Source organism: Oncorhynchus gorbuscha, linkage group LG06, assembly GCF_021184085.1.
Source record: "Oncorhynchus gorbuscha isolate QuinsamMale2020 ecotype Even-year linkage group LG06, OgorEven_v1.0, whole genome shotgun sequence".
In the NCBI taxonomy this organism is placed as follows: Eukaryota; Metazoa; Chordata; class Actinopteri; order Salmoniformes; family Salmonidae; genus Oncorhynchus; species Oncorhynchus gorbuscha.
Genome location: NC_060178.1, coordinates 8,599,891 through 8,652,255, shown reverse-complemented (window position 1 = coordinate 8,652,255; position 52,365 = coordinate 8,599,891). Strand labels below are relative to the sequence as shown.

At 40.7% G+C, this 52,365-nt stretch overlaps 12 non-coding genes across 12 annotated transcripts; all 12 read right to left on the bottom strand.

Moving 5' to 3' along the window:
• Positions 1 to 2,560: 2,560 nt before the first annotated feature.
• LOC124038853 lies at positions 2,561 to 2,724 on the bottom strand. The gene has a single exon (XR_006839456.1). It is a non-coding gene; the product is annotated as a U1 spliceosomal RNA (small nuclear RNA).
• Positions 2,725 to 5,770: 3,046 nt separating this feature from the next.
• LOC124038852 lies at positions 5,771 to 5,934 on the bottom strand. The gene has a single exon (XR_006839455.1). It is a non-coding gene; the product is annotated as a U1 spliceosomal RNA (small nuclear RNA).
• Positions 5,935 to 8,964: 3,030 nt separating this feature from the next.
• On the bottom strand, positions 8,965 to 9,128 carry LOC124038851. Its single transcript, XR_006839454.1, has one exon. It is a non-coding gene; the product is annotated as a U1 spliceosomal RNA (small nuclear RNA).
• Positions 9,129 to 12,140: 3,012 nt separating this feature from the next.
• LOC124038850 lies at positions 12,141 to 12,304 on the bottom strand. The gene has a single exon (XR_006839453.1). It is a non-coding gene; the product is annotated as a U1 spliceosomal RNA (small nuclear RNA).
• A 2,968-nt stretch (positions 12,305 to 15,272) lies between these two features.
• On the bottom strand, positions 15,273 to 15,436 carry LOC124038849. The gene has a single exon (XR_006839452.1). It is a non-coding gene; the product is annotated as a U1 spliceosomal RNA (small nuclear RNA).
• A 3,115-nt stretch (positions 15,437 to 18,551) lies between these two features.
• Positions 18,552 to 18,715, bottom strand: LOC124038847. The gene has a single exon (XR_006839450.1). It is a non-coding gene; the product is annotated as a U1 spliceosomal RNA (small nuclear RNA).
• Positions 18,716 to 21,697: 2,982 nt separating this feature from the next.
• LOC124038837 lies at positions 21,698 to 21,861 on the bottom strand. Its single transcript, XR_006839440.1, has one exon. It is a non-coding gene; the product is annotated as a U1 spliceosomal RNA (small nuclear RNA).
• A 3,105-nt stretch (positions 21,862 to 24,966) lies between these two features.
• Positions 24,967 to 25,130, bottom strand: LOC124038826. Its single transcript, XR_006839429.1, has one exon. It is a non-coding gene; the product is annotated as a U1 spliceosomal RNA (small nuclear RNA).
• A 3,021-nt stretch (positions 25,131 to 28,151) lies between these two features.
• Positions 28,152 to 28,315, bottom strand: LOC124038815. The gene has a single exon (XR_006839417.1). It is a non-coding gene; the product is annotated as a U1 spliceosomal RNA (small nuclear RNA).
• A 2,951-nt stretch (positions 28,316 to 31,266) lies between these two features.
• LOC124038804 lies at positions 31,267 to 31,430 on the bottom strand. The gene has a single exon (XR_006839405.1). It is a non-coding gene; the product is annotated as a U1 spliceosomal RNA (small nuclear RNA).
• Positions 31,431 to 37,287: 5,857 nt separating this feature from the next.
• On the bottom strand, positions 37,288 to 37,451 carry LOC124038887. Its single transcript, XR_006839488.1, has one exon. It is a non-coding gene; the product is annotated as a U1 spliceosomal RNA (small nuclear RNA).
• Positions 37,452 to 46,200: 8,749 nt separating this feature from the next.
• LOC124038876 lies at positions 46,201 to 46,364 on the bottom strand. Its single transcript, XR_006839477.1, has one exon. It is a non-coding gene; the product is annotated as a U1 spliceosomal RNA (small nuclear RNA).
• Positions 46,365 to 52,365: the final 6,001 nt, after the last annotated feature.

The window sequence follows — 52,365 nt, the reverse complement described above, 5'->3', positions numbered from 1 at the left end:
ATTATGCCGATACCCACTAATAATCTAAATCCAGAAAAGATTTAAATTCTACAACCACCTAAAAGGAAGCGATTCCCAAACCTTCCATAACAAAGCCATTACCTACAGAGAGATGAACCTGGAGAAGAGTCCCTAATCTAAGCATAATCTGGTCATGGGGCTCTGTACACAAACACACCCTACAGAGCCCCAGGACAGCAGCACAATTAGACCCAACCAAATCATGAGAAAACAAAAGATAATTACTTGACACATTGGAAAGAATTCATAAAAAAACAGAGCAAACTAGAATGCTATTTGGTTGAAGAGTACACATGTGGCAGAATACCTGACCACCGTTTTTGACCCAAATTTAAGGAAAGCTTTGACTATGTACAGATTTAGTGAGCATAGCCTTGCTATTGAGAAATTTCCGTAGACAGACATGGCTCTCAAGAGAAGACAGGCTATGTGCTCACTGCCCACAAAAATTAGGTGGAAAATAAGCTGCACTTCCTAACCTCCTGCCCAATGTATGACCATATTAGAGAGACATATTTCCCTCAGATTACACAGATCCACAAAGAATTCGAAAAAAAATCCTATTTTGATAAACTCCCATATCTACTGGGTGAAATTCCACAGTGTGCCATCACAGCAGCAAGATTTGTGACCTGTTGCCACAAGAAAAGGGCAACCAGTGAAGAACAAACACCATTGTAAATACAACCCATATTTATGCTTATTTATTTTCCCTTGTGTACTTTAACCATTTGTACATTGTTACACCACTGTATATATATATATAATATGACATTTGTAATGTATTTATTGTTTTGAAACTTCTGTATGTGTAATGTTTTCTGTTCATTTTTATTGTTTATTCCACTTTTGTATATTATCTACCTCACTTGCTTTGGCAATGTTAACACGTTTCCCATGCCAATAAAGCCCAGTGAATTTAATTTAATTGAGAGAGAGAGAGAGAGAGAGAGAGAGAGAGAGAGAGAGAGAGAGAGAGAAGAGAGAGAGAGAGAGAGAGAGAGAGAGAGAGAGAGAGAGAGAGAGAGGGATAGGGGATAGAGAGAGAGATAGGGGATAGAGAGGGATAGGGGGATAGAGAGAGAGAAATGGGGATATAGAGGGACCAGGGAAAGTCTGATTGTCATGGTAAGGTTGATGAGGGGGATAGAGAGGGAGAAGAGGGGATATCTTGAGAAAAGAAAAGACCTCAAGAGAGAGAGAGAGGGAGAAAGAGAGGGAGAGAAGAGAGAGAGAGAGAGAGATAGAGAGAGAGAGAGCATAAGAGAGAGAGAGAGAGAGAGAGAGAGAGAGAGAGAGAGACAGAGATGAGAGAGAATAGAGTTGAGATTTAAGATGCCAGGGAAGATCTGATAGAGAGAGAGAGAGAGAGAGAGAGAGAGATTGAGATAGAGAGAGAAGGGATAGAGAGAGATAGAGAGAGGAGAGAGAGAGAGAGAGATCAAAGAAGAAAGAGAGAGAGAGAGAGAGAGAGAGAGAGAGAAGAGAGAGAGAGAGAGGGGAGAGAGGATAGAGGGGATCAGGAGAGGAGGGGGATAGGGGGATAGAGAGAGAGAGGGATAGAGAAAGAGAGAGTGGATAGAGAGAGATTCAAGTTAATGTCCTGTGCACAAGTACAGTACAATTCCTTTCTTGCAAGCTATAAACTCAACATTACAATTATTAATCAATAACAATGTAATACTAACAATTAAAGAAGGTAGAGCAAAAACACACAAATAAAAATAAGAAACAAGCTTGTACACAGCTATGATAATAACACACGTGAATTAACTTGGTATATAGTGGGGTCGGTTTTTAGCATCAGAAACTCCAGGTCGGGTGAACAGGAGCTCAAGATGTTTTCAACTTCGGTAAACCAGGAGTTAGTTGTTAATGAGGAAGCATATACACCTCCCCCTGCTCTTACCAGAAGCACCTGTTCAAAAGCTACAGAAAACTGGAAAAACTGTCTGGTTGAAAAACAAAGACATTCCCAAAAGTTCCTCTGTGATTCAGGCCTTTCTCGGAGTTCACAATGTTTATTTGACAAAACAACACACAGCAGCAGAGACGGTAGACCATCTGGAAGAAGTGTGCCTGTTTACAATGGGGACACAGGCCTCCTACTGTCCAAAATCAGTAAACGTTTACAGCGCCTATTATTCCCACACGGTCTCCAATCCAAGTACTAACCAGTCGCGACCCTGCTAAACTTCATGAGTTTATTACGGTAAAGTATATAAAGTTACTGAGTCTCAAAAACAAGTAAATTGAACCAAATATAGCAGCATACCCTTTTCATTAATTATGCTAAAATTGCCAATTATTTCTATTTTCCACATATTCCTAACATTAGAAAACAACACATGAATCGGATACAGCACCGAGCAAAGCGATGGACATGGATAAACTGTTGATTTTAGGATCTGTAAACAGCAGAGCTACTATAAATATAATTTCTCAACCACCCAAATGAAAAAATAAGCGTGATATATACATATCAATGCTTCGTTTAATTAAAAACGATGAACCAGAGGGTTTACTTTAACAATGAAATCAGGGGAGAGCGCGAACGCAGTCCCCCACTACCAGAAATTATGCAATCGAGATTTCCACATTTGAGAAATTCGCAGGGGTCAGCACAGCCGGAGTGCAATGGCTGAGCCTCGCCCTGGGTGAACCGCCTTCTTGATCACGGTGTCTCCCTTGCCAGGTAAGTATGAGTTGTACACGAGTAATGTGGGATAGTGTTTCCAGAACAAACGTTTTAGCCTAATGGTTATAGCACCACGGCTATTGATAAAAAAGCAAATAATTTAAATGAACGTTCAATGTTATTTTGTCTGCCTGTAGATGGAGAGGTGAAAACACGTTTGAACTGTTATTTTACTCGTAAAATATGAGTGTTTTTCCATTTTCCCAGGATGCAATTCTGCATAAATTAGCATAACAAAAACATTTTTAAACGTGTCTGATAGCTGAAACTATAATGAATTATTATAAATGCCCCTGAGTACATCCAAAAATATTCTGAAACACACATAAAGCCAAGTGAATGGAATTTGTGATTTTATTTTGCCTTTCTGTCTCGTGGTTAAAATTCTGCAAAAATATCCCCTGTGTACAACATAAAACACCAAATAATGCATGCAGAGCAGAATTATGCCGATACCCACTAATAATCTAAATCCAGAAAAGAGCCGTTAAATTCTACAACCACCTAAAAGGAAGCGATTCCCAAACCTTCCATAACAAAGCCATTACCTACAGAGAGATGAACCTGGAGAAGAGTCCCCTAATCTAAGCAGCTGGTCATGGGGCTCTGTACACAAACACACCCTACAGAGCCCCAGGACAGCAGCACAATTAGACCCAACCAAATCATGAGAAAACAAAAAGATAATTACTTGACACATTGGAAAGAATTCATAAAAAAACAGAGCAAACTAGAATGCTATTTGGCCCAAAACAGAGAGTACACCGTGGCAGAATACCTGACCACCGTGACTGACCCAAATTTAAGGAAAGCTTTGACTATGTACAGATTTAGTGAGCATAGCCTTGCTATTGAGAAAGGCCGCCGTAGACAGACATGGCTCTCAAGAGAAGACAGGCTATGTGCTCACTGCCCACAAAAATTAGGTGGAAAATAAGCTGCACTTCCTAACCTCCTGCCCAATGTATGACCATATTAGAGAGACATATTTCCCTCAGATTACACAGATTACACAGATCCACAAAGAATTCGAAAAAAATCCTATTTTGATAAACTCCCATATCTACTGGGTGAAATTCCACAGTGTGCCATCACAGCAGCAAGATTTGTGACCTGTTGCCACAAGAAAAGGGCAACCAGTGAAGAACAAACACCATTGTAAATACAACCCATATTTATGCTTATTTATTTTCCCTTGTGTACTTTAACCATTTGTACATTGTTACAACACTGTATATATATATATAATATGACATTTGTAATGTATTTATTGTTTTGAAACTTCTGTATGTGTAATGTTTTCTGTTCATTTTTATTGTTTATTCCACTTTTGTATATTATCTACCTCACTTGCTTTGGCAATGTTAACACGTTTCCCATGCCAATAAAGCCCAGTGAATTTAATTTAATTGAGAGAGAGAGAAAGAGAGAGAGAGAGAGAGAGAGAAAGAGAGAGAGAGAGAGAGAGAGAGAGAGAGAGACCAGGAGATGTCTGTTGTCATAGAGAGAGAGGGATAGGGGGATAGAGAGGGATAGGGGGATAGAGAGAGAGATAGGGGGATAGAGAGGGATAGGGGGATAGAGAGGGATAGGGGGAGAGAGGGATAGGGGGATAGAGAAGGATCAAGAGATGAGAGGAGAGAGAGAGAGGAGAGAAGAGAGAGGAGGGAGAGAGAGAGGAGAGAGAGAGAGAGAGAGAGAGAGAGAGAGAGAGAGAGAGAGAGAGAGAGAGAGAGGAGAGAGGGATAGAGAGAGAGAGAGAGAGAGAGAGAAGAGAGAGAGAGAGAGAGAGAGAGAGAGAGAGAGAGAGAGAGAGATGAGATAGAGGGAAGAGAGAGTAGAGGCAATAGAGAGAGAGTTTTAGAGAGAGAGAGGGATAAGAAGATAGAGAGGGGGAGAACAAGAAACTCAGAGAGAGAGAGTTGAGAGAAGAGAGAAAGAGAGAGAGAGAGATTTTTTTAACAGAGAGAGAGGGAGGGATAGGGGATAGAGAGAGAGAGGGGGATAGGGGGATAGAGAGAGAGAGGGATAGAGAAAGAGAGAGTGGATAGAGAGAGATTCAAGTTAATGTCCTGTGCACAAGTACAGTACAATTCCTTTCTTGCAAGCTATAAACTCAACATTACAATTATTAATCAATAACAATGTAATACTAACAATTAAAGAAGGTAGAGCAAAAACACACAAATAAAAATAAGAAACAAGCTTGTACACAGCTATGATAATAACACACGTGAATTAACTTGGTATATAGTGGGGTCGGTTTTTAGCATCAGAAACTCCAGGTCGGGTGAACAGGAGCTCAAGATGTTTTCAACTTCGGTAAACCAGGAGTTAGTTGTTAATGAGGAAGCATATACACCTCCCCCTGCTCTTACCAGAAGCACCTGTTCAAAAGCTACAGAAAACTGGAAAAACTGTCTGGTTGAAAAACAAAGACATTCCCAAAAGTTCCTCTGTGATTCAGGCCTTTCTCGGAGTTCACAATGTTTATTTGACAAAACAACACACAGCAGCAGAGACGGTAGACCATCTGGAAGAAGTGTGCCTGTTTACAACGGGGACACAGCGCCTCCTACTGTCCAAAATCAGTAAACGTTTACAGCGCCTATTATTCCCACACGGTCTCCAATCCAAGTACTAACCAGTTGACCGACCCTGCTAAACTTCATGAGTTTATTACGGTAAAGTATATAAAGTTACTGAGTCTCAAAAATCTTGAAAATAAAAGACCTCAATCCAATTTCATGAGGGCGCAAAAGTAGTAAATTGAACCAAATATAGCAGCATACCCTTTTCATTAATTATGCTAAAATTGCCAATTATTTCTATTTTCCACATATTCCTAACATTAGAAAACAACACATGAATCGGATACAGCACCGAGCAAAGCGATGGACATGGATAAACTGTTGATTTTAGGATCTGTAAACAGCAGAGCTACTATAAATATAAGCACCCAAATGATAAAAAATAAGCGTGATATATACATATCAATGCTTCGTTTACTTAAAAAACGATGAACCAGAGGGTTTACTTTCACAATGAAATCAGGGGAGAGCGCGAACGCAGTCCCCCACTACCAGAAATTATGCAATCGAGATTTCCACATTTGAGAAATTCGCAGGGGTCAGCACAGCCGGAGTGCAATGGCTGAGCCTCGCCCTGGGTGAACCGCCTTCTTGATCACGGTGTCTCCCTTGCCAGGTAAGTATGAGTTGTACACGAGTAATGTGGGATAGTGTTTCCCGTGCAAACGTTTTAGCCTAATGGTTATAGCACCACGGCTATTGAGAAAAAAAGCAAATAATTTAAATGAACGTTCAATGTTATTTTGTCTGCCTGTAGATGGAGAGGTGAAAACACGTTTGAACTGTTATTTTACTCGTAAAATATGAGTGTTTTTCCATTTTCCCAGGATGCAATTCTGCATAAATTAGCATAACAAAAACATTTTTATTAAACGTGTCTGATAGCTGAAACTATAATGAATTATTATAAATGCCCCTGAGTACATCCAAAAATATTCTGAAACACACATAAAGCCAAGTGAATGGAATTTGTGATTTTATTTTGCCTTTCTCGTCTCGTGGTTAAAATTCTGCAAAAATATCCCCCGTGTACAACATAAAACACCAAATAATGCATGCAGAGCAGAATTATGCCGATACCCACTAATAATCTAAATCCAGAAAAGAGCCGTTAAATTCTACAACCACCTAAAAGGAAGCGATTCCCAAACCTTCCATAACAAAGCCATTACCTACAGAGAGATGAACCTGGAGAAGAGTCCCCTAATCTAAGCAAGCTGGTCATGGGGCTCTGTACACAAACACACCCTACAGAGCCCCAGGACAGCAGCACAATTAGACCCAACCAAATCATGAGAAAACAAAAAGATAATTACTTGACACATTGGAAAGAATTCATAAAAAAACAGAGCAAACTAGAATGCTATTTGGCCCAAAACAGAGAGTACACCGTGGCAGAATACCTGACCACCGTGACTGACCCAAATTTAAGGAAAGCTTTGACTATGTACAGATTTAGTGAGCATAGCCTTGCTATTGAGAAAGGCCGCCGTAGACAGACATGGCTCTCAAGAGAAGACAGGCTATGTGCTCACTGCCCACAAAAATTAGGTGGAAAATAAGCTGCACTTCCTAACCTCCTGCCCAATGTATGACCATATTAGAGAGACATATTTCCCTCAGATTACACAGATTACACAGATCCACAAAGAATTCGAAAAAAACTCCTATTTTGATAAACTCCCATATCTATTGGGTGAAATTCCACAGTGTGCCATCACAGCAGCAAGATTTGTGACCTGTTGCCACAAGAAAAGGGCAACCAGTGAAGAACAAACACCATTGTAAATACAACCCATATTTATGCTTATTTATTTTCCCTTGTGTACTTTAACCATTTGTACATTGTTACAACACTGTATATATATATATAATATGACATTTGTAATGTATTTATTGTTTTGAAACTTCTGTATGTGTAATGTTCTCTGTTCATTTTTATTGTTTATTACACTTTTGTATATTATCTACCTCACTTGCTTTGGCAATGTTAACACGTTTCCCATGCCAATAAAGCCCAGTGAATTTAATTTAATTGAGGAGAGAAGAGAGAGAGAGAGAGAGACCAGAGGAAGAGAGAGAGAGAGAGAGAGAGAGAGAGAGAGAGAGAGAGAGAGAGAGAGAGAGAGAGAGAGAGAGGGATAGGGGATAGAGAGAGAGATAGGGGATAGAGAGGGATAGGGGATAGAGAGAGAGATAGGGGGATAGAGAGGGATAGGGGGATAGAGAGGATAGGGGGATAGAGAGGGATAGGGGGATAGAGAGAGAGAAGAAGAGATAGGGGTCAGAGAGAGAGAGAGAGAGAGAGAGAGAGAGATTCAGAAGAGAGGCCTTTTCCTTCAGAGAATGAGAGAGATGGAGGAGAGAGAAGAGAGAGAGAGAGAGAGAGAGAGAGAGAGAGAGAGAGAGAGAGAGAGAGAGAGAGAGAGATAGAGGGGATCAGAGAGAGATAGAGCCAGATCAGAGAGAGGGAAGAAGAGAGAGGGATCAGAGAGAGATAGAGAGAGAGAGAGAGAGAGAGAGAGAGAGAGAGAGAAGAGAGAGAGAGAGAGAGAGATGTCAAGAGAGAGAGAGAGAGAGAGAGATCCTGCAGAGAGAGAGAGAGAGAGAGAGAGGGATAGGGGGATAGAGAGAGAGAAGGGATAGAGAGAGAGAAGGGATAGAGAGAGAGATAGAGAGAGAAAGGGGGGGATAGAGAGAGAGAAAGAGAATTTCAAGTTATTGTCCTGTGCACAAGTACAGTACAATTCCTTTCTTGCAAGCTATAAACTCAACATTACAATTATTAATCAATAACAATGTAATACTAACAATTAAAGAAGGTAGAGCAAAAACACACAAATAAAAATAAGAAACAAGCTTGTACACAGCTATGATAATAACACACGTGAATTAACTTGGTATATAGTGGGGTCGGTTTTTAGCATCAGAAACTCCAGGTCGGGTGAACAGGAGCTCAAGATGTTTTCAACTTCGGTAAACCAGGAGTTAGTTGTTAATGAGGAAGCATATACACCTCCCCTGCTCTTACCAGAAGCACCTGTTCAAAAGCTACAGAAAACTGGAAAAACTGTCTGGTTGAAAAACAAAGACATTCCCAAAAGTTCCTCTGTGATTCAGGCCTTTCTCGGAGTTCACAATGTTTATTTGACAAAAAACACACAGCAGCAGAGACGGTAGACCATCTGGAAGAAGTGTGCCTGTTTACAACGGGGACACAGCGCCTCCTACTGTCCAAAATCAGTAAACGTTTACAGCGCCTATTATTCCCACTGGTCTCCAATCCAAGTACTAACCAGTCGGACCCTGCTAAACTTCATGAGTTTATTACGGTAAAGTATATAAAGTTACTGAGTCTCAAAAACAAGTAAATTGAACCAAATATAGCAGCATACCCTTTTCATTAATTATGCTAAAATTGCCAATTATTTCTATTTTCCACATATTCCTAACATTAGAAAACAACACATGAATCGGATACAGCACCGAGCAAAGCGATGGACATGGATAAACTGTTGATTTTAGGATCTGTAAACAGCAGAGGTACTATAAATATAACCACCCAAATGATAAAAAATAAGCGTGATATATACATATCAATGCTTCGTTTACTTAAAAAACGATGAACCAGAGGGTTTACTTTCACAATGAAATCAGGGGAGAGCGCGAACGCAGTCCCCCACTACCAGAAATTATGCAATCGAGATTTCCACATTTGAGAAATTCGCAGGGGTCAGCACAGCCGGAGTGCAATGGCTGAGCCTCGCCCTGGGTGAACCGCCTTCTTGATCACGGTGTCTCCCTTGCCAGGTAAGTATGAGTTGTACACGAGTAATGTGGGATAGTGTTTCCAGAACAAACGTTTTAGCCTAATGGTTATAGCACCACGGCTATTGATAAAAAAAGCAAATAATTTAAATGAACGTTCAATGTTATTTTGTCTGCCTGTAGATGGAGAGGTGAAAACACGTTTGAACTGTTATTTTACCGGAAATATGAGTGTTTTTCCATTTTCCCAGGATGCAATTCTGCATAAATTAGCATAACAAAAACATTTTTATTAAACGTGTCTGATAGCTGAAACTATAATGAATTATTATAAATGCCCCTGAGTACATCCAAAAATATTCTGAAACACACATAAAGCCAAGTGAATGGAATTTGTGATTTTATTTTGCCTTTTCGTCTCGTGGTTAAAATTCTGCAAAAATATCCCCGTGTACAACATAAAACACCAAATAATGCATGCAGAGCAGAATTATGCCGATACCCACTAATAATCTAAATCCAGAAAAGAGCCGTTAAATTCTACAACCACCTAAAAGGTCTTAAGCGATTCCCAAACCTTCCATAACAAAGCCATTACCTACAGAGAGATGAACCTGGAGAAGAGTCCCCTAATCTAAGCAAGCTGGTCATGGGGCTCTTTACACAAACACACCCTACAGAGCCCCAGGACAGCAGCACAATTAGACCCAACCAAATCATGAGAAAACAAAAAGATAATTACTTGACACATTGGAAAGAATTCATAAAAAACAGAGCAAACTAGAATGCTATTTGGCCCAAAACAGAGAGTACACCGTGGCAGAATACCTGACCACCGTGACTGACCCAAATTTAAGGAAAGCTTTGACTATGTACAGATTTAGTGAGCATAGTATATTTTTTTAACATCCTTGCTATTGAGAAAGGCCGCCGTAGACAGACATGGCTCTCAAGAGAAGACAGGCTATGTGCTCACTGCCCACAAAAATTAGGTGGAAAATAAGCTGCACTTCCTAACCTCCTGCCCAATGTATGACCATATTAGAGAGACATATTTCCCAGATTCAGATTACACAGATCCACAAAGAATTCGAAAAAAAAATCCTATTTTGATAAACTCCCATATCTACTGGGTGAAATTCCACAGTGTGCCATCACAGCAGCAAGATTTGTGACCTGTTGTCACAAGAAAAGGGCAACCAGTGAAGAACAAACACCATTGTAAATACAACCCATATTTATGCTTATTTATTTTCCCTTGTGTACTTTAACCATTTGTACATTGTTACAACACTGTATGTATATATATATATAATATGACATTTGTAATGTATTTATTGTTTTGAAACTTCTGTATGTGTAATGTTTTCTGTTCATTTTTATTGTTTATTCCACTTTTGTATATTATCTACCTCACTTGCTTTGGCAATGTTAACACGTTTCCCATGCCAATAAAGCCCAGTGAATTTAATTTAATTGGAGAGAGAGGAGAAAGAGAGAGAGAGATGGAGACCAGGGAAAGAGAGAGAGAGGAAGAGAGGAGAGAGAGAGAGAGAGAGATGGATGAGGGGATAGGGAAATGGATAGAGTCAGGGATAATGGATAGACCAGGGAAGATGAGGGGATAGAGAGGGTCATGAGAGAGATGGGGGATAGAGAGGGATAGGATTACAAACTGAGAGAGAAAATGATTTAATAATCTTGAGAGAGAATAAAGGAGACCTCAATCCAGAGAGAGAGAGAGATGAGGGAGCAGGGAAAGTATGATTCAGAGAGGCCTTTTCCTTCAGATAATCAGAGAGAGAGGGATAATCACCCAGGAGAAGAGAGAGAGAGGGATCCGGGTAGAGAGAGAGAGAGAGAGAGAGAGAGATAGAGAGAGATAGAGGTTGAGTTTAACTTGCCAATCATCTGATAAGAGATTTCTCCTCAAGAGAGAGAAGCAGTCCCCCAGAGACCAGAAATTATGAGAGAGAGAGAGAGAGAGAGAGAGAAGAGAGAGGGGAGAGAGAGAGAGAGGAGTGATAGGGGGATGAGAGAGAGAGGGGGATAGGGGGATCAGAGAGAGAGAGGGATCCTAACATGAGAGAAAGAGTTGAGTGGATCCTTCCAGAGAAAGGTGTTAATGTCCGGTTGCACAAGTACAGTACAATTCCTTTCTTGCAAGCTATAAACTCAACATTACAATTATTAATCAATAACAATGTAATACTAACAATTAAAGAAGGTAGAGCAAAAACACACAAATAAAAATAAGAAACAAGCTTGTACACAGCTATGATAATAACACACGTGAATTAACTTGGTATATAGTGGGGTCGGTTTTTAGCATCAGAAACTCCAGGTCGGGTGAACAGGAGCTCAAGATGTTTTCAACTTCGGTAAACCAGGAGTTAGTTGTTAATGAGGAAGCATATACACCTCCCCTGCTCTTACCAGAAGCACCTGTTCAAAAGCTACAGAAAACTGGAAAAACTGTCTGGTTGAAAAACAAAGACATTCCCAAAAGTTCCTCTGTGATTCAGGCCTTTCTCGGAGTTCACAATGTTTATTTGACAAAACAACACACAGCAGCAGAGACGGTAGACCATCTGGAAGAAGTGTGCCTGTTTACAACGGGGACACAGCGCCTCCTACTGTCCAAAATCAGTAAACGTTTACAGCGCCTATTATTCCCACACGGTCTCCAATCCAAGTACTAACCAGTCGGACCCTGCTAAACTTCATGAGTTTATTACGGTAAAGTATATAAAGTTACTGAGTCTCAAAAACAAGTAAATTGAACCAAATATAGCAGCATACCCTTTTCATTAATTATGCTAAAATTGCCAATTATTTCTATTTTCCACATATTCTAACATTAGAAAACAACACATGAATCGGATACAGCACATCCATCCAAAGCGATGGACATGGATAAACTGTTGATTTTAGGATCTGTAAACAGCAGAGCTACTATAAATATGCCACCCAAATGATAAAAAATAAGCGTGATATATACATATCAATGCTTCGTTTAGTTGAAAAACGATGAACCAGAGGGTTTTTTTTCACAATGAAATCAGGGGAGAGCGCGAACGCAGTCCCCCACTACCAGAAATTATGCAATCGAGATTTCCACATTTGAGAAATTCGCAGGGGTCAGCACAGCCGGAGTGCAATGGCTGAGCCTCGCCCTGGGTGAACCGCCTTCTTGATCACGGTGTCTCCCTTGCCAGGTAAGTATGAGTTGTACACGAGTAATGTGGGATAGTGTTTCCAGAACAAACGTTTTAGCCTAATGGTTATAGCACCACGGCTATTGAGAAAAAAGCAAATAATTTAAATGAACGTTCAATGTTATTTTGTCTGCCTGTAGATGGAGAGGTGAAAACACGTTTGAACTGTTATTTTACTCGTAAAATGTGAGTGTTTTTCCATTTTCCCAGGATGCAATTCTGCATAAATTAGCATAACAAAAACATTTTTATTAAACGTGTCTGATAGCTGAAACTATAATGAATTATTATAAATGCCCCTGAGTACATCCAAAAATATTCTGAAACACACATAAAGCCAAGTGAATGGAATTTGTGATTTTATTTTGAAATTTCTGTCTCGTGGTTAAAATTCTGCAAAAATATCCCCTGTGTACAACATAAAACACCAAATAATGCATGCAGAGCAGAATTATGCCGATACCCACTAATAATCTAAATCCAGAAAAGAGATTTAAATTCTACAACCACCTAAAAGGAAGCGATTCCCAAACCTTCCATAACAAAGCCATTACCTACAGAGAGATGAACCTGGAGAAGAGTCCCTAATCTAAGCAAGCTGGTCATGGGGCTCTGTACACAAACACACCCTACAGAGCCCCAGGACAGCAGCACAATTAGACCCAACCAAATCATGAGAAAACAAAAAGATAATTACTTGACACATTGGAAAGAATTCATCAAAAAAACAGAGCAAACTAGAATGCTATTTGGCCCAAAACAAGAGTCACCGTGGCAGAATACCTGACCACCGTGACTGACCCAAATTTAAGGAAAGCTTTGACTATGTACAGATTTAGTGAGCATAGCCTTGCTATTGAGAAAGCCGCCTGGGTGAAGACAGACATGGCTCTCAAGAGAAGACAGGCTATGTGCTCACTGCCCACAAAAATTAGGTGGAAAATAAGCTGCACTTCCTAACCTCCTGCCCAATGTATGACCATATTAGAGAGACATATTTCCCAGATTCAGATTACACAGATCCACAAAGAATTCGAAAAAAATCCTATTTTGATAAACTCCCATATCTACTGGGTGAAATTCCACAGTGTGCCATCACAGCAGCAAGATTTGTGACCTGTTGCCACAAGAAAAGGGCAACCAGTGAAGAACAAACACCATTGTAAATACAACCCATATTTATGCTTATTTATTTTCCCTTGTGTACTTTAACCATTTGTACATTGTTACAACACTGTATATATATATATAATATGACATTTGTAATGTATTTATTGTTTTGAAACTTCTGTATGTGTAATGTTTTCTGTTCATTTTTATTGTTTATTCCACTTTTGTATATTATCTACCTCACTTGCTTTGGCAATGTTAACACGTTTCCCATGCCAATAAAGCCCAGTGAATTTAATTTAATTGAGAGGGAAAGAGAGAGAGAGTAGAGGAGAGAGAGAAAGAGAGAGAGAGAGAATGAGAGAGACCAGGGAAATGTCTGAGAGAGAGGGATAATGGGATAGGGAGAAGAGAGATAGGGGGATAGTAATGGGATAGGGGGATAGAGAGGAGATGGGGATAGAGAGGGATAATGGGGGATAGAGAGAGAGATAGGGGGATAGAGAGGGATAGGGGGAATGAGAGAGAATAGGTTAGAGAGGGAAAGGATAGAGAGAGAGAGAGAGAGAGAGAGAGAGAGAGAGATCCAGAGAGAGAAAGTAGCATTCAGAAGAGGAGAGAGAGAGAGATAAGAGGAGATGACAGGCATAATCAGAGATCACAATAACAGATCACACACATCCATCCGGGTTATGAGAAGACAAAATGTATGTCTGAGGCAATTAGGTTGAGTTTTAAGAGCCAATCATCTGATAAGAACATTTCTCCTCAACAAGAAACTCAATTGAACTCTTGAGTTGAAACACATGTCAAATTAAATCTGTTAGGATATTTTTTTAACATCAAGATCAGGGGGATAGAGAAGAGAGGGATACCATAAATTATGCAAGAGAGATTTCACATTTGAATGTCAGGGGTGCACAAGTACAGTACAATTTCTTGAGCTATAAACTCAACATTACAATTATTAATCAATCCCTTGCAAGGTAATACTAACAATTAAAGTTAATGGTAGAGCAAAAACAACACAAATAAAAAATAAGCAAAAACACACAAATAAAAATAAGAAACAAGCTTGTACACAGCTATGATAATAACACACGTGAATTAACTTGGTATATAGTGGGGTCGGTTTTTAGCATCAGAAACTCCAGGTCGGGTGAACAGGAGCTCAAGATGTTTTGACCGGTAAACCAGGAGTTAGTTGTTAATGAGGAAGCATATACACCTCCCCCTGCTCTTACCAGAAGCACCTGTTCAAAAGCTACAGAAAACTGGAAAAACTGTCTGGTTGAAAAACAAAGACATTCCCAAAAGTTCCTCTGTGATTCAGGCCTTTCTCGGAGTTCACAATGTTTATTTGACAAAACAACACACAGCAGCAGAATGGTTGACCATCTGGAAGAAGTGTGCCTGTTTGACCAGGGAAATGTCTGTTGCGTAATCCTACTGTCCAAAATCAGTAAACGTTTACAGCGCCTATTATTCCCAGGGAAATGTCTCCAATCCAAGTACTAACCAGTCGCGAAATGCTAAACTTCATGAGTTTATTACGGTAAAGTATATAAAGTTACTGAGTCTCAAAAACAAGTAAATTGAACCAAATATAGCAGCATACCCTTTTCATTAATTATGCTAAAATTGCATTCAATTATTTCTATTTTCCACATATTCTAACATTAGGCAAAACATCACATGAACAGATACAGCATCCAGCAAAGGATGAGAAGATAAACTGTTGATTTTAGGATCTTAAACAGCAGATCTACTGATAAATATAATTTCACCCAAATGAAAAAAATAAGCGTGATTGAAATATCAATGTCAAATTAAAATCTGAACCAGAGGGTTTTTTTAACATGAAATCAGGGGAGAGCGCGAACGCAGTCCCCCACTACCAGAAATTATGCAATCGAGATTTCCACATTTGAGAAATTCGCAGGGGTCAGCACAGCCGGAGTGCAATGGCTGAGCCTCGCCCTGGGTGAACCGCCTTCTTGATCACGGTGTCTCCCTTGCCAGGTAAGTATGAGTTGTACACGAGTAATGTGGGAAGTGTTTCCAGAACAAACGTTTTAGCCTAATGGTTATACCACCTACGGCTATTGAGAAAAAAAAACCAAATCATATTGAAAGGGTTCAATGTTATTTTGTCTGCCTGTAGATGGAGAGGTGAAAACACGTTTGAACTTTATTTTAATGGTTGAAAAATGAGTGTTTTTCCATTTGACCAGGATGCAATTCTGTCATAAATTAGCATAACAAAAACATTTTTATTAAACGTGTCTGACCAGCTGAAACTATAATGAATTATTATAAATGCCCCTGAGTACATCCAAAAATATTCTGAAACACACATAAAGCCAAGTGAATGGAATTTGTGATTTTACCAGGGAAATTTCTGTGGCGTGGTTAAAATTCTGCAAAAATATCCCTGTTGTACAACATAAAACACCAAATAATGGTTGCAGAGCAGAAATGTCTGATACCCACTAATAATCTAAATCCAGAAAAGAGTCTTAAATTCTACAACCACCTAAAAATGATTTAATAAGCTTGATTCCCAAACCTTCCATCCAGATTCTGTTGAGGGGCAAAAGTATGCATCAGGTGAGGCCTCCTCTTCAGTACCAGCATAATCACCTCCAACAAAGCCATTACCTACAGAGAGATGAACCTGGAGAAGAGGCCCCTAATCTAACAAGCTGGTCATGGGGCTCTGACACAAACACACCCTACAGAGCCCCAGGACAGCAGCACAATCCATCCAAATCATGAGAAAACAAAAAGATAATTACTTGACACATTGGTTGAATTTTAAAAAAACAAGCAAACTGAATGCTATTTGGCCCAAAACAAGAAACTGGCAGAATACCTGAACCTTGAGTTGAAACAAATTCAAATTAAAGCTTTGACTATGTACAGATTTTTGAGCATAGCCTTCATTGAGAAAGGCCGCCGTAGACAGACATGGCTCTCAACCAGAAACAGGCTATGTGCTCACTGCCCACAAAAATTAGGTGGAAAATAAGCTGCACTTCCTAACCTCCTGCCCAATGTATGACCAATTAGAGAGACATATTTCCCTCAGATGAACAGATTGATCACGGTGTCTCCTTGCCAAAGAATTTGAAAAAAAAATCCTCTACTACTGATAATACCACATCATATTGAACATTTTGATAAACTCCCATATCTACTGGGTGAAATTCCACAGTGTGCCATCACAGCAGCAAGATTTGTGACCTGTTGCCACAAGAAAAGGGCAACCAGTGAAGAACAAACACCATTGTAAATACAACCCATATTTATGCTTATTTATTTTCCCTTGTGTACTTTAACCATTTGTACATTGTTACAACACGTGGTAATGTATATACCAGGGAAATGACATTTGTAATGTATTTATTGTTGACCAGGGAAACTTCTGTATGGTAATGTTTTCTGTTCATTTTTATTGTTTATTCCACTTTTGTCATTAATCTTGACCTTGCTTTGGCAATGTTAATGGTTTCCCATGTCCAATAAAGCCCAGTGAATTTAATTTAATTGAAATGTCTGTGTCATGGTAATGGTTGAGAGGAAATGTCTGTGGATGGTAATGGTTGACCAGGGAAATGTCTGTTGAGAGTAATGGTTGACCAGGGAAATGTCTGAGGGATAGAAGGTTGATAGGGAAATGGATAGAGGAAGGGATGTCTGTTGGGATGGTAATGGGATGTGGGGATAAGAGACAAACTGTCCTAAAAATGATTTAATAATCTTGAAAATAAAAGACCTCAATCCAGATTCCGATGAGGGAGAAAGTATGCATTCAGAAGTAGGCCTTTTCCTTCACATAATCAGGACATGAGAGGCATAATCACCCATCACAATAACAGATCACACACATCCATCCGGGTTATGAGAAGACAAAATGTATGTCTGAGGCAATTAGGTTGAGTTTTAAGAGCCAATCATCTGATAAGAACATTTCTCCTCAACAAGAAACTCAATTGAACTCTTGAGTTGAAACACATGTCAAATTAAATCTGTTAGTATATTTTTTTAACATCAAGATCAGAGGGAGAGAGAGGGAGAGAGTCCCCCACTACCATAAATTATGCAAGGGGGATTTCCAGAGAGAGAGGGGGATAGGGGGATAGAGAGAGAGAGGGATAGAGAAAGAGAGAGTGGATAGAGAGAGATTCAAGTTAATGTCCATGAATTTATCACTAGAGTTCACAAGTACAGTACAATTCCTTTCTTGCAAGCTATAAACTCAACATTACAATTATTAATCAATAACAATGTAATACTAACAATTAAAGAAGGTAGAGCAAAAACACACAAATAAAAATAAGAAACAAGCTTGTACACAGCTATGATAATACTTCACGTGAATTAACTTGGTATATAGTGGGGTCGGTTTTTAGCATCAGAAACTCCAGGTTGAACAGGAGCTCAAGATGTTTTCAACTAATGGTAAACCAGGAGTTAGTTGTTAATGAGGAAGCATATACACCTCCCCCTGCTCTTACCAGAAGCACCTGTTCAAAAGCTACAGAAAACTGGAAAAACTGTCTGGTTGAAAAACAAAGACATTCCCAGGGAAAGTTCCTCTGTGATTCAGGCCTTTCTGGAGTTCACAATGTTTATTTGACAAAACAACACACATGTCAGCAGTAATGGTTGACAGGTAACCATCTGGAAGAAGTGTGCCTGTTTACAAGGGAAAGCGCCTCCTACTGTCCAAAATCAGTAAACGTTTACAGCGCCTATTATTCCCACACGGTCTCCAATCCAAGTACTAACCAGGGACCCTGCTAAACTTCATGAGTTTATTACTGTAAAGTCTTAAATTACAAAGTCTCAAAAATGAAATAAATTGAACCAAAAAAGACAGCATACCCTTTTCATTAATTATGCTAAAATTGCCAATTATTTCTATTTTTCACATATTCCTAACATTAGAAAACAACACATGAACAGATACAGCACAGCAATCCGGGTTATGGACATGGATAAACTGTTGATTTTAGGAATTAAACAGCAGAGCTTTTAAATATGCCACCCAAATGATAAGAAATAAGCGTGATAACAACATATCAATGAACTCGTTGAGTTGAAAAACGATGAACCAGAGGGTTTTTTTTAACATGAAATCAGGGGAGAGCGCGAACGCAGTCCCCCACTACCAGAAATTATGCAATCGAGATTTCCACATTTGAGAAATTCGCAGGGGTCAGCACAGCCGGAGTGCAATGGCTGAGCCTCGCCCTGGGTGAACCGCCTTCTTGATCACGGTGTCTCCCTTGCCAGGTAAGTATGAGTTGTACACGAGTAATGTAGAGGAGCAAATCCTTCCAGAACAAACGTTTTAGCCTAATGGTTATAGCACCACTACTATTGATAAAAAAATCAAATAATTTAAATGAACGTTCAATGTTATTTTGTCTGCCTGTAGATGGAGAGGTGAAAACACGTTTGAACTGTTATTTTACCAGGTAAAATATGAGTGTTTTTCCATTTTCCCAGGATGCAATTCTGCATAAATTAGCATAACAAAAACATTTTTATTAAACGTGTCTGATAGCTGAAACTATAATGAATTATTATAAATGCCCCTGAGTACATCCAAAAATATTCTGAAACACAGGGAAATGCCAAGTGAATGGAATTTGTGATTTTATTTTGCCTTTGGTTGACCGTGGTTAAAATTCTGCAAAAATATCCCCCGTGTACAAGATAAAACACCAAATAATGCATGCAGAGCAGAATTATGCCGATACCCACTAATAATCTAAATCCAGAAAAGAGCCGTTAAAATCTACAACCACCTAAAAGGAAGCGATTCCCAAACCTTCCATAACAAAGCCATTACCTACAGAGAGATGAACCTGGAGAAGAGTCCCCTAATCCTTAACAATGGTCATGGGGCTCTGTACACAAACACACCCTACAGAGCCCCAGGACAGCAGCACAATTAGACCCAACCAAATCATGAGAAAACAAAAAGATAATTACTTGACACATTGGAAAGAATTCATAAAAAAACAGAGCAAACTAGAATGCTATTTGGCCCAAAACAAGAAACCGTGGCAGAATACCTGAACCGTGACTGACCCAAATTTAAGGAAAGCTTTGACTATGTACAGATTTAGTGAGCATAGCCTTGCTATTGAGAAAGGCCGCCGTAGACAGACATGGCTCTCAAGAGAAGACAGGCTATGTGCTCACTGCCCACAAAAATTAGGTGGAAAATAAGCTGCACTTCCTAACCTCCTGCCCAATGTATGACCATATTAGAGAGACATATTTCCCTCAGATTACACAGATCCACAAAGAATTCGAAAAAAAAATCCTATTTTGATAAACTCCCATATCTACTGGGTGAAATTCCACAGTGTGCCATCACAGCAGCAAGATTTGTGACCTGTTGTCACAAGAAAAGGGCAACCAGTGAAGAACAAACACCATTGTAAATACAACCCATATTTATGCTTATTTATTTTCCCTTGTGTACTTTAACCATTTGTACATTGTTACAACACTGTATGTATATATATATATAATATGACATTTGTAATGTATTTATTGTTTTGAAACTTCTGTATGTGTAATGTTTTCTGTTCATTTTTATTGTTTATTCCACTTTTGTATATTATCTACCTCACTTGCTTTGGCAATGTTAACACGTTTCCCATGCCAATAAAGCCCAGTGAATTTAATTTAATTGAGAGAGAGAGAGAATGAGAAGAGACCAGGGAAAAGAGAGAGAGAGAGAGAGAGAGTTGACCAGGGAGAGAGAGAGAGAGAAGAGTTGGAGGGAAATAGAGTTGAGAGAGGGGGGAGAGAGGAGAAGAGTAATGGGACCAGGGAAGATGTCTGAGTCATGGTAATGGTTGATAGGAGGGATAGGGGGATAGAGAAATGATTTAGGGGGATAGAGAGGAAAATAAAAGACCTCAATCCAGATTAGAGAGAGGATAGAGGGGAAAAGTATGCATTCAGAAGTAGGAGAGAGAGAGACATAATCAGGAGATGACAGATAATCACCCAGACAGATAACAGATCAGAGAGATCCAGGGTTATGAGAAGACAAAATGTAGTCTGAGGGAGATTAGAGTTGAGAGAGAGATAGAGGGGATAGAGAGAGATAGAGAGAGGGAGAGAGAGAGAGAGGGATAGAGAGAGAGAGGGATAGAGAGAGATCATTTCTCCTCAACAAGAGAGAGAATTGAAGAGAGAGAGAAAGAGATGTCAAATTAAAGAGAGAGGATAGGGGGATCAAGAGAGAGGGGGGATAGGGGGATAGAGAGACTAGAGGGATAAAAAGAGAGATTTGGATATTTGAGAAATTCAAGTTAATGTCCGGAGTGCACAAGTACAGTACAATTCCTTTCTTGCAAGCTATAAACTCAACATTACAATTATTAATCAATAACAATGTAATACTAACAATTAAAGAAGGTAGAGCAAAAACACACAAATAAAAATAAGAAACAAGCTTGTACACACTATGATAATAACACACGTGAATTAACTTGGTATATAGTGGGGTCGGTTTTTAGCATCAGAAACTCCAGGTCGGGTGAACAGGAGCTCAAGATGTTTTCAACTTCGGTAAACCAGGAGTTAGTTGTTAATGAGGAAGCATATACACCTCCCCCTGCTCTTACCAGAAGCACCTGTTCAAAAGCTACAGAAAACTGGAAAAACTGTCTGGTTGAAAAACAAAGACATTCCCAAAAGTTCCTCTGTGATTCAGGCCTTTCTCGGAGTTCACAATGTTTATTTGACAAAACAACACACAGCAGCAGAGACGGTAGACCATCTGGAAGAAGTGTGCCTGTTTACAACGGGGACACAGCGCCTCCTACTGTCCAAAATCAGTAAACGTTTACAGCGCCTATTATTCCCACACGGTCTCCAATCCAAGTACTAACCAGTCGCGACCCTGCTAAACTTCATGAGTTTATTACGGTAAAGTATATAAAGTTACTGAGTCTCAAAAACAAGTAAATTGAACCAAATATAGCAGCATACCCTTTTCATTAATTATGCTAAAATTGCCAATTATTTCTATTTTCCACATATTCCTAACATTAGAAAACAACACATGAATCGGATACAGCACATCGAGCAAAGCGATGGACATGGATAAACTGTTGATTTTAGGATCTGTAAACAGCAGAGCTACTGATAGAAAATATAAGCACCCAAATGAAAAAAATAAGCGTGATATATACATATCAATGCTTCGTTTAATTAAAAACGATGAACCAGAGGGTTTACTTTCACAATGAAATCAGGGGAGAGCGCGAACGCAGTCCCCCACTACCAGAAATTATGCAATCGAGATTTCCACATTTGAGAAATTCGCAGGGGTCAGCACAGCCGGAGTGCAATGGCTGAGCCTCGCCCTGGGTGAACCGCCTTCTTGATCACGGTGTCTCCCTTGCCAGGTAAGTATGAGTTGTACACGAGTAATGTGGGATAGTGTTTCCAGTGCAAACGTTTTAGCCTAATGGTTATAGCACCACGGCTATTGATAAAAAAAGCAAATATTTAAATGAACGTTCAATGTTATTTTGTCTGCCTGTAGATGGAGAGGTGAAAACACGTTTGAACTGTTATTTTACCGTAAAATATGAGTGTTTTTCCATTTTCCCAGGATGCAATTCTGCATAAATTAGCATAACAAAAACATTTTTATTAAACGTGTCTGATAGCTGAAACTATAATGAATTATTATAAATGCCCCTGAGTACATCCAAAAATATTCTGAAACACACATAAAGCCAAGTGAATGGAATTTGTGATTTTATTTTGAAATTTCTGTCTCGTGGTTAAAATTCTGCAAAAATATCCCCGTGTACAACATAAAACACCAAATAATGCATGCAGAGCAGAATTATGCCGATACCCACTAATAATCTAAATCCAGAAAAGAGTCGTTAAATTCTACAACCACCTAAAAGGAAGCGATTCCCAAACCTTCCATAACAAAGCCATTACCTACAGAGAGATGAACCTGGAGAAGAGTCCCCTAATCTAAGCAAGCTGGTCATGGGGCTCTGTACACAAACACACCCTACAGAGCCCCAGGACAGCAGCACAATTAGACCCAACCAAATCATGAGAAAACAAAAAGATAATTACTTGACACATTGGAAAGAATTCAAGGCAAAAAAAGAGCAGAGCAAACAGAATGAATGCTATTTGGCCCAAAACAGAGAGTACACCGTGGCAGAATACCTGACCACCGTGACTGACCCAAATTTAAGGAAAGCTTTGACTATGTACAGATTTAGTGAGCATAGCCTTGCTATTGAGAAAGGCCGCCGTAGACAGACATGGCTCTCAAGAGAAGACAGGCTATGTGCTCACTGCCCACAAAAATTAGGTGGAAAATAAGCTGCACTTCCTAACCTCCTGCCCAATGTATGACCATATTAGAGAGACATATTTCCCTCAGATTACACAGATTACACAGATCCACAAAGAATTCGAAAAAAATCCTATTTTGATAAACTCCCATATCTACTGGGTGAAATTCCACAGTGTGCCATCACAGCAGCAAGATTTGTGACCTGTTGCCACAAGAAAAGGGCAACCAGTGAAGAACAAACACCATTGTAAATACAACCCATATTTATGCTTATTTATTTTCCCTTGTGTACTTTAACCATTTGTACATTGTTACAACAGGAAATTTCTGTGGAATGGTAATGGTTGACCAGGGAAATGTCTGTGCATGGTAATGGTTGACCAAAAACTGTATATATATATATAATATGACATTTGTAATGTATTTATTGTTTTGAAACTTCTGTATGTGTAATGTTTTCTGTTCATTTTTATTGTTTATTCCACTTTTGTATATTATCTACCTCACTTGCTTTGGCAATGTTAACACGTTTCCCATGCCAATAAAGCCCAGTGAATTTAATTTAATTGAGAGGGAAATGAGAGAGAGAGAGAGAGAGAGAGAGAGAAGAGTTGACCAGAGGAAAGAGAGAGAGAGATGAGAGAGAGAGAAAGAGAGATGGAAGAGAGAGGGATATGGGGATAGAGAGAGAGATAGGGGATAGAGAGGGATAGGGGATAGAGAGAGATGATCTGTGGGGATAGAGAGGGGAAATGGGGATAGTAAGAGATAGGGGGATAGAGAGGGATAGGGGGATAGAGAGGGATAGGGGGATAGAGAGGGATAGGGGGATAGAGAGAGAGAGAGAGAGAGAGAGAGAGAGAGAGAGAGAGAGAGAGAGAGAGAGAGAGAGAGAGAGAGAGAGAGAGAGAGAGAGGGATAGAGAGAGAGAGAGAGGAGAGAGAGAGAGATAGAGAGGACAGACAGGATAATCACCCATCACAATAGACAGAGAGACATCCATCCGGGATAGAGAAGACAAGATGAGTCTGAGGCAATTAGGTTGAGGGATAACTTGCCAAGATCTGATAAGAAGATTTCTCCTCAACAAGAAACTCAATTGAACTCTTGAGTTGAAACACAGTCAAATTAAATCTGTTAGTATATTTTTTTAGAGATCAAGGGATCAGGGGGAGAGAGAGAGGGGGATAGGGGGATAGAGAGAGAGAGGGATAGAGAAAAGAGAGTGGATAGAGAGAGATTCAAGTTAATGTCCAGGTGCACAAGTACAGTACAATTCCTTTCTTGCAAGCTATAAACTCAACATTACAATTATTAATCAATAACAATGTAATACTAACAATTAAAGAAGGTAGAGCAAAAACACACAAATAAAAATAAGAAACAAGCTTGTACACAGCTATGATAATAACACACGTGAATTAACTTGGTATATAGTGGGGTCGGTTTTTAGCATCAGAAACTCCAGGTCGGGTGAACAGGAGCTCAAGATGTTTTCAACTTCGGTAAACCAGGAGTTAGTTGTTAATGAGGAAGCATATACACCTCCCCCTGCTCTTACCAGAAGCACCTGTTCAAAAGCTACAGAAAACTGGAAAAACTGTCTGGTTGAAAAACAAAGACATTCCCAAAAGTTCCTCTGTGATTCAGGCCTTTCTCGGAGTTCACAATGTTTATTTGACAAAACAACACACAGCAGCAGAGACGGTAGACCATCTGGAAGAAGTGTGCCTGTTTACAACGGGGACACAGCGCCTCCTACTGTCCAAAATCAGTAAACGTTTACAGCGCCTATTATTCCCACACGGTCTCCAATCCAAGTACTAACCAGTCGCGACCCTGCTAAACTTCATGAGTTTATTACGGTAAAGTATATAAAGTTACTGAGTCTCAAAAACAAGTAAATTGAACCAAATATAGCAGCATACCCTTTTCATTAATTATGCTAAAATTGCCAATTATTTCTATTTTCCACATATTCCTAACATTAGAAAACAACACATGAATCGGATACAGCACCGAGCAAAGCGATGGACATGGATAAACTGTTGATTTTAGGATCTGTAAACAGCAGAGCTACTATAAATATAAGCACCCAAATGATAAAAAATAAGCGTGATATCTACTTATCAATGCTTCGTTTACTTAAAAAACGATGAACCAGAGGGTTTACTTTCACAATGAAATCAGGGGAGAGCGCGAACGCAGTCCCCCACTACCAGAAATTATGCAATCGAGATTTCCACATTTGAGAAATTCGCAGGGGTCAGCACAGCCGGAGTGCAATGGCTGAGCCTCGCCCTGGGTGAACCGCCTTCTTGATCACGGTGTCTCCCTTGCCAGGTAAGTATGAGTTGTACACGAGTAATGTGGGATAGTGTTTCCCGTGCAAACGTTTTAGCCTAATGGTTATAGCACCACGGCTATTGAGAAAAAAAAAGCAAATAATTTAAATGAACGTTCAATGTTATTTTGTCTGCCTGTAGATGGAGAGGTGAAAACACGTTTGAACTGTTATTTTACTCGTAAAATATGAGTGTTTTTCCATTTTCCCAGGATGCAATTCTGCATAAATTAGCATAACAAAAACATTTTTATTAAACGTGTCTGATAGCTGAAACTATAATGAATTATTATAAATGCCCCTGAGTACATCCAAAAATATTCTGAAACACACATAAAGCCAAGTGAATGGAATTTGTGATTTTATTTTGCCTTTCTCGTCTCGTGGTTAAAATTCTGCAAAAATATCCCCGTGTACAACATAAAACACCAAATAATGCATGCAGAGCAGAATTATGCCGATACCCACTAATAATCTAAATCCAGAAAAGAGCCGTTAAATTCTACAACCACCTAAAAGGAAGCGATTCCCAAACCTTCCATAACAAAGCCATTACCTACAGAGAGATGAACCTGGAGAAGAGTCCCCTAATCTAAGCAAGCTGGTCATGGGGCTCTGTACACAAACACACCCTACAGAGCCCCAGGACAGCAGCACAATTAGACCCAACCAAATCATGAGAAAACAAAAAGATAATTACTTGACACATTGGAAAGAATTAACAAAAAACAGAGCAAACTAGAATGCTATTTGGCCCAAAACAGAGAGTACACCGTGGCAGAATACCTGACCACCGTGACTGACCCAAATTTAAGGAAAGCTTTGACTATGTACAGATTTAGTGAGCATAGCCTTGCTATTGAGAAAGGCCGCCGTAGACAGACATGGCTCTCAAGAGAAGACAGGCTATGTGCTCACTGCCCACAAAATTAGGTGGAAAATAAGCTGCACTTCCTAACCTCCTGCCCAATGTATGACCATATTAGAGAGACATATTTCCCTCAGATTACACAGATCCACAAAGAATTCGAAAAAAAATCCTATTTTGATAAACTCCCATATCTACTGGGTGAAATTCCACAGTGTGCCATCACAGCAGCAAGATTTGTGACCTGTTGCCACAAGAAAAGGGCAACCAGTGAAGAACAAACACCATTGTAAATACAACCCATATTTATGCTTATTTATTTTCCCTTGTGTACTTTAACCATTTGTACATTGTTACAACACTGTATATATATATATAATATGACATTTGTAATGTATTTATTGTTTTGAAACTTCTGTATGTGTAATGTTTTCTGTTCATTTTTATTGTTTATTCCACTTTTGTATATTATCTACCTCACTTGCTTTGGCAATGTTAACACGTTTCCCATGCCAATAAAGCCCAGTGAATTTAATTTAATTGAGAGAGAGAGAGAGAGAGAGAGAGAGAGAGAGAGAGAGAGAGAGAGAGAGAGAGAGAGAGAGAGAGAGAGAGAGAGAGAGAGAGAGAGAGATGGGATAGGGATAGAGAGAGAGAGGGGTAGAGAGGGACCAGGGATGAGAGGGGGATAGAGAGAGAGGGGGATAGAGAGGGATAGGGGGAGAGAGAGAGAGGATAGGGGGATAGGGGATGAGAGGGATAGGGGGATAGAGAGAGAGAGGGGGATAGAGAGGGATAGTAGGGGAGAGGAGAAGAGGGGATATGGAGAGAGAGAGGGATAGAGAAGAGAAAAGAGAGAGGAGAGAGAGAGAAAGAGATAGAGGAGAGAGAGAGCATTCAGAGAGAGGAGAGAGATTTTCCTTCACATAGAGAGGAGAGACAGAGGGACCCAGAGAGAGGGATAGAGAGAGAGAGAGAGAGAGAGGGATAGAGGGGATAGAGAGAGATAGAGAGAGGGGAGAGAGAGAGAGAGAGAGAGAGAGAGGGATAGAGAGAGATAGAGAGAGAGGAGAGAGAGAGAGAGAGAGAGAGAGAGAGAGAGAGAGAGAGAGAGAGAGAGAGAGAGAGAGAGAGAGAGTAGGGGGGGAGAGAGAGAGGGGGATAGGGGGATAGAGAGAGAGAGGGATAGAGAAAGAGAGAGTGGATAGAGAGAGATTCAAGTTAATGTCCTGTGCACAAGTACAGTACAATTCCTTTCTTGCAAGCTATAAACTCAACATTACAATTATTAATCAATAACAATGTAATACTAACAATTAAAGAAGGTAGAGCAAAAACACACAAATAAAAATAAGAAACAAGCTTGTACACAGCTATGATAATAACACACGTGAATTAACTTGGTATATAGTGGGGTCGGTTTTTAGCATCAGAAACTCCAGGTCGGGTGAACAGGAGCTCAAGATGTTTTCAACTTCGGTAAACCAGGAGTTAGTTGTTAATGAGGAAGCATATACACCTCCCCCTGCTCTTACCAGAAGCACCTGTTCAAAAGCTACAGAAAACTGGAAAAACTGTCTGGTTGAAAAACAAAGACATTCCCAAAAGTTCCTCTGTGATTCAGGCCTTTCTCGGGTTCACAATGTTTATTTGACAAAACAACACACAGCAGCAGAGACGGTAGACCATCTGGAAGAAGTGTGCCTGTTTACAACGGGGACACAGCGCCTCCTACTGTCCAAAATCAGTAAACGTTTACAGCGCCTATTATTCCCACACGGTCTCCAATCCAAGTACTAACCAGTCGCGACCCTGCTAAACTTCATGAGTTTATTACGGTAAAGTATATAAAGTTACTGAGTCTCAAAAACAAGTAAATTGAACCAAATATAGCAGCATACCCTTTTCATTAATTATGCTAAAATTGCCAATTATTTCTATTTTCCACATATTCCTAACATTAGAAAACAACACATGAATCGGATACAGCACCGAGCAAAGCGATGGACATGGATAAACTGTTGATTTTAGGATCTGTAAACAGCAGAGCTACTATAAATATAAGCACCCAAATGATAAAAATAAGCGTGATATATACATATCAATGCTTCGTTTACTTAAAAAACGATGAAACCAGAGGGTTTACTTTCACAATGAAATCAGGGGAGAGCGCGAACGCAGTCCCCCACTACCAGAAATTATGCAATCGAGATTTCCACATTTGAGAAATTCGCAGGGGTCAGCACAGCCGGAGTGCAATGGCTGAGCCTCGCCCTGGGTGAACCGCCTTCTTGATCACGGTGTCTCCCTTGCCAGGTAAGTATGAGTTGTACACGAGTAATGTGGGATAGTGTTTCCCGTGCAAACGTTTTAGCCTAATGGTTATAGCACCACGGCTATTGAGAAAAAAAGCAAATAATTTAAATGAACGTTCAATGTTATTTTGTCTGCCTGTAGATGGAGAGGTGAAAACACGTTTGAACTGTTATTTTACTCGTAAAATATGAGTGTTTTTCCATTTTCCCAGGATGCAATTCTGCATAAATTAGCATAACAAAAACATTTTTATTAAACGTGTCTGATAGCTGAAACTATAATGAATTATTATAAATGCCCCTGAGTACATCCAAAAATATTCTGAAACACACATAAAGCCAAGTGAATGGAATTTGTGATTTTATTTTGCCTTTCTCGTCTCGTGGTTAAAATTCTGCAAAAATATCCCCCGTGTACAACATAAAACACCAAATAATGCATGCAGAGCAGAATTATGCCGATACCCACTAATAATCTAAATCCAGAAAAGAGCCGTTAAATTCTACAACCACCTAAAAGGAAGCGATTCCCAAACCTTCCATAACAAAGCCATTACCTACAGAGAGATGAACCTGGAGAAGAGTCCCTAATCTAAGCAAGCTGGTCATGGGGCTCTGTACACAAACACACCCTACAGAGCCCCAGGACAGCAGCACAATTAGACCCAACCAAATCATGAGAAAACAAAAAGATAATTACTTGACACATTGGAAAGAATTCATAAAAAAACAGAGCAAACTAGAATGCTATTTGGCCCAAAACAGAGAGTACACCGTGGCAGAATACCTGACCACCGTGACTGACCCAAATTTAAGGAAAGCTTTGACTATGTACAGATTTAGTGAGCATAGCCTTGCTATTGAGAAAGGCCGCCGTAGACAGACATGGCTCTCAAGAGAAGACAGGCTATGTGCTCACTGCCCACAAAAATTAGGTGGAAAATAAGCTGCACTTCCTAACCTCCTGCCCAATGTATGACCATATTAGAGAGACATATTTCCCTCAGATTACACAGATCCACAAAGAATTCGAAAAAAAAATCCTATTTTGATAAACTCCCATATCTACTGGGTGAAATTCCACAGTGTGCCATCACAGCAGCAAGATTTGTGACCTGTTGTCACAAGAAAAGGGCAACCAGTGAAGAACAAACACCATTGTAAATACAACCCATATTTATGCTTATTTATTTTCCCTTGTGTACTTTAACCATTTGTACATTGTTACAACACTGTATATATATATATATAATATGACATTTGTAATGTATTTATTGTTTTGAAACTTCTGTATGTGTAATGTTTTCTGTTCATTTTTATTGTCTGTGGAATGGTAATGGTTGACCATGTCTGGAAATGTTTTTTATTCCACTTTTGTATATTATCTACCTCACTTGCTTTGGCAATGTTAACACGTTTCCCATGCCAATAAAGCCCAGTGAATTTAATTTAATGGTTGACCAGAGGAAATGAGAGAGAGAATGAGTAAGAGAGTTGAGAGAGAGAGAAGAGAGAGAGAGAGAGAGAGAGAATGGTTGACCAGAGAGAGAGATGAGGGATAGAGAGGGATAGGTTGATAGAGGAGAGATGGGGGATAGAGAGGGATAGGGGGATAGAGGAAGATGGGGGAGATAGGGATAGGGGGATTGACCAGGGAAATAGAGAGATGATAGAGAGGGATAGAGTAAGATTACAGAACTGTCCTAAGAGAATGAGGGATAAGAGGGGAAGAGACCTCAATCCAGAGAGAGGGATAGAGAGGAGAGCAGGGAGAGAGTAGGATAGAGGAGAGGATAGAGAGAGAAGATAGAGGAGATAATCTGTTAGAGAGGGAGAGGGGATAGATCAGAGAGGGGTTAGAGAGAGAGGGATAGAGAGAGAGAGGGATAGAGAGAGAGAGATAGAGAGAATCATCTGAGAAGGACAGAGAGAGAGAGAAGAGAGAGAGAGAGAGAGAGGGATAGGGGGATAGAGAAGAGATGGGAAGGGGGATAAAGTTAGTAGAGGGATAGAGATCAAGAGAGAGTAAGAGAGAGATTCAAGTTAATGTCCTGTGCACAAGTACAGTACAATTCCTTTCTTGCAAGCTATAAACTCAACATTACAATTATTAATCAATAACAATGTAATACTAACAATTAAAGAAGGTAGAGCAAAAACACACAAATAAAAATAAGAAACAAGCTTGTACACAGCTATGATAATAACACACGTGAATTAACTTGGTATATAGTGGGGTCGGTTTTTAGCATCAGAAACTCCAGGTCGGGTGAACAGGAGCTCAAGATGTTTTCAACTTCGGTAAACCAGGAGTTAGTTGTTAATGAGGAAGCATATACACCTCCCCCTGCTCTTACCAGAAGCACCTGTTCATGGTAAAGCTACAGAAAACTGGAAAAACTGTCTGGTTGAAAAACAAAGACATTCCCAAAAGTTCCTCTGTGATTCAGGCCTTTCTCGGAGTTCACAATGTTTATTTGACAAAACAACACACAGCAGCAGAGACGGTAGACCATCTGGAAGAAGTGTGCCTGTTTACAACGGGGACACAGCGCCTCCTACTGTCCAAAATCAGTAAACGTTTACAGCGCCTATTATTGACACGGTCTCCAATCCAAGTACTAAAGTCGCGACCCTGCTAAACTTCATGAGTTTATTACGGTAAAGTATATAAAGTTACTGAGTCTCAAAAACAAGTAAATTGAACCAAATATAGCAGCATACCCTTTTCATTAATTATGCTAAAATTGCCAATTATTTCTATTTTCCACATATTCCTAACATTAGAAAACAACACATGAATCGGATACAGCACCGAGCAAAATGATGGACATGGATAAATTGTTGATTTTAGGATCTGTAAACACAGAGCTACTAAAAGATAACGTGATATCTAATATCAATGCTTCGTTTAGTTGAAAAACGATGAAACAAAGGGTTTATTTTTTTCACAATGAAATCAGGGGAGAGCGCGAACGCAGTCCCCCACTACCAGAAATTATGCAATCGAGATTTCCACATTTGAGAAATTCGCAGGGGTCAGCACAGCCGGAGTGCAATGGCTGAGCCTCGCCCTGGGTGAACCGCCTTCTTGATCACGGTGTCTCCCTTGCCAGGTAAGTATGAGTTGTTATTTTGTCTGCCTGTAGATGGAGAGGTGAAAACACGTTTGAACTGTTATTTTACTCGTAAAATATGAGTGTTTTTCCATTTTCCCAGGATACAATTCTGCATAAATTAGCATAACAAAAACATTTTTATTAAACGTGTCTGATAGCTGAAACTATAATGAATTATTATAAATGCCCCTGAGTACATCCAAAAATATTCTGAAACACACATAAAGCCAAGTGAATGGAATTTGTGATTTTATTTTGCCTTTCTCGTCTCGTGGTTCTTTTGTCTTCCAGAGAAAAGCCAGACTGCAATTCTACTATAGACCACTAGTGGCCCAGTCCCACACAGCCACCCATGCAGGCACATTGTAACAGGAGTATTGTAATTTCAACCACACCGCCTATTAACAAATTGGTAAACTGAAAGAATGTTATTGTTATAAATAAAAGTCAGTTGCTCCCTGATAATACAAGAGAAGTGTGCAGCCTGTTGGAAAAAAAACTAATGAGCATCTAGCAAGAGTCATCGAAATTGTTAATTAAAAGGTTTAAAAACAAATCTGATAAATGCAACAGTTGGACAATGGATGAAGATACTCCTAACGTTTTACAAGTGGTGGGAAAAGTACCCAATTGTCATACTTGATTAAAAGTAAAAGATACCTTAATAGGAAATGACTCAAGTAAAAGTCAGGATTTAAATATACTCAAGTATCAAAACATTTACATTTACATTTAAGTAATTTAGCAGACGCTCTGAGCGACTTACAAATTGGTGCATTCACCTTATGACATCCAGTGGAACAGTCACTTTACAATAGTGCATCTAAATCTTAAGGGGGGGGGTGAGAAGGATTACTTATCCTATCATAGGTATTCCTTAAAGAGGTGGGGTTTCAGGTGTCTCCGGATGTAAATGTACTTACAAAAATGTACTCAACTATCAAAATAATAATTTCAAATTCCTTTTATTAAGCTAAACTTAATTTACGGATTGCCTGGGGCACACTTCAACACTCAGAAAAGCATCTGTGTTTAGTGAGTCCCCCAGATCAGAGGCAGTAGAGATGACCAGGGATGTTCTCTGTCTAGTGAGTCCTCCAGATCAGAGGCAGTAGGGATGACCAGGGATGTTCTCTGTTTAGTGAGTCCCCCAGATCAGAGGCAGTAGGGATGACCAGGGATGTTCTCTGTTTAGTGAGTCCGCCAGATCAGAGGCAGTAGAGATGACCAGGGATGTTCTCTGTCTAGTGAGTCCTCCAGATCAGAGGCAGTAGGGATGACCAGGGATGTTCTCTGTTTAGTGAGTCCCCCAGATCAGAGGCAGTAGAGATGACCAGGGATGTTCTCTGTTTAGTGAGTCCTCCAGATCAGAGGCAGTAGAGATGACCAGGGATGTTCTCTGTTTAGTGAGTCCGCCAGATCAGAGGCAGTAGGGATGACCAGGGATGTTCTCTGTTTAGTGAGTCCGCCAGATCAGAGGCAGTAGAGATGACCAGGGATGTTTTCTGTCTAGTGAGTCCTCCAGATCAGAGGCAGTAGGGATGACCAGGGATGTTCTCTGTTTAGTGAGTCCCCCAGATCAGAGGCAGTAGAGATGACCAGGGATGTTCTCTGTTTAGTGAGTCCGCCAGATCAGAGGCAGTAGAGATGACCAGGGATGTTCTCTGTTTAGTGAGTCCTCCAGATCAGAGGCAGTAGGGATGACCAGGGATGTTCTCTGTTTAGTGAGTCCCCCATATCAGAGGCAGTAGAGATGACCAGGGATGTTCTCTGTCTAGTGAGTCCTCCAGATCAGAGGCAGTAGGGATGACCAGGGATGTTCTCTGTTTAGTGAGTCCTCCAGATCAGAGGCAGTAGGGATGACCAGGGATGTTCTCTGTTTAGTGAGTCCTCCAGATCAGAGGCAGTAGGGATGACCAGGGATGTTCTCTGTTTAGTGAGTCCCCCATATCAGAGGCAGTAGAGATGACCAGGGATGTTCTCTGTTTAGTGAGTCCTCCATATCAGAGGCAGTAGAGATGACCAAGGATGTTCTCTGTTTAGTGAGTCTGCCAGATCAGAGGCAGTAGAGATGACCAGGGATGTTCTCTGTTTAGTGAGTCCTCCAGATCAGAGGCAGTAGGGATGACCAGGGATGTTCTCTGTTTAGTGAGTCCCCCAGATCAGAGGCAGTAGGGATGACCAGGGATGTTCTCTGTTTAGTGAGTCCTCCAGATCAGATGCAGTAGGGATGACCAGGGATGTTCTCTGTTTAGTGAGTCCTCCAGATCAGAGGCAGTAGGGATGACCAGGGATGTTCTCTGTTTAGTGAGTCCCCCATATCACCGTCTTTTCAGCTAGCCATCAGGATACTAGGAAGAGGAGGCCTTGTAGCCCGTATTTTCATCCTAGCCATCAGGATACTAGGAAGAGGAGGCCGTGTAGCCCGTCTTTTCAGTCTAGCTTGGAGTCCTCCTTTCCTTAATCTGCTTTGGTCACCGGAGTTGCCTTAGGTCATCTTGGCCAGGAGCAACAGGTAAGCCCGCTGTGCAGAGAAAAAAAGGACTGGAAGGATTAGTTGTCTAAGTAGCTGTTCATTCTTAGCCTTGTTACCAGTCAGTTTGTGATAACAAACTCCCTGTTCTCAGTGTCATATGCCAAACATGCAGTACGACAGGAGTCTCATTTCATAAAAGTGCCTTTGTTTCCACATTTCCACTCCTCCGTTACCTTTTGATATTTTTCAAAAGCAGGTAGCCTAGTGGTTAGAGCGTTGGACTAGTAACCGGAAGGTTGCAAGTTCAAACCCCCGAGCTGACAAGGTACAAATCTGTCGTTCTGCCCCTAAACAGGCAGTTAACCCACTGTTCCTAGGCCGTCATTGAAAATAAGAATTTTTTCTTAACTGGCTTGCCTAGTTAAATAAAGGTAAAATTAAAACAATATGAGGGGAGGACGGAGGAAAGGACTCAAGCTAAAACCAATTGAGCTCCTACCACAGGAAGTGGAACGTCAAGCAGATCTGGAGCCCGGGTATGGGCGAGGTTTGAGCCCGGGTATGGGCGAGGTTTGAACCCGGGTATGGGTGAGGTTTGAGCCCGGGTATGGGCGAGGGGACGGTCGTAAAGTTACATCGACACATGGAATAAAAAAAATGTGCCTGTATTGTGACCAAATTTCCCGGTCCTTTTCTTTATGCAAATCATTTTCAGTTATTCTTTCAAAATATGATTAATTTATTATAAGGATATTGATGTAATCAGTCAACGGTGCCACCTGTCAATACTTTTAGAGGGGAAAATGTATTATTTATATACACTGCTCAAATAAATAAAGGGAACACTTAAACAACACAATGTAACTCCAAGTCAATCACACTTCTGTGAAATCAAACTGTCCACTCAAGAAGCAACACTGATTGATAATACATTTCATGCTGTTTCATGCTGTTGTGCAAATGGAATAGAGAACAGGTGGAAATTATAGGCATTTAGCAAGACATCCCCCAATAAAGGAGTGGTTCTGCAGGTGGTGACCAGACCACTTCTCAGTTCCTATGCTTCCTGGCTGATGTTTTGGTCACTTTTGAATGCTGGCAGTGCTTTCACTCTAGTGGTAGCATGAGACGGAGTCTTACAACCCACACAAGTGGCTCAGATAGTGCAGCTCATCCAGGATGGCACATCAATGCGAGCTGTGGCAAGAAGGTTTGCTGTGTCTGTCAACGTAGTGTCCAGAGCATGGAGGCGCTACCAGGAGACAGGCCAGTACATCAGGAGACGTGGAGGAGGCCGTAGGAGGGCAACAACCCAGCAGCAGGACCGCTACCTCCACCTTTGTAAGTCGCTCTGGATAAGAGCGTCTGGTCTGCTAAATGACTTAAATGTAAATGTAAATGTACAAGGAGGAGCAGGAGGAGCACTGCCAGAGCCCTGCAAAATGACCTCCAGTAGGCCACAAATGTGCATGTGTCTGCTCAAACGGTCAGAAACAGACTCAATGAGGGTGGTATGAGGGCCCGACATCCACTGGTGGGGGTTGTGCTTACAGCCCAACACCGTGCAGGAAGTTTGGCATTTGCCAGAGAACACCAAGATTGGCAAATTCGCCACAGGCGCCCTGTGCTTTTCACAGATGAAAGCAGGTTCACACTGAGCACATGACAGACGTGACAGAGTCTAGAGACGCTGTAGAGAACATCCTCCAGCATGACCGGTTTGGCGGTGGGTCAGTCATGGTGTGAGGTGGCATTTCTTTGGGTGGCCGCACAGCCCTCCATGTGCTCACCAGAGGTAGCCTGACTGCCATTAGGTACCGAGATGAGATCCTCAGACCCCTTGTGAGACCATATGCTGGTGCGGTTGGCCCTGGGTTCCTCGTAATGCAAGACAATGCTAGACCTCATGTGGCTGGAGTGTGTCAGCAGTTCCTGCAAGAGGAAGGCATTGATGCTATCGACTGGCCCGCCCGTTCCCCAGACCTGAATCCAATTGAGCACATCTGGGACATCATGTCTCGCTTTAGTCCAGGTCTGGGAGGAGATCCCTCAGGAGACCATCCGCCACCTCATCAGGAGCATGCCCAGGTGTTGTAGGGAGGTCATACAGGCACGTGGAGGCCACACACACACTACGCCTCATTTTGACTTGTTTTAAGGACATTACATCAAAGTTGGATCAGTCTGTAGTGTGGTTTTCCACTTTAATTTTGATTGTCACTCCAAATCCAGACTTCCATGGGTTGATACATTTGATTTCCATTGATAATTTTTGCGTGATTTTGTTGTCAGCACATTCAACTATGTAAAGAAAAAAGTATTTAATACGAATATTTAATTCATTCAGATCTAGGATGTGTTCTTTTAGTGTTCCCTTTATTTTTTTTGAGCAGTGTAGTTTCACTGTCCAGATCGGTCTACACAAATATCCAGACACAATTGCGTCTGACTCCCTCTGGAGGTAGGCAGGAAATCACCCGCGGGCTGTTAGTTGAGGAACCCTGTTATACTGGCATCTGAGACCGGATATAAGAGCTGCTGCAGTGGTGTCAGGCTGACATCTGTTTCCAGAGGCGTCTATTCGTGGATGCCAAAGGGAAGACAGGCTTCCCAATTTAAAAAATAAATAAAATAATGTATATCTTTCGTCTCTCCGTGTTTCATAATTTCCCTTGAATTCGCAAGAGGCTGAATGTATATCTCAAAGGAGAAAGCATCCGAGCGAGTGAAACTGCGTCCCTTTGTCTCTATACGTGTCGGTAGGCCATTTATCTGATGCTTTCTGATCCAACCATTATTACATATATTGTTGTGCCCCTGGCCTGAGATGATGGAAGTTAAATATATAGCTAGATGTAGAAGGCTAATTATGTTAACTGGCTAACGTTGCCCATTAAAGGAAGTTTAGCGAGCAATAATTTTAAAGGAAGGTTAGCGAGCAAGCATTTTATACAGGTAGCCTAGGACAACAACAAATACAAGTGTGTACTGTATGACAGAGTGACAGACCGTTTTGTCAACATGAAAGAGAGGAGGATGGCATTGGTGTTTCTCAACAAGTAGGGTGAGTCAACATGTTTCCCACTTGCACGAACACGCACACAAATCAGAAACATGGACAGCCACATCACATCATATTTTGGCGTACGGTGATTGGACTAAATCGTTTTTGGTCTCTTTTAGTTGTCACTGTATTAGACTAAGCAGAGGTGATTTGCTGAATATTTTTCACATATTTCTAACAGCACGTGAATCGGATACAGCACCGAGCAAAGCGATGGACATGGATAAACTCTGTTGATTGTAGGATCTGTAAACAGCATCACCAAATTGTAAATAAGGTAGATACCTACATGTCAAAGCATCGTTTTCTTTCACAATGAAATCAGGGGAGAGCGCGAACGCAGTCCCCCACTACCAGAAATTATGCAATCGAGATTTCCACATTTGAGAAATTCGCAGGGGTCAGCACAGCCGGAGTGCAATGGCTGAGCCTCGCCCTGGGTGAACCGCCTTCTTGATCACGGTGTCTCCCTTGCCAGGTAAGTATGAGTTGTACATGAGTAATGTGGGATAGTGCTTCCCGTGCAAACGTTTTAGTTTAATGGTTTTAGCACCACGGCTATTGAGAAAAAAAGCAAATAATTTAAATGAACGTTCAGTGTTATTTTGTCTGCCTGTAGATGGAGAGGTGAAAACACGTTTGAAATGTTAGTTTACTCGTAAAATATGAGTTTTTCCATTTTCCCAGGATGCAATTCTGCATAAATTAGCATAACAACAACATTTATATTAAACGTGTCTGATAGCTGAAACTATAACAAATTATTAGAAATGTCCGAAACTGTTCTGAAACACACATAAAGCCAAGTGAATGGAATTTGTGATTTTATTTTGCATTTCTCCTCTCGTGGTTCTTTTGTCTTCCAGAGAAAAGCCAGACTGCAATTCTACTATAGACCACTAGTGGCCACCCTCCCAGTCCCACACAGCCACCCATGCAGGCACATTGAAACAGGGAGCGCTGATGCAGTTAGAATAACAAGAGTATTGTAATTTCAACCACACCGCCTCTTAATTAACAAATTAATAAACTGAAAGAATGTTACTGTCAGCTGTTCCCTGATAATATACAAGAGAAGTGTGCAGCCTGCTGGGAAAAAACGTATCTAGCAAGAGTCATCGAAATTGTTAAAAGGTTTATAAACAATTCTGATAAATACAACAGTTGGACAATGGATGAAGATACTCCTAACGTTTTACAAGTGGTGGGAAAAGTACCCAATTGTCATACTTGTTTAAAAGTAAAGACACCTTAATAGGAAATGACTCAAGTAAAAGTCAGGATTTAAATATACTCAAGTATCAAAAGTAAATGTAATTGCAAAAATGTACTCAACTATCAAAATAATAATTTCAAATTCCTTATATTAAGCTGAACTTAATTTACAGATTGCCTGGGGCACACTTCAACACTCAGACATTATTCAGAAACAAAGCATCTGTGTTTAGTGAGTCTCCCAGATCAGAGGCAGTAGAGGTGACCAGGGATGTTCTCTTGTTAAGTGCGTGAATTGGACCATTTCTGTCGATTGGACAATAGCCATGGGAAGAGGAGGCCGTGTAGCCAATCTTTTCAGCCTAGCCATCAGGATACTAGGAAGAGGAGGTCGTGTAGCCCGTCTTTTCAGCTAGCCATCAGGATACTAGGAAGAGGAGGCCGTGTAGCCCGTCTTTTCAGCTAGCCATCAGGATACTAGGAAGAGGAGGCCTTGTAAGCCCGTCTTTTCAGCCTAGCCATCAGGATACTAGGAAGAGGAGGCCTTGTAGCCCGTCTTTTCAGTCTAGCCATCAGGATACTAGGAAGAGGAGGCCTTGTAGCCCATCTTTTCAGCCTAGCCATCAGGATACTAGGAAGAGGAGGCCTTGTAGCCCGTCTTTTCAGTCTAGCCATCAGGATACTAGGAAGAGGAGGCCGTGTAGCCCGTCTTTTCAGTATAGCCATCAGGATACTAGGAAGAGGAGGCCGTGTAGCCCGTCTTTTCAGTATAGCCATCAGGATACTAGGAAGAGGAGGCCGTGTAGCCCGTCTTTTCAGCCTAGCCATCAGGATACTAGGAAGAGGAGGGCCATTTATTTTCAGTCTAGCCATCAGATACTAGGAAGAGGAGGCCTTGTAGCCAGTCTTTTCCGTCATAGCCCATCTTTTCAGTCTAGCCATCAGGATACTAGGAAGAGGAGGCCTTGTAGCCCGTCTTTTCAGCTGGCCATCAGGATACTAGGAAGAGGAGGCCGAGGAGGCCGTGTAGCCCGTATTTTCAGTCTAGCCATCAGAATACTAGGAAGAGGAGGCCTTGTAGCCAGTCTTTTCAGCTGGCCATCAGGATACTAGGAAGAGGAGGCCTTGTAGCCCGTCTTTTCAGCTAGCCATCAGGATACTAGGAAGAGGAGGCCGTGTAGCCCGTCTTTTCAGTCGGTGTTGCCTTCGGTCATCTTGGCCAGGAGCAACAGGTACGCTAGCTGGTCATGGAACAAAGGAGGGAATGCAGTATTCCATATCTGAGGAGGCTGAGAGAGATATTTGTGTAGCTTCCGATTCATTATCCAGAAGTGTTTATCGGTCGTAGGAGATTATTGCACAAACCATCTGAGCAAACAAAGTACTAATGAATGCTTTTAATAGCAATAAAAAAGTCAAGTCGAGCAGCAATGAATCCTTCAGAATTAATATGAGGGGTATACTAGTTACCTGGTTTGAGGAGTTAGCCAAGTAAACTATATATACTGTAACTGCTGTTATGGTGAAGTGGAAACATCTAGGAGCAACAACGGCTCAACCGCGACGTGGTAGGCCACACAAACTCACAGAAAGGGAACGTTGAGTGCTGAAGCGCATAGTGCACACAAATTGTCTCACATCGGTTGCAACACTCACTACGAGTTCCAAACTGCCTCTGGAAGCAAAGTCAGCACAAAAACTGTTCATCAACAATAACTGTTCGTCAAGAGCTTCATGAAATGGGTTTCCATGGCCGAACAGCCGCACACAAGCCTAAGATCACCATGCGCAATGCCAAGCATCTGCTGAAGTGGTGTAAAGCTCCCTGCCGTTGGACTCTGGAGCAGTGGAAACACGGTCTCTGGAGGGAAAAATCACGCTTCACCATCTAGCAGTCTGATGGACTAATCTGGTTTTGACTGATGCTAGGAGAATGCTACACCCCAATGAATAATGCCAACTGTAAAGTTTGGTGGAGGAATAATTGGTCTGTGGCTGTTTTTCATGGTTCCGGCTAGGCCCCTTAGTTCCAGCCTTATGGATGTGACATTTCCACACAAAATGTCTTAGAGAATTGGCTTATCAGGCATAAATAAACATGTTAACGTGTATATTTGTAAAAACCTGTCGGGGAAGTGTAGACACAAAATTACAATGTTCTAAGCAATATCACTTTGAAGTAACAGAACAACAAATCTTGTGACGTAAATGGACAGGCATTTTTGGGAGAACGTACACATCAGCAAAAGTCTGTGAATCTCAAATGGTAAAATATGAATAGCCACTTTGAAAGTAAGGCTTGTCTACACACAAAAACCACAATGATGAACATTGTGATATATACTTCAGAGAGGAAAATGTACTGTTGTGGATGTGACAGCCTCCGTTACAGAAGTGACACTGTGCAAAATGACTGTTTATATATTATAAAGATTTCTTCACCGAACTTCATCATACTTTTGTTGTCATCTGAAAATGCAGTGTACCTCAAAGAACCAAGAAATCACTAGTATCGTGAATAGTTATTGTATATGCTATCAAAAGTCTTAACCAAACATGAATGCACAAATGTGCTAAAAAAATGTATATTCATTGCGAATTAGAGTGCTGCATACCTCAACAATTATATGAATATTTGCAATTTGGTGACAGGGTCCCAGAAAACAGACAACAAATGACACTGCACAATTTACAATATTTTAGTCATTTCATTCAAGATCATTTATGACTGTTTTATTTCTAATATTAAATGCTATTATCAAATCACCTACTGAGTAACAGAATAAACAAACAGAAACTCAAACTCAATTCAAAGTATTTTTAAACATTTTATAAAGTCAGGTTTTGTGTTAATCTCACACATTTTAATCTGCAGCAGAGGCTCTATGAAAATGGTACTTCCTCCCACTGTTGTCCACAAAACAACACAGGGACTGAACAACTTGACCTGCAGCCACCTAGGCCTGGTCGTCCTTGGCTGGCGAGATATACACACATCCTGTGTAGTCGTCTCTCCTCAAGAACTGCATCAGAGTCGGTCTTTATCTGCTACCAGTCCTACAAACTGCCTGTATATACACAGAGTATACCAAACATTATGAACACCTTCATAATTGAGTTGAGAAATAAAAGGGGCTGTGTGATAAGCACATCAAAGATGATTAACGATAAGTAATTATAAAAAAGGCACTTCAACAAGCCCATTTCACACCATAGCCTTCTGAATTTGCAAGATAACTTTTTTTCATTTTTTATTTTGGCACAAATTAAATTGTGCCACTGACTCGCCCATGTGTTGACGTTTCAGCATGGTCTCAATGAAGAGTTCGCTGTTCGACTAGCCACGTGCAACATGCATGAGCAGTCACAAACCTGATAAAGTTAGCTGCAGGCGGACAAGCAATATCCGCCTTCGTAGTACGGATGAAGCCTGATCTGGAATTTGAAGCTAACTGAATGAAGCTGGCTAGCTTCATAAAAACCTGACTAGATCTAGCTAGCTTTGTAGTATAGACGGGTTGGTTGTTTAGCCACAAAACCGACACGTGTGCAACTATGGGGCAAAACAGATGGGTTTTGGCTTTGACAACACGTAAACTATATTTAGTCTCCCAAAATGTTTGAAAACATAAATATAGTTGCACAATGAGAACTTGTCTCTCAAATACATATTTACTGTTGTTGGTTAGCTAGCAAATGTTTTTTGCCATATTAGCATAGACATGAAATCAGTCAAAACACCTCAAAACAAGACACAGAATAAATAACAAGCTACAACAAGCTGAAACCAGCCACCTCCAAGTCCCCACATGGAATCTTATTGTCATTGTTGTTAGCTATCTGACCGTTCAGAATCCAAACAACGCACGCCTTCCGAGACACATCGATGCATCATGTTTGTGACGTAAAAATCGGCCATCCCATCTATACCAACACAGAGTTTACTGTCTGTGATAGCACACTCTGGCTACACTAACAGGTAGCTAGATAGCTAGCAGTAAGTGGCTTGCACACCTACATTTTCAGTCGAAAAAAAGTTTGGGGTTTACCATTCAAATAATTATCTAATGTTATAAAACGCCATATGAATTAAACAATACATCTTTGAAGGAATTTACCTTTGTAAATAAAGAGAAATCTTCTCGCCTTTATCAGCTGTGCTGTGGGGTACACACTCTTTTCACGGCACTTTGATGAAAAAGCCATTTTCGTAACAGGTTAGAAGAGCATTTTCGCTAACCCTAAACCTTTTCCTAATCTTAACCTCAGTCTCCTAACCTGCTACAAAACAAGTCGCTTCGGAATCGAAGTGGCATGAAAAGAACGTTTCCCCAGCTGTGACGTGCTAATAACAAAACACATTGAGCCGCTTCCGTAAACACTTGGTTTGCGTCCTCTCTTTGATACTTGGCTCATCGTGCTCTAGTGACTCCTTGTGGCGGGCCAGGCACCTGCAAGCTGACTTCCGGTTGTCAGTTGAGTAGTGTTTCCTCTTTGGAACACACTTTTTGGTCTAAAAGTTCCAGGCTGTGTCACAACCGGCTGTGATTGGGAGTCCCATAGGGCAGAGCACAATTGGCCCAGCGACGTCCGGGTCTGGCCGGTGTAGGCCGTCACTGTAAATAAGAATTTGTTCTTAACTGACTTGCCTAGTTAAATAAAAGTTTAAATTATTAAAAAAAAAAAAAAATGTACTTGTTACCAGGGTTACACATGTTGTGTGTCCCAAATGGCACCCTATTCCCTATGGGTCCTGGTCCAATGTAGTGCACTACATAGGGAATAGGGTGCCATTTGGGATGCAATCACCTAGTTAAGTTTCTTTACTGTTCTACGGTATCTCATCCACTTAATAAGGCTTACATATCTTGCACTACACAACTCATATGTATATTTCTATACTGTTCTATGGTATCTTAGTCCGGTTGGCTCTGACATTGTTCGTACATATGTTTATAGTCTTAATTCATTCCTACTTATATTTGTGTGTATATGTTGTGTAATTTGTTTGTTATTACGGCACTGTCGGAGCTAGAAACACGAGCATTTCGCTACACTCGCAATAACATCTGTTAATCACGTGTATGTGACCAATAACATTTGATTTGAAAAAGGTTAAATAAATAAATATATATTTGTTAGCTGCATACATTCCCTTTGGATGGTAGAAATAATATAAAAACGACTCATCACCATCTGCCGGCCTTTGGGTAGGCTGGGGGGTTGGGTAGACTACTCCCATATAAATGTGTATCCTCAAGAGAAACTTACCCAAACATTGCATTTCCCGGGCTAGGTCTACTCTTGCCATTCAGTATACTCAGTCTCTACAAGAAACGTTTTAATGTACATAAAATACCATATTTTAAGTTTTGTAACTTACTTGGTTCATGATCTTGTGTTAGAATTAACCAGTGCACTCCATCTTTAGCTTTCTCTTTGCAAACTTCCAAATCTACTGCATGCATAACCGATGTGAAATGGCTAGCTCGTTAGCGGTAGTGCGCGCTAATAGCGCTTCGATCGGTGACGTCACTCGCTCTGAGACCTTGAAGTAGTTGTTCCCCTTGCTCTGCAAGGGCCGTGGCTTTTGTGGAGCGATAGGTAACGATGCTTCGAGGGTGACTGTTGAGAGATGTGTGCACAGGGTTCCTGGTTCGAGGCCAGGTAGGGGGGGCGAGGAGAGGGACGGAAGCAAAACAGTTACACATGCTCAAGTTTATTAGTCGCAGTTTGTTATCAAAACGGCAGGTTTAGACAATATTCCACATAAATAATACCATTGTGTAGATGAATGACATCAGCAAGTTGTGAGTTACATTTATAGCAATCCAAGTGAGATTTAAGTCAAGTGGATTTTGTTTTGGGCATGTGCGTTGCTAGAACAACTCCTCGAACAAGGATAGGGGAGAGAGAGAGAGAGAATTCTGCAAAAATATCCTCAGTGTACAACGTAGAACACCAAATAATGCATGCAGAGCAGAATTATGCCGATACCCACTAATTATCCAAATCCAGAAAAGAGCCGTTAAATTCTACAACCACCTAAAAGGAAGCGATTCCCAAACCTTCCATAACAAAGCCATTACCTACAGGGAGATGAACCTGGAGAAGAGTCCCCTAATCTAAGCAAGCTGGTCATGGGGCTCTGTACACAAACACACCCTACAGAGCCTCAGGACAGCAGCACAATTAGACCCAACCAAATCACGAGAAAAAAAAGATACCTACATGACACATTGGAAAGAATTAACAAAAAAACAGAGCAAACTAGAATGCTATTTGGCCCTACACAGAGAGTACACCGTGGCAGAATACCTGACCACCGTGACTGACCCAAACTTAAGGAAAGCTTTGACTATGTACAGATTTAGTGAGCATAGCCTTGCTATTGAGAAAGGCCGCCGTAGACAGACATGGCTCTCAAGAGAAGACAGGCTATGTGCTCACTGCCCACAACATTAGGTGGAAAATTAGCTGCACTTCCTAACCTCCTGCCCAATGTATTACCATATTAGAGAGACATATTTCCCTCAGATTACACAGATCCACAAAGAATTCGAAAAAAAATCCTATTTTGATAAACTCCCATATCTACTGGGTGAAATTCCACAGTGTGCCATCACAGCAGCAAGATTTGTGACCTGTTGCCTCAAGAAAAGGGCAACCAGTGAAGAACAAACACCATTGTAAATACAACCCATATTTATGCTTACTTATTTTCCCTTGTGTACTTTAACCATTTGTACATTGTTACAACACTGTGTATATATAATATGACATTTGTAATGTCTATATTGTTTTGAAACTTCTGTATGTGTAATGTTTTCTGTTAATTTTTATAGTTTATTCCACTTTTCTATATTATCTACCTCACTTGCTTTGGCAATGTTAACACGTTTCCCATGCCAATAAAGCCCAGTGAATTTAATTTAATTGAGAGAGAGAGAGAGAGAGAGAGAGAGAGAGAGAGAGAGAGAGAGGGTGAGAGAGGGGGGATAGAGAGAAAGAGAGGGGATAGAGAGAGAGAGGGGGATAGGGGGATAGAGAGATGGATAGAGGGATATCTATGCCATTTAGCAGACGCTTTTATCCAAAGCGACTTACAGTCATGTGTGCATACATTCTACGTATGGGTGGTCCCGGGAATCGAACCCACTACCCTGGCGTTACAAGCGCCATGCTGTACCAACTGAGCTACAGAAGGACCACAGAGGACCATAGAGAGAGAGGGGGGTAGAGAGAGAGAGGGATAGAGAGAGAGGGGGATAGAGAGAGAGAGGGATAGAGAGAGAGGGATAGAGAGAGAGGGGGATAGAGAGAGGGGAGAGAGAGAGAGAGGGGGATAGGGGGATAGAGAGAGAGAAGGGGATAGGGGGATAGAGAGAGGGATAGAGAAAGAGAGAGGGGATAGAGAGAGATAGAGAGAGATTCAAGTTAATGTCCTGTGCACAAGTACAGTACAATTCCTTTCTTGCAAGCTATAAACCCAACGTTACAATAATTAATCAATAACAAAACAACACACTGCAGCAGAGACGGTAGACCATCTGGCAGAAGTGTGCCTGTTTTTACAACCGGGACACAGCGCCTCCTACTGGCCAAAATCAGTAAACGTTTACAGCGCCTATTATTCCCACACGGTCTCCAATTCAAGTACTAACCAGTCCCTGCTAAACTTTATGAGTTTATTACGGTAAAGTATATAAAGTTACTGAGTCTCAAAAACAAGTAAATTGAACCAAATATAGCAGCATACCCTTTTCATTAATTATGCTAAAATTGCCAATTATTTCTATTTTCCACATATTCCTAACATTAGAAAACAACACATGAATCGGATACAGCACCGAGCAAAGCGATGGACATGGATAAACCCTGTTGATTTTAGGATCTGTAAACAGCAGACCTACTGCAAATATAAGCACCCAAAGGATAAGAAATATGCGTGATATCTACATATCAATGCTTCGTTTACTTAAAAAACGATGAACCAGAGGGTTTACTTTCACAATGAAATCAGGGGAGAGCGCGAACGCAGTCCCCCACTACCAGAAATTATGCAATCGAGATTTCCACATTTGAGAAATTCGCAGGGGTCAGCACAGCCGGAGTGCAATGGCTGAGCCTCGCCCTGGGTGAACCGCCTTCTTGATCACGGTGTCTCCCTTGCCAGGTAAGTATGAGTTGTACATGAGTAATGTGGGATAGTGTTTCCCGTGCAAACGTGTTAGTCTAATGGTTATAGCACCACAGCTATTGAGAAAAAAAGCAAATAATTTAAATGAACGTTCAGTGTTATTTCGTCTGCCTGTAGATGGAGAGGTGAAAACACGTTTGAATTGTTATTTTACTCGTAAAATATGAGTGTTTTTCCATTTTCCCAGGATGCAATTCTGCAGAATTTAGCATAACAAAAACATTTTTATTAAACGTGTCTGATAGCTGAAACTATCATGAATTATTATAAATGCCCCTGAGTACATCCAAAAATATTCTGAAACACACATAAAGCCAAGTGAATGGAATTTGTGATTTTATTTTGCCTTTCTCGTCTCGTGGTTAAAACCAGACTGCAATTCTACTATAGACCACTAGTGGCCACCCTCCCCAGTCCCTCACAGCCACCCATGCAGGCACATTGAAACAGGGAGCGCTGATGCAGTTAGAATAACATTATTATAAATTATATTAGTATTGTATTTCCACCACACCACCTCTTAATTAACAAATTAATAATAATAATAATAATAATAATTAAGAATGTTACTGTCAGCTGTTCCCTGATAATACAAGAGAAGTGTGGACTGCTGAAAAAAACGAAGAAAAAAAAACGAATGAGCATTGATCAAGAGTCATCAAAATTGTTAAAAGGTTAAAAAAACAACTAATCTGATAAATGCAACAGTTTGACAATGGATGAAGATACTCCTAACGTTTTACAAGTGGTGGGAAAAGTACCCAATTGTCATACTTGAGTAAATGTTCAGATACTTTAATAGGAAATGACTCAAGTGAAAGTGAGTCACTCAGTGAAATACTTCTTGAGGATTTAAATATACTCAAGTATCAAAATTAAATGTAATTGCAAATATGTACTTAATTATCAGAATCATTACAAATTCCTTATATTAAGCAAACTAGATGGAACAATTGTTTGTGTTTAAAATGTAAATAAACAAAATACAGACAGCAAGGGGCATACTTTATCACTCAGGCATCATTTACAAACAAAGCATGTGTTTAGTGAGTCCACCAGATCAGAGGCAGTAGAGATGATCAGGGATGTTATCTGTTTAGTGAGTCCACCAGATCAGAGGCAGTAGAGATGATCAGGGATGTTATCTGTTTAGTGAGTCTGCCAGATCAGAGGCAGTAGAGATGACCAGGTATGTTCTCTGTTTAGTGAGTCCGCCAGATCAGAGGCAGTAGAGATGACCAGGGATGTACTCTGTTTAGTGAGTCCGCCAGATCAGAGGCAGTAGAGATGACCAGGGATGTTCTCTGTTTAGTGAGTCCGCCAGATCAGAGGCAGTAGAGATGACCAGGGATGTTCTCTGTTTATTGAGTCCGCCAGATCAGAGGCAGTAGAGATGACCAGGGATGTTCTCTGTTTAGTGAGATGTTCTCTGTTTAGTGAGTCCCCCAGATCAGAGGCAGTAGGGATGACCAGGGATGTTCTCTTGTTAAGTGCGTGAATTGGACCATTTCTGTCGATTGGACATTAGCCATCAGGATACTAGGAAGAGGAGGCCGTGTAGCCCGTCTTTTCAGCTGGCCATCAGGATACTAGAAAGAGGAGGCCGTGTAGCCCGTCTTTTCAGCCTAGCCATCAGGATACTAGGAAGAGGAGGCCGTGTAGCCAGTCTTTTCAGCTAGCCATCAGGATACTAGGAAGAGGAGGCCGTGTAGCCCGTCTTTTCAGCTAGCCATCAGGATACTAGGAAGAGGAGGCCGTGTAGCCCATCTTTTCAGCCTAGCCATCAGGAAACTAGGAAGAGGAGGCCTTGTAGCCCGTCTTCTCAGCTAGCCATCAGGATACTAGCCCGTCTTCTCAGCTAGCCATCAGGATACTAGGAAGAGGAGGCCGTGTAGCCCATCTTTTCAGCCTAGCCATCAGGATACTAGGAAGAGGAGGCCTTGTAGCCCGTCTTCTCAGCTAGCCATCAGGATACTAAGAAGAGGAGGCCTTGTAGCCCGTCTTTTCAGCTAGCCATCAGGATACATTTACATTTACATTTAAGTCATTTAGCAGACGCTCTTATCCAGAGCGACTTACAAATTGGTGCATTCACCTTATGACATCCAGTGGGTACTAGGAAGAGGAGGCCGTGTAGCCCGTCTTTTCAGTCGGTGTTGCCTTCGGTCATCTTGGCCAGGAGCAACAGGTACGCTAGCTGGTCATGGAACAAAGGAGGGAATGCAGTATTCCATATCTGAGGAGGCTGAGAGAGATATTTGTGTAGCTTCCGATTCATTATCCAGAAGTGTTTATCGGTCGTAGGAGATTATTGCACAAACCATCTGAGCAAACAAAGTACTAATGAATGCTTTTAATAGCAATAAAAAAGTCAAGTCGAGCAGCAATGAATCCTTCAAATCAAATCAAATCAAATTTTATTTGTCACATACACATGGTTAGCAGATGTTAATGCGAGTGTAGCGAAATGCTTGTGCTTCTAGTTCCGACAATGCAGTGATAACCAACAAGTAATCTAACTAACAATTCCAAAACTACTGTCTTATACACAGTGTAAGGGGATAAGGAACATGTACATAAGGATATATGAATGAGTGATGGTACAGAGCAGCATACAGTAGATGGTATTGAGTACAGTATATACATATGAGATGAGTGTGTAGACAAAGTAAACAAAGTGGCATAGTTAAAGTGGCTAGTGATACATGTGTTACATAAGGATGCAGTCGATGATGTAGAGTACAGTATATACATATGCATATGAGATGAATAATGTAGGGTAAGTAACATTATATAAGGTAGCATTGTTTAAAGTGGCTAGTGATATATTTACATCATTTCCCATCAATTCCCATTATTAAAATGGCTGGAGTTGGGTCAGTGTCAATGAATTCAGAATTAATATGAGGGGTATACTAGTTACCTGGTTTGAGGAGTTAGCCAAGTAAACTATATATACTGTAACTGCTGTTATGGTGAAGTGGAGACATCTAGGAGCAACAACGGCTCAACCGCGACGTGGTAGGCCACACAAACTCACAGAAAGGGAACGTTGAGTGCTGAATCGCATAGTGCACACAAATTGTCTCACATCGGTTGCAACACTCACTACGAGTTCCAAACTGCCTCTGGAGCAAAGTCAGCACAAAAACTGTTCATCAACAATAACTGTTCGTCAAGAGCTTCATGAAATGGGTTTCCATGGCCGAGCAGCCGCACACAAGCCTAAGATCACCATGCGCAATGCCAAGCGTCTGCTGAAGTGGTGTAAAGCTCCCTGCCGTTGGACTCTGGAGCAGTGGAAACACGGTCTCTGGAGGGAAAAATCACGCTTCACCATCTAGCAGTCTGATGGACTAATCTGGTTTTGACTGATGCTAGGAGAATGCTACACCCCAATGAATAATGCCAACTGTAAAGTTTGGTGGAGGAATAATTGGTCTGTGGCTGTTTTTCATGGTTCCGGCTAGGCCCCTTAGTTCCAGCCTTATGGATGTGACATTTCCGCACAAAATGTCTCAGAGAATTGGCTTATCAGGCATAAATAAACATGTTAATGTGTATATTTGTAAAAACCTGTCGGGGAAGTGTAGACACAAAATTACAATGGTCTAAGCAATACCACTTTGAAGTAACAGAACAACAAATCTTGTGACGTAAATGGACAGGCATTTTTGGGAGAACGTACACATCAGCAAAAGTCTGTGAATCTCAAATGGTAAAATATGAATAGCCACTTTGAAAGTAAGGCTTGTCTACACACAAAAACCACAATGATGAACATTGTGATATATACTTCAGAGAGGAAAATGTACTGTTGTGGATGTGACAGCCTCCGTTACAGAAGTGACACTGTGCAAAATGACTGTTTATATATTATAAAGATTTCTTCACCGAACTTCATCATACTTTTGTTGTCATCTGAAAATGCAGTGTACCTCAAAGAACCAAGAAATCACTAGTATCGTGAATAGTTATTGTATATGCTATCAAAAGTCTTAACCAAACATGAATGCACAAATGTGCTAAAAAAATGTATATTCATTGCGAATTAGAGTGCTGCATACCTCAACAATTATATGAATATTTGCAATTTGGTGACAGGGTCCCAGAAAACAGACAACAAATGACACTGCACAATTTACAATATTTTAGTCATTTCATTCAAGATCATTTATGACTGTTTTATTTCTAATATTAAATGCTATTATCAAATCACCTACTGAGTAACAGAATAAACAAACAGAAACTCAAACTCAATTCAAAGTATTTTTAAACATTTTATAAAGTCAGGTTTTGTGTTAATCTCACACATTTTAATCTGCAGCAGAGGCTCTATGAAAATGGTACTTCCTCCCACTGTTGTCCACAAAACAACACAGGGACTGAACAACTTGACCTGCAGCCACCTAGGCCTGGTCGTCCTTGGCTGGCGAGATATACACACATCCTGTGTAGTCGTCTCTCCTCAAGAACTGCATCAGAGTCGGTCTTTATCTGCTACCAGTCCTACAAACTGCCTGTATATACACAGAGTATACCAAACATTATGAACACCTTCATAATTGAGTTGAGAAATAAAAGGGGCTGTGTGATAAGCACATCAAAGATGATTAACGATAAGTAATTATAAAAAAGGCACTTCAACAAGCCCATTTCACACCATAGCCTTCTGAATTTGCAAGATAACTTTTTTTCATTTTTTATTTTGGCACAAATTAAATTGTGCCACTGACTCGCCCATGTGTTGACGTTTCAGCATGGTCTCAATGAAGAGTTCGCTGTTCGACTAGCCACGTGCAACATGCATGAGCAGTCACAAACCTGATAAAGTTAGCTGCAGGCGGACAAGCAATATCCGCCTTCGTAGTACGGATGAAGCCTGATCTGGAATTTGAAGCTAACTGAATGAAGCTGGCTAGCTTTGTAAAAACCTGACTAGATCTAGCTAGCTTTGTAGTATAGACGGGTTGGTTGTTTAGCCACAAAACCGACACGTGTGCAACTATGGGGCAAAACAGATGGGTTTTGGCTTTGACAACACGTAAACTATATTTAGTCTCCCAAAATGTTTGAAAACATAAATATAGTTGCACAATGAGAACTTGTCTCTCAAATACATATTTACTGTTGTTGGTTAGCTAGCAAATGTTTTTTGCCATATTAGCATAGACATGAAATCAGTCAAAACACCTCAAAACAAGACACAGAATAAATAACAAGCTACAACAAGCTGAAACCAGCCACCTCCAAGTCCCCACATGGAATCTTATTGTCATTGTTGTTAGCTATCTGACCGTTCAGAATCCAAACAACGCACGCCTTCCGAGACACATCGATGCATCATGTTTGTGACGTTAAAAATCGGCCATCCCATCTATACCAACACAGAGTTTACTGTCTGTGATAGCACACTCTGGCTACACTAACAGGTAGCTAGATAGCTAGCAGTAAGTGGCTTGCACACCTACATTTTCAGTCGAAAAAAGTTTGGGGTTTACCATTCAAATAATTATCTAATGTTATAAAACGCCATATGAATTAAACAATACATCTTTGAAGGAATTTACCTTTGTAAATAAAGAGAAATCTTCTCGCCTTTATCAGCTGTGCTGTGGGGTACACACTCTTTTCACGGCACTTTGATGAAAAAGCCATTTTCGTAACAGGTTAGAAGAGCATTTTCGCTAACCCTAAACCTTTTCCTAATCTTAACCTCAGTCTCCTAACCTGCTACAAAACAAGTCGCTTCGGAATCGAAGTGGCATGAAAAGAACGTTTCCCCAGCTGTGACGTGCTAATAACAAAACACATTGAGCCGCTTCCGTAAACACTTGGTTTGCGTCCTCTCTTTGATACTTGGCTCATCGTGCTCTAGTGACTCCTTGTGGCGGGCCAGGCACCTGCAAGCTGACTTCCGGTTGTCAGTTGAGTAGTGTTTCCTCTTTGGAACACACTTTTTGGTCTAAAAGTTCCAGGCTGTGT